Raw genomic sequence first — 72,089 nt, forward strand, 5'->3', positions numbered from 1 at the left:
AGAAAAAAGCCTCAAGGATCAGAATTCAACAAACTGAACAGGAAATATAGAGGCCTATTGAAGAGAATATTTCCTTAAAAATTAGAACTATGAAGGTAGAAGGTAATGATGTTTTGAGAAATTAAAGATAAAACCAAAAAGAAAAAGAATGAAAAATAGCATGCAGTATCACAGTGGAAAATGCTAACCTGGAAGACAGAAAGAAGGGAGATCATTTAACATTATGAGACTATACGAGTTCTACAATGAAAAAGAACATGGATCGTATTGTTCAAGAAAGTGTCAAGTAAATTTCTCCTGCATTCCAGAATATGAAGAGAAAATAGAGGATACAAAAAGCTACAGATCATCTACTGAAAAAGATCCCCAAAGGATGTCACCAGGGATATCATAGCCCACTTCTAGACCTCCAAGATGAAGGAGGAAATAGTGCAAGAAGCAGAAAGAAACACATCTATATATTGGAGCCACATTGAGGATGAAAAAAGAATCCTCTCCTGCTTAATGGAAAGATCAGAGTGGGTATCATAGCCTAATATAAAGAAAAAAAAGCATCTGGCTTACAACTAAAGATCACCTACCCAGAAAATCTGAGTTCAGTCCTTCAGGAAAAAAATTGGATTCCTAATGAAATAAAGTGCCTTCAAATATTTCTCATAAAAGAAGTCCAGAGCTGAATAGGAAATATGAAACCTAAGATTATTTACAACTCTAAGACTCTAGGAAGGAAATTTCATTGTAACTTTATATGCTATTTGACAAATATTGGAAACCAACAATAAAATCTGTGAGGAGTATACAATAGTTTGAGAAATTGAAAAGTTTTCAATGTCTTCCATGTCCCACTTCTTACTAAAATACATACTCAAAAATCATAGCTAAAAAGGCACCACACTTTCCATATTACCTGCCATGGATGAGGCAATACAGATCCTTCATTTCCCAAGGATCTTTTTTCGGATCTTTTCATCAGTATTTCGTGGAGAGCCCAAGCCACAGCATATAAAGCATTGTAGATGTTGAAACTCAAGGCAGATGTGGTCATGTCCACAGGGTAAAGAGGTAAATGTTTCAGGGAGCCATTTGGTAAATATAAATCTTGCTCTGCCATATCTTGTTGATCTGAGCATTTCAAAGGTGATGGCCTATGTGCTTCAATAAAATTGTTCCTCATACTTAAAGGAGAATTAATCTTCCTGATAAAACTCTCAAACCCAGGGACTGAAGTAGTCAAATGTGAAAAGAAGAGAGTGGCATGGAAAGTGAAACCATAATGGTACAAGGCTCTAGTTGTAGTGTCTAAATGAGATGTGGCAATCCACACCTTCTTGGTTGGAAATAAAAATTCTGGTCGGTTTCCCATAATTGTTGAAGAGTCTGTGTCAGTATGAATGACAATGACTTTGACTTCTGAAATTAGGATCCTGGACGTGAAGGCCTCAGAGGTCTCCCTATTTTTTCTCTCACTGGGAGGGATCTTCTCTGTGAAGGACACACAAACTCTGTTCTTTTTCATTTCCTCTCTCATTTCCCTGAGGAATTCCTCACCTCTCATATCATCAAAGACAATCAGACCTATCCAGTTCCATTGGAAATATGCCAATAATCGGATAATTCCTCGGTGAAGAGAAGAGGATTTGGGGGCCATCTGATAGAGGGAAGGAAACTGGACTTTGTCAGCAAGACTGGGATCAAATGGACCGTAAGTAACCTGGATGAGAAAAAAAATTATGGATGAGCAGGTGCCTGCTGCTCCTGAGAGAACTAAAGTAATATATACACTCTAATGGGCATATTTATTGTTAGAAGAATGTTTTAGATTTTATTATAAAGTTTATCAAAAATGGCAATTTCTCTCTAAAAGTCTCTCTCTCTGAGCTCTCAAAAAGACAATGACTTATTGAAGGCATTCAAGCAATGAACCTTCCTTAAGCTTCCAAAAGGAACCAGAATAGATAAATTATTTCTTCATTTGATCTTTGGCCCAGAACAAATTTCTAGAGTAAACCAGCTCTATATTATTGAGGCTGAAGACAAGGTTTTCTTTGGTAAATGAAAGAAAACCACATGATCAGAACTGTGTACTTTTTAAATTTGGGACAAAATAATATTCACCTATAGATGTCATTATGGGTTATAATTGTGGTATTTTCAACAAGAAAATCTAACTGGTTTCCAGTAGACCCTGAATATGTATTTCTGGCTTTATGAAATCAGAAAACGGAGATTCCTAAAGGAGTTTAGTGAGATCTAAATGAGTGGTACAGGAAAGACACCCCAAGTAAAATGTAGCTCAGTAGCTGACATCCTCCCAATCATTAAGGATTTCCTAGAATATGACTTTTCAAGCATAATGACAGCTCATTCTTCTTCATGTATCATTGCTATAAATAGAACAAACAAGAAACAAAAAAATGTTTTTTCAACATTAGAGAAATGCAATTCAAAACGAGTTGGATGTAGCAAAAGACTCCTATCAGATTTACAAATATCCCAAAAACATAAAAGGAAAGCAGAAAACGTGGAAAATTTTTGTAAGAAATGTCTCTGGTAAAATTCAGCAGCAAACTGGGCAAGTGAATGGCAACATGTATTATAGATTGACTTCATTTCTCAAAAATAAAGTTATCTCTAGGCAAATAATCCAAGAATGGAACACATTGCCTCTTCTCTTGACCAGACTAACTGCAGTTATATTATCTGGCAGCAAAGGTCCTAGATGAAGGTTTTCTCATGATCCCTCACTTAGAAAGTTCAATCATGTTTCCACAAGAACATCTAGGGTTAATTCCTTTGCTCTTTAAGCTTATAAATTTTTGTTTTTACTCTTCTCCAAGGATATGGTCAGGATTATTTATAATTTAAATGTTAATGATATGACAAAGATCCCAATTGCTTTTTCTCCAAGGCCTTAAATATTGGATATTAAAGAAATTATAGTTAAATAATGTTAGGTTAAATCAGGAGAGTTTCTAAAATAAGGGATATGGATATAAATGGAGAGAGGCTTCCAGTCCTTCCCTTTTCATATGCATAGTTCCATATTCAAAACTGACCTCCATTCCCTTTAAAGGAAATTTTCATTATTTCTCTTCCATGAAATCATCCCCAATTTTCTTTTTCCTTCAGAATACACAAAACATTCACTCATCTGACTGACCATTGACAGAGTTCACTAAGCAGCCAGCTTAAACTACAGTGCTCAGAGAGGTCTCTTTTCAGTTTTGAAAACATGACGTGCTTTCTGAAATGTCACTCCTTGCACACAATGTTTCTGCTCTCCTTCTGTGCACATTAATAAAGTTAGGATCCTTTCTGAGAACAGTGTCAGGAATGTTCTCAAACTCTTGTCCATTTGTAAATGTAAATATGAAGTTCTTAAAACAGCTCTGTGCATAAGCTTCCCAGTCCTGCCTAAAACAAGCACATTATACATCAGGCTCATGCTCAGTATCCTTTTATAGATAATTCTCATCTCAGTAAATTCTGGAATAATAATCAGCAACTAAGTGATTATGAAAAATGAAGCTGATAGAATGAGGTATAAAACACTGAAAGTTCATTCAACTTAAAGTCAAGAATGGTAGGATTTAATCAGTTCTCTTCCTCCAGTGAATTGTGTAGTATCAAGTAAACACTTTAACTTCTCCAATCAATACTGAACTCATCTGTATAATGGGCAAATAGAGCTAGTTTTGCTTTCAGATCCTTTCTTGGGTTGAAGGATAAATGGCTTCTTGGTTTACAATATGGTTGATGTTCTAGGAGTTGTTCATTTTCCCTGATGATGAGGACAGTGGTTTTGTTCAGTCACTAGAGAGTTAAACTGATCTAAGCAAACCTAGATTAATTAGTATCCCAGCTGATCATTAGCTGCATGCTAACAATCTAATTTTTCTCAATCACAGTAGCCTCCACTATAAATGGCAGTTATAAGAATATCTTCATTATGAGTTTGTTGTGAAGATCAAAAGAAATGCATTTGTAAAACATTTTTTTAATTTTTTAAATATATTCTTAAATGCATTTTATTTTACTGCTGCTGCTCATGCTACTTGCACCACAAGTACTACTGCTGTGACTACTAGGTTCTACAGAAGAACAGAGAATATATTAGGTTCTATCTCATTCACCTGGGGTAAACGGTAGAGGTCAAGCAGGGTCCCCATCTGAACAGACAGAGTTGATGTGGCTCCTCCAATGGCAGCCACAATCTTTCCTGGCTCTCTGCAGTTGTAATTAGGGAGGGGCTGGTGTGTTCCAGACAGCAATCTCAGGTAGTTCTCCAAGGTCCTTTCTTCACTGGAATAGGAGTTGTACACACGGTATCCCAGGGAAATGTTGGGCAGCAGATTGGGATTCCTGTTAATCTCATGCAGGGTGAAGGCAGGCATGATGTATTGCTGATAATTTTTTTCATTATATCTGGTGAATTAATGGTAAATATTACAGAACATTAATACAAACCACACAGAATTCATTTCAGAAGATGGACTTTCCCAATATTTAGACACAAATAAGGGCTTTCAATAGCTGTTTAGCTCGTTCCATTTGAATTCAAAATAACCTCTCTCCGTACGCATTGTTCCAGTATACTTTTTTGGTAATTTCTTAAAAGGTGAGGACTACTGGCTTTATGTCCTAATGAAACTCTGCTTGCTTCAATCATTCACTGTTTCCACAAGAAGACATGGATACTTGTTGATTCTAGGAGCCTTAAAGTATAAAGGAAGGGAGAAATAAGGTACTATGATGTAAGGTGGGAAAAGAATAATTAGATTGTTTAGAGTCACTGATATATATGGAAACTATACAGTGAGATCATATGTCCCTGAAGAAATAATGGAAGATTTCATGGAGATCATCATTGTCTATGAAAATTGATGAAATTTTGATATCTGGGGATTTGGCAAAGAGGCCCTTTTAAAAGGAGGAAATTACACCTCTAAATACTAATAAGTGTGAGAATAGAATGTGCCACAGATCCAGACGAGCAATATTTTATTCGGGTCCTATCTAATATCTCCTATAATAACAGTGACTACCTCTCAGACACTCTGGACTTGATTTAATGGATGGAAAATGTTAGCCTAACATTACACTCATTTATATTCAATTTCCATCAAATTATCATTGATGCTGACAATATGGAGGCCTTGCCTTCTCCATGGAGTGCAGTTCTCAAGGGAATAATCAAATAATTCATAAAACATAAAAGGGCATTTGATTTAGAGCAGGATTGTTATTTAATGTTTCACCAATGGGTGGTGACAATTCCCCTCTAAATCAAACTTCCCACTTTTCCTAGATGCTCAACAACAAATAGAACAAAAATAACCACAATAAAACATTAAACAGATAACTGATAATTCATATCATTAATGGCCTTGTTTCTTAGACAAAAATATACACAATTTTAATGAAATATTTAAAATTTATTAATATTGATTCATAGAAAATTTTTATTTATAAGTACAAAGAAAAGTACATATGAAAAAAGAATCCAGAGGGATTAAATAATGACATAAGACTAGAATAAGTTTCAGAAAAGAGCTCTTATCTGCCAAGGATCCATTCAGGGAAACTCATGGTCTGTCTTCAACAAGCAGAAGACAGAGTAAAAAGCTGATGAGCTTCTCTTCTGATGTGACAGAGGAAAATGATCCATAAATAGATGGAGGAGTCTGAAATTTTTTGCTACAGCGCAGACTTACAAATGGTTATATACAAGTGTTGCATTATTATATACTGAGATCCTGCTATGGAAAGGAGGGATTTCCAAAGAGAGTTGATTGTGATAATGCATAAAATTAAGACCTATACAGCAGCACAAAGGTCAGGATGTTTGTCAATCTCCCAGAAAGTAAATAAACACCCATGTGTCCCAGCTTCATCCAGTTAAGGAAGAGTTAGCTTGAGACATTAAAAAAGCCCCCCTCACACTACCTCAAGAAAACAGAATTCTCCAGACATCCCTGAGAGGAAACAGGCATTTCATAAAGCCATTTGCAAGGCTGAGAACTCCATCCTGCAGAATTCTGTCTTTTTCCAAATAAAGTCAAATTTCCCGAGCCCTCAGTTTCCGGCTCCATCAGTCCTAACTCACTCAGTACCTTTGAGATTCCCTAAGCTAGGACACGCTGACTTTCGTGACAAGATTACTTCCTCCAAAAAGAATAGAAAATAATGATAAATTCACTTACCCACAGGAAGGAGTAAAGATAAGATCCTATTTTCCACTCCTAAATGAGGCAGGAAGAGTAGAATTATCCCTAACTCTAAATTTTCTGAAGAAGGGTCCCATGGCTTCCTAACAAGTGGTGCTCTCTTGTTGTCAGATAGGCAAAGCTGGAGAGGAGACACAGCTTCCCTTCCTGTGAATGGGCAGATTTCTTCTTGCTCAGGATCTGGACACTCAGCAAGACCTCTGTCCTAGGATAGAGAGGCAGCAGGGCCCAAGTACTTCTGCTGCTTCAGGCCATTAACCCTTCAATGTTTGCATGAAGTCAGAATGGCCTGGAATGAAGGGAGACAAAAGATTGAGCCTGGTGGGGACTGAGAAGCCTGGGGATGGCCTGTTTGATGGGGAATAGGAAGAGGAAAGGAGGTGAGAGGGGTTTTCTTTCTTCAACTCTGAAGTTAAGGAGACATAATGAAAGCTGCCAAGAAGATACAAACATGAAGAGACAGGGAGAGGAGAGAGACTCGTACTGAACAATGAGGACTTTTCTTGCATCCTAGCAGTGGAAATGAGCACAGGCAGAGAGAGACACTTACGTGTAAGGCCTACAAGCCTTGTCAGGAGGCCTCTGGAACCGCTCTGCTCCTGTTTCATTGCTAACTTCAGGTGACTGTAGGGGGAGAAACAAGCCGATCTCCACATCTCCACGGATGTAACGCATGGGTTGATCCTCATAGCACTTTTGCCCAGACCCTGGAAGCTGCAGCAGCAGAGACACAGCAAGGGAAGAAACGAGGTGAGAAATGCTTCTCACTATGTGGGGCCACATCTCCCTGGACAGTAACCAAAGTTTTAACTCTGAGGCAATGGAGAGACTGCTCCTGCTCCAGCCAAGTCAGCTGCTGGAGTCAGGGACTGAGGAGGAACTTTTCAGCACCAGATACAGCCTGATTATCTATAGAAGCCCGGGCTCTGATCTCCAGGTCACACTAGAGGAAACAGAGGGACATTAGTCAGGTCCATGTGCAAGACAGGGACAATGATAAAAGATGAGTGACCGTTATATTCTTTCTTTCTGTCTCCCGGTACATTTATTTTTAGATAATTATTGGGTCCATTGCTCTTATTCTATTTTCCTCAGAGAAGTCTCAGTCTCAGAAGAATTCCGGGGACCAGCCTGCCTGGGGCATCTCCAGCTGAGTCCCTGCATGCAGGGAAATCATAAGTGAAAATTATATTTTGACTTCTCTTTCCCTTGTGCCAAGTCAGGCTCCATCCCAGACGTGCCTTTTGTTGGAAAATAGTTTTGTGACCTGACTTCAGCCTGTGATGGAGAAACCTCATGAAATATTCCATTGTAGATCACAAGATTTATTAAATCCTTCAGAGATGACAATTTCCCTAAAAGTTTGTAAAACTGTAGCCTTGATGCTCTTAAGTTCCCTGCACCAGGGTCCATGTGAGCCAGGTCCCAGGCTCAGAGCGCAGTGAAATCCATTTAGAAGAGTCATTACAGAAAGTCTGGTGCTCAGAGTTTTCCTCTGCTAGTGGGTCTCCCTCTTTCTGTAGGATTGTAACATCCGTCTGTTAGAGATGAAAGGAGCCTCAGAGGTTCCTCAGTCCAGGATTTTGAGGACAGATTTCCTCTCTCCAACAACCAGAACAAAGACACCTGCAGGCCCATCTTCCCCACCTGAGATTAATATCACAGGATCTTCAGATTCACCTTTGCACTTTGGGCGGTGGGAGCAAAGACTTCTGAAGTCCCACAGACATTTGGAGGAAATCTTTCATGAAATCTCTGCTTTACAGATGAGGAAATGACTCCCAGGGGATTAGAATGACTTGCCTGCTTTTACACAATATGGAGCAGAACAATCCTGAGATTTTACCCCAAAGCTAATTCCCTCCTACTCCCAACCCCTGCCCTTAGAGAAGGTCACAGGGGGAGTTCCTGCAGTCAGAAAGCCTTTGGAGCAGAGCTTGTGGCTCCATCCTTCAGCCTCCAGTCTGAGGGAGAGGCCCCCGAGTGCATGAGATGGGGACATATTGCTCAGTGATTCCACTTCAGGAAATCAGTTTAGTCCTGGGGGAGGGGATGCTGTTCCTGGCAGTGAAAACCAGTCAGAGCTGAGGATGAAAAATGAGCAGAATCAAATACAAAATACTTTGGTAAATCTGCCTTTGCTATGTGATCCCAGGCCATCTTTCCCACCTGATTACCTATAACAAGATAAAGGAGCATATAGTCAGAAGAGACCTCAGAGACCTGGTGATTCTAGGTTGATCCCTTCCTTCTCTAGATCCAGGAAATGGGCCCAGCAAGGTTCAGTCCTTTTGGTCAGGTCTAATCCTCAGTGACCCCATCTTGAGGGTTTCCTAGAGGGCTTTGCCCCTCCCCCTCCAAGGCCTTTGACTGATGAAGTAACTGAAGGAAATGAGGTGAAGGACTTGCCTTGGGTCACAAAGTGGTTCCAGTAAGTGCCTGAGGCCAGATTAGAACTTGCCTCCTGTCCCCTAACTGTCCCTGTCCAATGTGAGTCCCTTCCAATGGAAGATCCACTCTCGGATCCTCAGGGAACTTGCCCCTCCACATGGGGAGGTCAGGGTCCTCTCTGGGGCTTGTTCTTCCCACTTTGGAATAATCTGAGGGAAAAAATAATGTTAAAACAAAGGTTCCTTATGACTCCTGTGTAGGGTCTCCTCAAAGTGCTCCTAGCAGAGGATATTGGGGGAATGAGGGAGGCTTCAGTCACACACACACACACACACACACACACACACACACACACACACACACACACACACAAGCACCACAACATTTCCTGGGACATTTTGTGAGTAAAGAAGCTGTGGTAGAGACCAGTGGTTTGTAAGGCCTTTGTTTCCAGGTGGATTCATCTGGGATCCTGCTGGGAGCCTTTGGACAAGGAGACTTCAGTCAGCCCTCCCCCTCTGGCAGAGAACTCTGGGAATTCCACAGGACTTTGTTTCTTTTGACTTTGACCCTCCTCAGGAACTGCTTTTGTCTGGGGATATTGGAATGAATTTCTGGTAAAGACAAGGGGGAACTGATGCTCCAGGTTCTGAGGGGACCATTGCAGCCCACCCAGAACACTGAAGAGACGACTGCCATCCTGGCTAGAAAAGGGAACAGGAGACACACAGGGGGACTGGCAGCAGGCCGGATCTTCATTTCCTTCCACAGAGAGAAGGCCCAACAGCAAGGACTCAGAACCAGGCATCTGAGATGCATCTAATATGTTCCCATCATCCTCCTGGAAGGGAAGGACTTTCAGGGCTCTGCCTCCCCAGTGATCACAGCTCCTAAAACAGAAGGAAATGGGGATTCCCGAGGGCTCAGGAGCGCCCATATCTGACCTGTGTCACTGCATCAATGGGAATAATACACAAGAACAGGCCACATTGCCCCTGCTTTGCCAGGGCTCCCTGAGCACCTTTCCCCAGGCCTTGCAGCTGAATCCCCTCTCTGGCCTCTTTGCCGTTAGAGGCCCAGAAGAGGAGCTCACAAACCTCTGCTGTGGCCTTTGGTTCCCACACTGACCCACACAGAGGGAGTCTCAGCACAGGCTCCTTTGAACCCCCATACTTTACCCCCAGGGGGATCCCAGCTGATCTCTGTGATTGCCTGAGATCTCTGACCTCCCTGGGCCTCTTCTGGAGCAGGAGGGGATCAGATTCAGGACCTCTGAGGGCTCCTGGCTCCATGTCCAAGATCTGGTCCAGCCTCAGGCAGAACAGTGGGGGCCTGTGGGGGAGGGGCCCAGGGCTCTCCATGGTCCTGGCCAAGTCTATTGTTCTCTGGGAAGGGAGAGAGAGCCAAGCTAAGGGGGAGCTCTAGGGCTAAGTCAGGAGCTCCAGAGACTCCTGGCCTGAACAAAGGGACAGCTAAGGGGGCAGAACATGGAGCTCAGGCTGCAGCCAGGGAGAACCGAGTCCCACTGCAGCCTCAGGCACCTGCTGGCTGTGGGACCCTGGGAAACCCCTTTGATTGACTCAGTTTGCCCTGATGTAAAATGGGATAATAACAGCACCTACCTCCTGGGGGTGCAGTGAGGATCAAATGAGGTGATTGTGAAGCCCTTTGTATAGGACCTGGCTCATAGGATGTGCTCCATAAACAGTAGTAATTAGTATTATTATTTGTAATGTTCTTGGTTTCAGTTTCCTTGGGGTCTCTGGGAGCTTCCTTTCACTTCAATCACCACAAGTGCAGCCCGGGGTTAAAGTCCAAATCCTTATTTGTCTCTTTCCAAGTCTTGGCTCCTTTTTTTTTTTTTTTTTTTTTTTTTTTGAAGTACAAAGGGGAGAGGGGTGGAAGAAGCATTTGTTAAGCCCCTACTGTGTGCCAGGACCTTGTGTATTCAGGACAGAGAACACACCTGGGGGGCAAAGGAAATCTCCTGGAAGCACGTGGCACCTGAGCTAAGCCTCTGGAGCTCAAAGGAAACAAAATGTGTGTAAGAAAATATGCACACGTGTATTTGTACAAGGACGTACATATAGGTACCTGTATATATACACAGGGGATTTTTCAGTTTTTGTTGTTGTTGGAAATTGTTCCCATCATCCTCCTCACCAAATGGAGAAGAAGCTTCTGGGATGGGGCAGCCAGGAAAGGGAGAACATGGTGGCCCCACAGGACCAGGTGCTCAGGCCAAGGCCCAGGGCATTTTGGGGTGCCCCCACATCCCCCTTACTAGCTGTCCCTGAGAGAGAATCCCATTTCCTTTGCCAACGAGAGGGCCGTCCCTGGCACTGGGCTTCACAGGGAGGGAACTGGCCCGTCCTCTGCACAATGAGGTGGAAAGCCTGAGATCCCCATCCTGTCTGATCTCTGGATAATCTGGGGGACCCTGGGCCTCAGTTTCCCTGGCTATGACATGGTGCACTTGCACTTCCCATCTCTTTGGTCCCTTCTGTCTCTCCATGGAGGCCCTGATCATCCCACCTCTTCCTCCTATCTCCCTCCTCCCTCTTTTTTCTGGGATGCTTTCTCACCAAGAGCACTGGATAATCTTTGGCTCCTGTGTGACCTGGACAAGCACTTGCCCAGCTCTGAGCCTCAGCTCCCTGGGATCCGTCCTGGCTCTCCGCATCTCCCCGTTTTCTGTTCACTTGCCCCTTTGCCTTGTTCCCCTCTCCCCAAACGTGTCTAACTGAATTCCTCAGGATTTTGGCCCCTACAGGCCATGAGAGAAGCCTTCCAGCCTGGATAGGGTAATGACAGAACCTCAGTTTACCCCAAAGGACTCTGGGGAGGGGGGAGGCAGCAGGCCCCATGTGCTCTGTCTCTGGCCTGGCCTGGCTGGTTCGTGTCCTGTGGATGCTCTGCACCCTCCCAGACCAGGGCCACGTTTCTCTTTTAGGGGATGAGCTCATTTGGTGACAGACTGTTGCAGATCCTAACCCTGGAGAAGAGGTCCTGGGCAGATGGGAGGGGTCATAGGGAGGCAATTATTCTGCCCTTTGGGAATGTTTTCCAAGAAAGGCAGTGGGACAGCAGGTGACTTTTTCCTGTGAAGTTTCCCTTGTGTGTGATGCCATTTCCAAGCACAGGCTTGTCAGAAGAGGGCAGGGAGGGGCGCTGTCAGTGTGGCAAAGTCTGCAAGAATGGCTTGGATGTAGATTTGGGTCCAGTGACATGTTTCTGGCTGACTTGGGTGAAATGCCAGAGAAGGGCGTCTGTGGGAAGCTTTTCCTTTTGACAATTTAATGGCTCCTTTTCCTAAGACCCTCACACCTAAAACATCCCGGCACTGGGCCTGGGCTTGCTCCTCTTCCTAATCCTGTGGGGGCAGATTACAGACAGGACAGAGGTCGTGCAGAGCAGAGCTGCCCCCTGCAGCCTTGGCGAGCTCTAGGAGGCTCTGACCATGGAGAGAAAGGTATCTATCTGTCCCACCATGGAGCAGCAGGATCCCTGACCATCCCATGCAGAGCCAGCATCCCTCCCTGGGAGAGATCCCAAGGGCCCCCGCTGTGCCAGGGCAGGACAACCTTTCCTGGGCGTGCTGGGCAGCTCCAGACCTGGGATCCACAGACAATTCCCAGAACAGAAGCTGTGTCTCAGTATCTGTTGTACAATATCCTGATCCTAATGGGCACATAAGATGTCATCCATGTCATGCACAATGCAGGCTCCTTTCCATTTGGTTCTGAAAGGAGTTCTAATTTCTTTTTTTTATTTAGAATTTTTTCCACAGTATATATGCATGAGCAATTTTTTTATAACATTATCCCTTGTATTCATTTTTTCCAAACTATCCCCCCTCCCTCCACTCCCTCTCCCCTAAGACAGGCAATCCCATACATTTTACACGTGTTACAATATAACCTAGATACAATATATGTGTGTAAATACCATTTTCTTGTTGCACATTAAGTATTAGATTCCGAAGGTGTAAGTAACCTGGGTAGATAAACAGTAGTGTTAACAATTTACATTCACTTCCCAGTGTTCCTTCTCTGGCTGTAGTAATTTCTGTCCATCATTGATCAACTGGAAGTGAGTTGGATCTTCTTTATGTTGAAGATATCCACTTCCATAAGAATATATCTTCATACAGCATTGAAGTCTACAGCGATCTTCTGATTCTATTCATTTCACTTAGTATCAGTTGATGTAAGTCTCTCCAAGCCTCTCTGTATTCCTCCTGCTGGTCATTTCTTACAGAGCAATAATATTCCATAACCTTCATATACCATAATTTACCCAACCATTCTCCAATGGATGAACATCCATTCATCTTCCAGTTTCTGGCCACTACGAAAAGAGCTGCCACAAACATTTTGGCACATACAGGTCCCTTTCCGCTCTTTAGTATTTCTTTGGGATATAAGCCCAATAACAGCAATGCTGGGTCAAAGGGTATGCACAATTTGATAATTTTGGGGGCCTAGTTTCAAATTGCACTCCAGAATGTCTGGATTCTTTCACAACTCCACCAACAATGTATCAGTGTTCCAGTTTTCCCACATCCCCTCCAACATTCATCATTATTTGTTCCTGTCATCTTAGCCAATCTGACAGGTGTGTAATGGTATCTTAGAGTTGTCTTAATTTGCATTTCTCTGATCAGTAGTGATTTGGAACATTCTTTCATATGAGTGGAAATAGTTTCAATTTCATCATCTGAGAATTGTCTGTTCATATCCTTTGACCATTTATCAATTGGAGAGTGGTTTGATTTCTTATAAATTAGGGTCAGTTCTCTATATATTTTGGAAATGAGACCTTTGTCAGAACTTTTAACTTTAAAAATATTTTCCCAATTTGTTACTTTCCTTCTAATCTTGTTTGCATTAGTATTGTTTGTATGGAAACTTTTTAGTTTGATGTAATCAAAATCTTCTATTTTGTGATCAATAATGATCTCTAGTTCTCCTCTGGTCATAAATTGCTTCCTCCTCCACAGGTCTGAGAGGTAGACTATTTTCTGTTTCTCTAATCTATTTATTATCTCATTCTTTATCCCTAAATCATGGACCCATTTTGATCTTAATTTGGTATATGGTGTTAAGTGTGGATCCATATCTAATTTCTGCCATACTAATTTCCAGTTTTCCCAACAGTTTTTTCTAAATAATGAATTTTTATCCCTAATGTTGGTATCTTTGTGTTTGTCAAAGATTAGATTGCTATAGATGTACCCTTTTTTGTCCTTTGTATCTAATCTGTTCCACTGATCTACCGGTCTGTTTCTTAGCCAATACCAAATGGTTTTGGTGACTGCTGCTATATAATATAGCTTTAGATCAGGTACACTTAGACCACCTTCCTCTGACTTTTTTTTTTAATTAGTTCCCTTGCAATTCTCGACCTTTTATTTTTCCATATGAATTTTGTTGTCATTTTTTCTAGGTCATTAAAATAGTTTCTTGGGAGTCTGATTGATATAGCCCTAAATAAATAGATTAGTTTGGGGAGTATTATCATCTTTATTATATTTGCTCAGCCTATCCAAGAGAACTGAATGTCTTTCCAATAATTTAAATCTGACTTTATTTTTGTGGCAAGTGTTTTGTAATTTTTCTCATATAATTCCTGACTATTCTTTGGTAGATGGATTCCCAAATACTTTATACTCTCAACATTTGTTTGGAATGGAATTTCTCTTTGTATCTCTTCCTGTTGCATTTTGTTGGTGATATATAAAAATGCTGAGGATTTATGTGGATTTATTTTGTATCCTGCCACTTTACTGAAATTTTGAATTATTTCTAGTAGCTTTTTAGCAGAGTCTTTGGGGTTCTCTAAGTATACCATCATGTCATCTGCAAAGAGTGATAGTTTGATTTCCTCATTTCCTACTCTAATTCCTTGAATCTCTTTCTCGGCTCTTATTGCCGAGGCTAGCGTTTCTAGTACTGTATTGAATAGTAATGGTGATAGTGGGCAACCTTGTTTCACTCCTGATCTTACTGGGAAAGGTTGCAGTTTATTTCTATTGCATATTATGCTTACTGACAGTCTTAAATATATGCTCCTGATTATTCTAAGGAATAGTCCATTTATTCCTATACTCTCAAGAGTTTTTAGTAGGAATGGATGTTGGATTTTGTCAAATGCTTTTTCTGCATCTATTGAGATGATCATATGGTTTTTATTAATTTGATTATTAATATGGCCAACTATACTAATAGTTTTCCTAATATTAAACCAGCCCTGCATTCCTGGTATAAATCCTACTTGATCATAGTGTATTATCCTGGGGATGATTGTCTGAAGTCTTTTTGCTAATATCTTATTTAAGATTTTAGCATCAATATTCATTAAGGAAATTGGTCTATAATTTTCTTTCTCAGTTTTCAATCTTCCTGGTTTAGGTATCAATTCCATGTCTGTGTCATAAAAGGAGTTTGGTAGGACTCCTTCATCCCCTATTTTTTCAAATAGTTTATATAGAATTGGGGCTAATTGTTCTTTAAATGTTTGGTAGAATTCACATGTAAATCCATCTGGTCCTAGGGATTTTTTCCTGGGGAGTTGATTGATAGCTTGTTCTATTTCTTTTTCTGAAATGGGACTATTTAAGCAATTTATCTCCTCCTCTGTTAATCTAGGAAGCCTATATTTTTAGAGGAAGTCATCCATTTCACTTAAGTTATCAAATTTATTGGCATAAAGTTAGGCAAAGTAACTCCTTATTATTTCTCTAATTTCCTCTTCATTGGTGGAAAGATCCCCTTTTCATTTGTAAGACTAACAATTTGATTTTTCTCTTTCTTTTTTCTGATCAGATTTACCAAAGGTTTATCTATTTTATTGGCTTTTTCATAAAACCAACTGTTGGTTTTATTTATTAATTCAATAGTTTTTTTACTTTCAATATTATTGATTTCTCCTTTTAATTTTTGTATTTCAAGTTTAATTTTTGGTTGGCGGAGGAGCTCTAATTTCTGCCACGTTCTGTTGACACATAGTAGGTGTGTTTTTATAGCCTGTGAAAGAACTTACTGTTGAAATCTTCAGTGAAGTTCCTTCACATTGGTGGAGGGTGTTGAAAATGCAAAATACAGATAGTCATCCAATCTTAAAAGAACCGAGCAAAACAGTCCTTGATGTCAACGATCCATCTGTGTCATTCCTAGTGATATCATTGGGTGAGGGTAGTCCTGTCTAAAAGCTGCCCATAGACTCCTTCTATTATTAATATGGAATAAATTGTTTAACTTTCTCCATTTACCAGATTACTTTTTTGTAGTGATTCTGGGTGGATTCCATGGGCTAGTGGATTGCTTTATGTGAGCAGTTTGAAATTGTTGACAATTTTACCAAAGGGCCTCTCTTTTTTCATTAGTTAGAGGCCAAAGATGAACCCATTTGGAGGCTCTCCTTTCCATTTCATCTTAGGCTCCCGTGTTTTCATTTGTATTCTTTCTGTCAGGGACCCCTATGAAAAATTTTATGCACATTCATCACTTTAAACAAAATCTCTCCCCCATAAATGAACAGAGGGTGTCTTAAGAACTTCAGATTTGAACTGATGTTCGTTATTCTCCTTTCTCCCCAATAACCATTTAGCCCGTATACCTTGTAAAGGCTTTTGGGCTCGTATGTTGGCCAAGCTTATGACCAAAAGCACTGTGACATCACTGACTAATCAGCTCCTGTGTCCACCGACCCTTCAAAGAGTTTTCTTTCTATTTCCAACTATAAAAGTGGCCTAGAATCAGCTTAGATTGCATCCAGAACACTTCTTTTTTCTATACTTCCAAAACATTTAAATATTCTTTTCCAACTCTTTTGTATGATATTATCAGTATCTGTGCTATCCTTTCCTGCTTTTTACTTAATGTCCCGGTGAGGAGCAGCAAGCAAGGAATACACATTTCCCCTTCAAAAAATCAGCATCTACTATTTGAGGAATAGCCATAAGCCCTTGCAATGACTGTGAATTCCATCCCAACATGAGCCCTCCTATGCCCAAAGGAAGAAGACCTGAGACTCCAGTGGGGAGAGAACATGTTCCCACATTGCCAGTAATTCAGTGTGACACCAAAGAACATAACGAGGACTTGCTGGGGTGGCATATATTCCATCCCAAATTGTCAATAAATAGGATTTAAGGTACTGATTGCAGACACAGTTTGAGGAGGAATAAGGGCAAGTACAGCTCCCATCATCTGGGGCTGGAAGTTTCCGGTTTCTCATTACCTTGCCTATTATTCTGAGAGGGACATTCAGAAGCCAACTTTCAGCCTTTCCACCATTTTGGACATAAAATCAAAGGTTTACCTGCTGAATTGCAATGTGATGCAACCTTTTGTAGAGTATAATTTGTCTTCATATGACCCCATTGTCCACAATTAAAGCATCTTTGATATTTTGAAAAATTCTGAGATTGTGATTTATCCTGATTTAGAGCAGCAGTCGTTACTGGGGCTTGAAAGAAGTTTTAACATTCTGACACTGTTAGGATCCTTACAAGGTGCTAAATCACTGAAATTGATGGAGACAATAATTTTCTAATTTACCACGGTTCAGTGTGATTGATCTGATCCTACATGGGGATGTTATGGTCTAGAACTTAAAACAAGGTACTCAGGGGAATTGATGAGATAATGATTCTCTAATTTACATGTACTTAATACTTACTATAATTCCACAATATTCACACCTTTAAGAGAGCATATATAGGGAGGAGCTGACTAGCTCATTAAAGGAAAAGGCTGCTCTTGGATTTCAGGGAGATTCACAAGTCAGAAATCCACAAGCCCACTCTCAGGGAGGAGGAGTCAAGATTCATTCCAACTTCCACCTTTTGTGCTGGCTGGAGACATTAGGAGAGAGCTCTTAGAACTAAGGAGAAAGACAGGCCTCTACTAAAGCTAACTGGGCCCCAGGAACAGAGGAAAGACTGTGTAAAGACAATAAAGGATTTGGACTTTACCTCCTGGCTGAATTTGAGGTGATTATTGAAACTGAACTGAAACGAAGACTGCTCCCAGAAACCCCCCAAGAAATCTGCTCCCAGAGAACACTACATTTTAGAGAACATTACATGGCACCTTTGGAGCATTTCTACTAAAGACATTTTGTTTTGCCTCTAGATAATATATTTTTACAATCTTCACTAGCATTTTCAAGGGCAAGTTGTCTCAATAAAATTTGGGCTATCTCCCCATCAGTGATAGAATACAATTTGGACTATTGGAACCATAACTGGAAGCAGCCTGATGTAACACTTTCAGTAACTAGAAGTCTATCGCTTGTTATTCTCTCCTATTGTGTCCTTGATTGCTAGGATCGGGGGGTTCAATAACTGGCAAAGCTAACTGCATTTCTAAAAGGATGTCTTCTCCCTTTTTTTGTCTCTTTTAATTGTATCCAGAAATAGTTTGTTTTATTCAATTCTATAAGAATTTAGTTTCCCTTCAGATCTGTATTGAGGAGAAGCCTCCAAACAGGGATCTGTAGGTTCTGTGAACTGTTATTTCTTGCTAACATTTAAACATGCTATAGCTTGGGCCATGTCTTCTTCCTCCACAGTACCAGCAGACAGATCTACTTTAAGCACTTTAGTACTTAAAAGAACTCCCTCTGGAGGCAGAAGAGAGATTTTTAAAATGTTTCAAATAGAAAATATAGTAAATGGAAAAACTCAAGGCCCTGTTTCCCTAAAATATTCACTCACTGATTTTTCCCTCTGTCTTCCATTTCTCCACATGAATTGTTCCTTCTTGTGAAAACCAAGGACAACATTTTTCTACAGACTCAAAAAATTCCTGTAACTGTCCCGTAGTAATTAGCAATTCTCTTTCCTTTACTCGCTTCTTTAAGACTTTCAGATAACATTCTCAGTCCCTTGCACCTGATTGCTTTTGCCTCATTCTGATCAATATGTGCACTATATTGATATCAATGGTACAAAACTCAAATTTACTTGTAACTCAATCTTGTTTTAGCCTGGAAGTAAACTAATTACACCTCTTAACTTAATCCTGTAGCTCACCAAGTGGTCCCTCTCCTCTGCAAGGCATTCAGGTCCCTGTCAAGTTGAGTGCCCAGTGTGGATTCCCGCTCCCCCAAATATGATGAGTATGGAAACAAAAGCACAGGAGCCAGACAGGTACCATCTAAGCATTCCATTTATTGATCTGAGAGCCAGGGTCTATATTTTCTCTAAGCTCATATTGCAAGAACATTAGAGTCTTCAGGTTACTTAGTGAATGTTTCAAGATTACAGATACACATCCTGGCCTTCCTTGCAGCTTAACATGAACATTAAACAGTGAGCAGTAAGTCTGTCTATTGTACCAATCATAAATTGTAGCACGTGGTGGTAGGAGTCTGCTTAATGTAACAGAGTCAAAAATTGTGTACTTCATGAAGCCCTTGTTCCTCCTATATATTATTCAAGGTGGTTATCCCCAGAAATTCTATTCTAATTATTGTTCTATAACAAACAACTGGCAGGGTGGTTTCAGAGAGGCCTGGAAAGACTGACATGAACTGAAGCTGAATAGAACAGAGCAGAACCAGGAGATCATTGTTCACGGCAACAACAAGGTTATATGATGATCAGTTCTGGTGCACGTGGCTTTGTTCAACAATGAGATGCTTCAAACAACATCCAATAGTTTAGTGCTAAAGAGAGCCATCTAAAACCAGAGCAATGACTGTGGGAACTCGGTGTGCTTCACAATAGAACCTTTTCACTTTTTTATTGTTGTTTGCTTACGTTTTATTTTGCCTATAAGTTTTTTTCTGGTTTCATTTGATTTTTTACACAGCAAGATTATTATATAGATATGTATGAATATATATATATATATAATTTATTCTATATTTCTACCATGTTTAACATATCCTGGACTACTTGGAATCTCAGGGAAGGGGTGAGGAAAGGGGGGAAATTGGAACACAAGATTTTGCAAGGGTCAGTATTGAAGAATTGTCCATACATGCTTTTTTTTAAAACTAGCTTTAATAAAGAAAAAAAATAAAAGAAAGAAAAAGAAAAGCTATTCTATGCTCCCAAAACCATCTTGCAAACAGAGCTCAGAAGGCCAAATGAAGAATGAACTCACTTCAGGTTTCACAGTAAATGCTCCAAATTCCTTTAAAACAATGACAAATACATTTTAGAGTGTTGTTACTAAAAAAAAAAAAAGATGGACTAGAACATTTTTCTAACCTAAGACAACTTCCTATCAGCAAAGGTCTATTGTGAGGTAGGAAGTCAGGAGTGATATAGATCAAGCCAGCAAAGTGCCAGCCTTAGCTTGATGTTGCAAATGAGGAGTAATGACTCTGAATCTGCTGCTGTCTTGGTAAAAATATAAGGTATAATTGGTCAAATGGAAGCTAATGCCTGTATGAGAAATCCAGGTTTATCAATCAAAATATACATAACGAAAAAGTAGCAAACAATGTGATACATCTCATCGGAAAAAGAATGATCCAGCAGAGCCTTCCTAGACATCTTGTGGTAAGATATTATAAAGGAAAAATCTTGTATTCTAGAGGGTAAAAGAGAAGTGGAATGATCACACTGATCACCATCTGAAGAACTCAAGAAGGAAATGTCCAGAAATAGGGTAGTCAAATTCTAGAACTTTTAGGTAAATGGGAAAATATTGCAAATATCTAGAAAGGAAGAATTAAAGTATGTGAAATAACAGTCAGGATACACAAGATTTTGTCACTTTTTCTTTAAAGTATCAGAGTATTTAGAATATGAATTTCTGTACAGGAAAGGAACTAGGAATGTAACCAGGAATCACCTGACCACTAAAACTGTTTATAAACCTTGAGGGAAAAGGTAGAAACTCAGTAAAATAGAGGAATTCCAAGAATTTATGATGAAAAGATCAGAGCTGAACAGAAAATTTCACTTTCAAATAAAGAACTCAGGAGATGCACAAGGAGTTAATTAGGAAATGGAAATAATAAGGCATTTAACCTGATTTATTTGCTTACATTTGTACTTGGGAGGATCCTTGCAGTACAAGAGAAATTTTCCATTATTAGGGAAGTTAGAAGGAGTGTATATAAACAGAGTGCATAGGTGTGAATTGAATATGAATGTGAAAGAATGCTTCATGAAAGAAATTACATTAAGTTAAAAAGTCGGTGGAACATATTGGGAGAAAGGGAAAGGGAGAAGTAGAATGGCATAAATTATCTTCTATTAAAGAGGCAACATAAAGCATTTAGTAGACAGAAGGGAGGCGGGGAGGGAGAGGGAGTGAATATTACATTCATTCGAATTGGCTCTAAGATGAAATAACATGCACACTCAACCTAAATATAGAAATCAATATTGTTTTGCAAGATAGTAAGAGGATAAATGAATATGAGCAGGGACTAGGGTGAGAAAGGAGGGAATATTGTGAAATGGATGAGGAAAAGTAAAAGCCTTTTATGAGGGATAAATTGAAAAAAATAAAATAGAATAAAGGGGGAAAACGCAGTTAGCAATAGTCATTGTGAAAACAATTTTGAAGCAGCTTCCTTTGTTGCAGCCAACTCTTCTCAAATGTATAGATAAAGGAATGAAATATATTAAAACATGAGCCAGTTCTCAACTGATAATGATTAAAATATATGATGTATGTTGAAAAGCCCACAAAATTATGCAAATTCTTCCATCTGAAACTAACACTACATGGCTTGAAACCTAAAATGGATTAAGAAAAAATGGAAAAAGAAATATATGTGCAAAAATATTGATATCACCTCTATTCTTGGTGAAAGAATTGTAAATTGAGGGAATTCTCATATGCAGAATGGCTGAAGAAATTTTGGCATGGAATTGTGATGGAATACTTCGATAATTCTGTAAATATGATGATCAGAAAAATCTGGAAAAATATTTACACACATCGTGATGAGGTTTAGAATTGGGGGTACCTAAATGAAATTAGGGTTTAATTGAGGTCTAGTGACAGGTTCAGGGTACAGGGAGTCAAATGGAGCTCCCCTGCAACCCTTTTGGATTTGATGCAAGGATACAGAGTGAAATGAGGTCTACTGGTGGCTCAAGAGTCCCCTGTAAAGGAATTTACAGACCCGAAAACCTTCATTGATAAAAGAGGTTTATTTTGGGGTTTGGAAGTAAGGTTAAAATTTCATTAGTAAAAGGTGAAGATGGAGTGAAAAGTGCACCTGAAACAGTGTTCTAGTGGGCAGAGAGTCTTTGGTTCTAGGCATGGTGCTGGCATGTTTAGACCCTGTGCAAAGAGAGACCTATAGTACACATCTTTTATGATAGGGAGCTATGGCTGCAAGCTGAAGGGAGCTTGTGGGTGGAGTCCCAGGTTGGTTCCTGGCTGGATTTCAGCCAGGGTTACAATTTGAATTGAATTGAATGGGTTTCTGGACTGAACCATCCCCATCCAGATAACAAAGAAGAAACTGTTTGTGCTGGGAGTGGAGTCCCCCCACTGAGGCAGAATCAAAGGAGGTTTTCTACTTTAAGGTTTTTTTGGAGTTTTGGGGTTTCCTCTTCAATATGAAAACTGAAAGGGAATGTTTACAAAGTCCAGCAATAGAGTGGAGAGGTCACCTGCAAATAACTTTGCTTTTTCAACAACACAATGATCCAAAACTACTCTGAAGGTCTTTAGGATGAAACTGTTGGTGTTACACAGTTTTTTAAAAAAATATTTTAAGGGTTCTTTTTCTTAACCGAGGAATAATGCATGTATATTTCTCAACAAGACATTTATATAAATATTTTGTGTAACAGCATGTTCTCTCAATGGTTCTGAGTTTGAAAAGGTGGGGAGAGAATGTGGAATCAAACCTTAAAAAAAAGTTAAAGATAGTATTTTACATGGAATGGGGGTAAATAAATATATCAAATTTTAGAAAAAAGAAAAATTCTTCCTCTTGGAACTCCTTTGATTCTTGTTCTGTCTTATGGTATTTTCCCATGACATAAGGAGAATCACAAGACATTTGGGAATAAAAATGCAGCCCAGTAACCCGGCACTGGAGACCAAGATGGAGAAGATCTCCACAATCATCACAGCTTTCCCTTTGGAGCTCTGATATGTGGGGAGGAAAGAGATCCAGACACTGCAAAACACCAGCATGCTGAAAGTGATGAACTTGGCTTCATTGAAGGCATCAGGCAGGTTTCTGGCCAGGAAGGCTATGGTGAAACTTCCCAGGGCCAGAAAGCCCATATAGCCCAGGACACAATAAAATGCAAAGGCGGAGCCCTCGTTACATATGAGGATGATGTGGTGGGATTCAGAGCATGTGTCTGCTTCTGGAAAGGGGGTTCAGGTACCCAACCAGATGGCACAGAAAAGCCCTTGAATTCCAGAGCAGATGAGAACAACACAATAGGGCACTCTAGGATGAAGGAATATCCGCATCCTGCTCCCTGGTTGTGTAACCCTGAAAGTCAGAACCACTATGATGGTTTTGGCAAAAATGGAGGAAACAGCCACTGTGAATACAATTGCAAAGACTGTTTGTCGGAAAAAGCAGGAAGCAGTGGTGGTACGGCCCACAAAGAGCAAGGAGCAGAGGAAGCAGAAGGAAAGGGAGGTGAGGAGCAGGTAGCTGAGGTTCCTGTTATTGGCTTGCACTATGGGAGTGTCTTGGAATTTCACAAAGACCCACAGAACCAGGGCCGTGAGCAATGAGAGTGAAAGAGCTACAGCTGTCACTGCCTTCCCCCAAGGGTCATTCACATCCAGGAAGGTCACAATTTTGGGGAGGCAGAGATCTCTCTACTCATTGGGATATTCATCTTCTGGGCACTTCTGACACTGATCAGCAACTTCAGGAGACAAACAAGGGCTTAAAATTTAAATTAAACCATTTCTCTACATTCCCACAGCAGGAAATAATCAGGAGAGCTGCAGCAATTCTTTTGCTTCCATAGGATGCAAAACTCCATTCTCTCTTTAGTGAGAGAATCATATCTATCCATGCTCTTGATCTCTGGTTGGCTTTCTTTCCGATTCCCTTTATTCTTTTATGTAAGTGATGTCACCTTCTTCTTAACCTAATCACTGAGGACAGTAAGCTTAGACAGTGGAGCCTTTTAGTATCAAATATCCAGATTACTTCTGTGTTGTGTTGGGCAACAACTCAAGTTGAAGAGCTGCTTGTATCCATACTTCCTCATTCTTTCCAGCTCCCAGTTTATACCTTTCAACAATTAATATTGTTGAATTTATATGAATTTTTAAACATTTTCTTGGTAGATACAGACAGTGTGTGTATTCTTGTCTCCTCTGTTGGAATAGAATCTCCTTGAATAAAGGATTCACTTTTTATCATTCTGTCCCATTATTTATAACCAAGTTCTTCTCATACTAAATGACTATTGATTGACTGATTGATTAATAACTTATTAAATAGCTGAGAAGTTTCTTACAAAAAAACTTTTTCTTTTGTTTTAGAATTGTTCCTTTTATATGTCCCAAGAGAAATAAAGCCTTTCTAGGATATATTCAATAATGAAAAGGCAACCCTTTAATACCTTCATTTCATCAATTAATTAAAAGAAAAATTGTCTCTGGATCCTCCATTGGATTTTTTCACTAGTATTTGGAATATTGGATTCACCTTATTTTCACCCTATCTTTCAGATCCATGAGACCTGAAATTAGCAGCTAGAATGCTTCAGTGACACACTAAATCCATAATTGCTTTAAGCATTCTCTCTGTTTCATAAAAAAATGTTTTTCTCCTCATTGTTTTTCCCTCTTTTATGTGATCTTCACGAATCTTTTATTGCCCTGTCACATGTGCAGTGAAGACCCAAAGAAACATGCTAGTACTGCCACAAATTACCAAGAACTAGGGTTCCTTGCAGTAACTCACTCCTGTGACTGGAGATTTCTTCTTCTGAGGATTGGGAGCAGCTGAAGCAACAAGGGGGCTTTCCCTCTAAAGACAACTTCTTGAATCCAGCAGGACAGCTGGCAGCACATAAAGCAGAAGGAACCTAAGATAGTGACAGGAGACTGGAATAAACGTTTTTAACTGATATCTCTTTATGTATGTGAAGAAAAAGACAGCTGTTTTTTGCCATTCTGGTTTTGTGAACCACCTCCACAGATACATTATTAAAAATGTAATGAAAGATGACATGTGTTATGTTCTTACTAAGTGCTAATAAGATAATGAGATATTAGGTTCTTACTAAGTCCTAAGTCGGTACTTGACAATTCTCTAGTTCCGGCCTTTCCTGGGGAAGAGCTGCATGCTTAGGAGGAGCAAGTTCATTGGTTGAAGTAATTCTTCCCAGAAGCCCTTGCATTATCCCACGCCCATTCTCTGGGAGGATGAAAGAGGGCAGCTCTGGAGGAAAAGGGAGTCTCTGCTCTAGACCAGACTTGAGGCAGCTCTCTGCAGGAAGGGAAATCACTTCTCTGGACCAGAGTTGATGGCAACTGTCTGGAGACAACGGCTTTCTACAGGAAGAAGAATCTGTCTGAGAGATTTGAGTTGACACAGAAGATGTCCTCCCAGAGAGCGATCGGCAGCTTCTGGAGACAACAACATGTTATAAATTGGCATACACAACGTGGGACAAGGACTTTTGCTTATCCTGACAAGAACTTATTCTGAGCCCTTCAGAGGAGCTAGACTGGACCATTGCAATTTGGCGCCCGAACAGGGACAGACACGATCCTGATTCCAATGGAATAGCATCTGATCCAGATTTCAGTCTCTCTGACCCAGAACCATGAGTAACAAGGAAACTTTGTTAAAGATTAAGTGAGCGTGCTAGTAGATAAATAAGGAACTTAACTTGTTTAGGGCTAAACCAGCAATCTCTTATAGTGAAATGGGGCAAATGCCTTTTGTTCAAGGAAAATGTTTAGAGAGCATCATCAAGGTTATGAAAAGCCAAGGATTGATTATAATTTTGGAGGAGATAACTGAACTTTTTAAAACTGTGAAGGTCATATGTCCTTGTTTTTCTCTGGAAGAAGAATGGGATCCAGATGAATGGGAATTAGTAGGAAAGCAATTAGGTGAACACTACAATTGCCCTTATGACATTTTGCCCTTTGGTTCCAGACTAAACTCAATTTCCAAAGATACACTTCATACCTACAATTTAATCCACATGGCTTTCAAAAATGCTATTCTAAATGAAGAGAAAAGGGAGCAAAATGGGGAAGTGTCAACTAAACTAGGTGAAAAGGATGAATCAGATAACAATGACGTTAAGTACAATTCTGAGCAACAGGAGCATCTCCAATCTCTTCCCTCAATTAACCATTTAGGGGTGGAGCAAAAAGGAGGAGGGGAAGAAGCAGAAACACAAACAGAATTGCCTGTGAAGCAGACTAAGCCTATGACAAGATTAGAAAAAGCATTGGTTAAAGCTAAGAGAGAAGGACAGGATATAAGTGATTTTATACATGCATATCCTGTGATTGAAAATACTGACTCTGTAGGTAAAAAAAGGAGAAGATATGCACCTTTAGATTTGAATAAAATTAAGGATTTGAAAAAAGGTTGTACCCTTTATGGGGCAACATCAGCTTATGTTAAAATGTTACTAAATGGTTTGTCTTATGAAGTCTTAACCCCGAATGATTGGAAATCCATAGCAAGGACATGCCTAGAACCTGGAGAAAATTTGTTATGGCTTGCAGAGTTTCATGAATTATGTAAAATCCAAGTCAGATGCAATTTGGAAATAGGAGTTAACACACAATTCACTTTTGAGCACTTAGCTGGTGAAGGTCAGTATGGACAGAATTCAGAACAGATTAATTATACCATGACAATATATGAGCAAATTGCTAAGGCTGCAATAAAAGCTTGGGGTGTCCTCCCTGGACAGAAAGATCATGGAGAGGCATTCACTAAAATAGAGCAAGGTCCCAATGAATCTTATGCGGATTTTGTGGGACGTTTGCAAACTGCTGTCAAAAGAACTATTGGAGAAAAATGCAGCTACAGAAATAATGACCAGACATCTGGCTAAGGAAAATGCCAATGAGATTTGCAAAAGAATTATATGGGGATTAGACAAAGATGCTCCTTTAGAGGAGATCATAAGACGCTGTGCTACAGTGGGAACAAATGCTTTTTACACCCAGACAATGATGAACGTGGAAAGACAGAGTCCCTCCTGGCAAGGGACTTCTAGAGAAACTCAGCAATGTTTTCAATGTGGAAAATTTGGACATCTAAGAGCTCAGTGTAGATATGGAGATAGAGTGAGAAGAGAGGGTGAGAGAAGACCTAAAACTCCATATCCAAAATGTCACAAGGGTCTCCACTAGGCCTCCGAATGTAGATTGACCCAGGGAAATGAGAGGCGGGGCCCTGCTTCAGCCCTCCAAGTGGGGCATGATGGCAGGCGAGATTACATCCAGAGAATTTTAAGACATGATCAATCAGCCAAAAGGCAATCAGATGGAAGAAAGAGATTGAAATTAGGAAAAATAGAGTTGTGTCCAGTAGAGACTACTGAGATACTCCCTGGAGAAGTGAAATCTTTCCCTGTTCAGGCGCCAAATTGCAATGGTCCAGTCTAGCTCCTCTGAAGGACTCAGAATAAGTCCTTGTCAGGATAAGCAAAAGTCCTTGTTCCACATTGTGGACGCCAATATGTAATGTGCTGTTGTCTCCAGAAGCTGCCGATCGCTCTCTGGGAGGACATCTGCTGTGTCAACTCAAATCTCTCAGACAGATTCTTCTTCCTGTAGAAAGCCGTTGTCTCCAGACAGTTGCCATCAACTCTGGTCCAGAGAAGTGATTTCCCTTCCTGCAGAGAGCTGCCTAAAGTCTGGTCTCCTCCCAGAGAATGGGCATGAGATAATGCAAGGGCTTCTGGGAAGAATTACTTCAACCAATGAACTTGCTCCTCCTAAGCATGCAAGCTCTTCCCCAGGAAAGGCCTGAACTAGAGAATTGTTAAGTACTGACTTAGCACTAAGTAAGAACCTAATATCTCATTATCTCATTAGCACTTAGTAAGAACCTAACAGGCATGGTTCAACTTATTTTTTCCATTTGTCACCTACTCTTCTGCAACACTCAGTGACAAACTTTCTCCTATTGAACTATTCACAAAAATGTATTTCACACCCTGATCATTTCAAGATAGTCCATATATTGGCCAATTACAGAGAAGATGACTTCCCCAGTCTCAGTCATCAATGTGGGAAAGATCTCAACAACATCCTGAATCTTCTTCTTGGGGATGGCCATTGATAGTACTGCAAGTGCTGTTCCCAAAGTGTGAATTTTAATTGCCTAGAACTATTCCTAATATGGTCAAGGGGTAAACAAGGGTAGCCATTAACACCATTATTATGCAATATTGTACTGGAAATGTTTTCTTCAGTAATAAGTGATGAAAGAGAAATTGAAAGAATTGATGAAGGAATGTTGTACACTTTTGGCAGAACAAGTGCCCAATTGGGTATTGGAGTGACAGAACCCAGAAACATTTGGAATGTAATTTTTCAGCTTAAGATATGTTGGGATGGCTTCAGGACAGGCCTTTCTGGACAGCACAGGGTATATCATGGCCTAGCAGAGGTGGGGTGCATCTAGGACAGCCTGGAAAAGTCCATCATTGAGAATTTAGAATGAGGCTTTTAGCCAAAGTAAAGCAACAGTGTCTACTGTGTCCTTATCCAGAAAGCCAGGGCTTCAGCAGTTCTGCTGTGAGACATCGAGGGCAAACATAGAAGAGAACCTGGGAGGCAGCGAACCTCCGTGAGCCAGCCCAGTGGCAAAGCCTGCAGTACCATTGGCCCCACACAGTCAATGAGAGATCCCTGTTCTTCTGCAAAAGAAGCTTAAGACTATCTCTTGTGTGTCCAAGGAACAGAACTCAAATTTTAAAAGTGAGAAAAGCAGAAAAAAAAAAAAAAAAAGCTCTGACCATAAAAAAGTATCAGTCAGGCATAATAGAAGGCTGGAAGAGGATAATAATGGCAAAATGCCTATGAGTAAAATCTTAGGGGGGAATATGAACTCTTGTCAAGCTCAAAAGCCTCTGTTGAAAAAGCTCAAAAAAAGATCTTAAAAAAGAGATGAGAAAAAATGTGTAGGAATAAGAATTATGAAGGAAAATCATGACAATTTGAAAATAAAAACCTAAGCTTGGAAAAGGAAATAGGGAAATGTCTAGAAGAAACAACTCTTTAAAAAACAAATTTGGCAAAAATGGGAAAAATACATATATTAATTATTTCTTTAAAATCTATTTGTCTGGGGGTGGTAACAAGATGGTGGCCAGAACACATGGATCTTCCTAAGCTCTCCTTTACCCTTAATCAATTGCAACAAAATTCAGCCTCAGAATTAGTGCTTGACTATCAGAAGCCAAGGATATTGGGAGTACAACACATTGCCAACTGAAAATATTCTCAAAATTCTCCAGAAAATGTCTCATTTGCTCGTGCATGGGGACAGACTGGGGTTAGGCCAGACACAGACTCAGGCAGGCAGTGAGACCATAGGAAACAGCTCACCCTGAGCAGAGTGGAGGGGGGCGGGGTGTGGTCTCTGCTGGCAGAAAATCTGGGGGGAGCACTTTAACACAGTGCCAACTACTCTTCCCTGGTAGCAAGTCAGTAGATCAGCAAAGAAGCTATAAACACAGGGTTAAATGCTATAACCCCAAAATGCTTGAGTCTTTCAGGACTTGGCCACACCATCCCAACACCCAGAGTGACTCAGAGTGATCCAAGTGCAGCCATAGTCACTGCTCCCATTGCAGATACTGCCTTCCCTCTGGCACTGATTTGAAGACAATGGCTAATCTCAAGGCAGCATGTGGGTGCTGTCCCACTGCTGTTTCACTGCCACTTCCTATTGTCTATAGAGGCAGCTTGGAAATACCACACTGTCCCCCATAAGCAGACCATAGCTTTTGTTTTTTTCTTAAATTGAGCAAAAAGGCAATGCACGCTCCAACTGTTGATAGCTTCAATAGGGAAAGAGAGCAGACTTCAATCCCTGAGGAGGCTAAAATCAGGTTGGCTCTAGATCTAAAGGTGGATCTGATCTGGTCCATACCACATAGGTAAATATAAACTGAGAGCAAAAAACAAAAATGCAAGCAAACATAAGAGAAAAAGTGGAAATATTATATTGTGGTCCATATTAATTTCTCAGTGTTCTTTCTCTGGATGTAGCTGTTGTTGTTCATTGGAAGAGAATTGGATCTTCTCATTGTTGAAAAGATCAATGTCCATCAGAATTCATCATAATATAGTGTTGTTGCTGAAGTGTACAATGATCTCCTGGTTCTGCTCATTTCACTTAGCATCAGTTCTTTTAAGTCACTCCAGGGCTTCTCTGAAATCAGCCTGCTAGTCATTTCTTAAATAATAATAATATTCCATAGCATGATTTTCTTCATTCACTTTTTTATTTCTTTTTGTATTTGTCCAATTGAGTTTTTTAATGAGTTGTTTTTGTTCTGTGGAATTATTTTCCCATTTTTCCAAGTTTTCTATAAAATAATTATTTTCTTTTTCCAATTCACAAATTCTGTTTTCTCTGTAATTGTTTAACTTTTCCAATTCACATATTCTGTTTTCCTGGGAGTTGTTTATCTTTTCCATTTCACAAATTCTGTTTTTCAGGGAGATGATTTCTTTTTCTACTCTATCTTTTAATGAGCTTCATATCCTGAACCTCTTGCAAAGCTTTCCTTTCCTTTCCCCATTTTTTCTAGCTGTCTTCTAGGATTCCTATATGTATACATATATTGTATATGTTAAAATACATATGCTTTAATATATTTAATATGTATTGGTTGACCTGCCATATAGAGGAGAGGGCACGGGAAAGGAGGGGAAAAGTTGGAATAGAAGGTTTTGCAAGGGTCAGTGTTGAAAAATGACCCATGCATACGTGTGGTATATAAAAAGCTATAATTAAGAAAAAAGATTGTAACAAAAATGAAATTCAGTTTGAGAAAATTAAAAAATAAAATAACTCCTTAAACATAAAACTGGACAAATTTTTTAAAAGCCATGGAATAAAAATTCCATGTCCATGTTCATGGCTAATTTGTATAATTGGCCAAATGAAAAAGGAGGTGAAAAACTGACAGAAAAAAGTAGTTTACTAAATGGATGACTCTAGTAGACATAAAATCAATGAAATAAAAGTAAAACAAGTGAAAATTTTGAAGAAAATATAAAATATTTCATTGGAGAAACTAATGATGTAGAAAATAGAACCAGGAGCGGGCAAAATAGTAATTACAAAGTAATAAGTAGTAGATAAATCCAACCACAAAGTGAACAAGAAAGAATTTTAGGAGGTGAACAGAATTTTAGAAAATTAGGTAAGACAGATCTCTGAAGACAATTGAATGGGGATAGAGAGGAATAGACCTTTTTCTCACTGGAGCATAGCACTTCTTAGAGCATTAGATCCTCTGAATCTAACATAGAAAGACAGATGTGCAAAATGCATGCTTTTCACATCATAATGCAATAAAAAGTACTTCTAATAAATGACCATGGAAAAATAGAGCCAAAATTAATTACAAAGTAAATAATTGAATCATAAATAATGAGTAAGTCTAACAACAGCTGATAGAAACAGTCAATAATTTCTTCCAAGGAAATGGCAATAATAAGGTGGCATGCCAGTAATTAAGCATTGCAGCAAAACAGTAAATGGTGAAAATTTATGTTTTATATGTTCATGTGGATAACATAGATAAAGAGGAGATCAATGAACTGGGTATTGAAGTAAAAAGCTAGAGCTACAACAAGTTAAAATTTCCAATTAAATAGTAGAACTGCTGAAAATTAAATTAGAGATGGATAAAATTGAAAGGGAGAAAACTTGAATTAATAATAAAACTGAGATTTGAGTTTTATGAAAAAACACAACAAAATAGATAAAATTTTGGTTAATTTGATTAGAAAAAGGAAAGAAGGAAACCAAGTTACCAGTATCAAACATGAATAGCATGAACTTATCATGAATGAAGTAGAAATTTAGGCAAAAATTAAGAACAATTTTCACAAATTTGTGCTAATAAAGATGACATGAATCTAAATGAAATGACTGAATCCTTAGAAAAATATAGCTTGTCCTGATTAACAGAAAAGGAAATAACATAATTAAACTGGTTCACTTTAGAAAAGGGTAATTGAAAAATCAGTTAACTCAATCCCCTCAAAAAATTTACCTGGTGCAGGGAATTGTCTTCATTATTTAAAGAACAATGAATTCTAATAATATGTAAACTATTTAGTAAAATGATTTAAGAAGGAATCTTACCAAATTTCTTTTCTGACATAGAAATTGTATCGATGTGTAAAACAAAAAAGGCCAAAATAGAAAGACAAAATTATAAACCAATTACCCTAATGAATATTGATGCAAAAAAACTTAAAAGTATGGGAAAACAGATTCTATTAGTTTAACACCAGACATAATCCATTATGCCCAAGTGGAATTTATATCGGAAATGCAAGGCTGGCTCTGTATAAGGAAAACTATCAACATAATCTTCTATATCAAAAACCAAAGTAACATATGTCATACAATTATCTCAATCCATGCAGAGAAATTATTTGGGAAAATACAACATCTATTTTTTATTAAAAACACTAGAGAGCATAGGGATAAATGGAGTTCTTTTAAATATTATAAATAGCTTCTAGCTAAACCTTTCAGCAAATATTATATGTCTATGAGGAAAAGCTCAACACATCTACAATAAGATAGGGTTGCCCATTCTCACCACTATTATTCAGTAATGTAGTAGAGGTGTTAGTTTAAGCAAACAGAATAGAAGAAATTTTTGAATGACTGGTAATTTGTGCAGGAAAAAATCTATCACTCTTTGTAGATAACATGATGTTATAGTTATACAATTCAAGAGTATCAACTATAAAGCTACTAGAAACAATTAATAACATTAACAGTTCCACAGGATGTAAAATAAACACAAGTATATTGTCACTATTTCTATATGTTACCAACAAATCTTAGCACAAAGGTATTAAAAGGAAAAAGACATTTACAATAATGGTAGGCATATATAATATTTGGGAGTTTGTTAAGATCAAGGCAGGAAAGCTAGGAACAGAATTACAAAACACTTTTCCTACAAATAAAGGTAGATCTAGACCATCAGAAATATATCAACTGCTCATTTATAGGCCAAGCTGATCTAATCAAATGTTAATTCTAATTAACCTACTTATTCAGTGCCATTCTAATCCTCCTGCCAAGACATTGCTTTTTAGAATCAGAAAAATAATTTTAAAAATTCATCTGGAAAAACAAAATTCAAGAATTAATGAAATAATGAAAAATGCAAACAAATAAGGTGTAGAACTTATAGAAATAAAACTATTATAACAGTACCCTTCAAAGGTATTTGGTAGTGCAAAAAACATAGTGGATCAGTGGAATAAGGTACAGAATTGTCAACAATTATAGTAATCTAGCGTTTCATAAAATGAAAGACTCCACATTCTGGGAGAAGAATTCACTCATTGACTAAAAGTGCTGGGAAACCTGGAATATAATACAGCAGAAACTAGACACTAACCAACATCTAAAGTATTACCTTAAAATAAGAAAGAAAATAATTCATGGGCATAAATAGTGATAAATAGTGATAGTATAAGCAAATTTTGAGAATAAAGGCTGGTCTATCCCTTGGATGTATGGAGAAGAGAGGATTTTATAACCAAAGAAGAAATGGAGAACATTAAAAATGCAAAACGGATAATTTTGAGTAAATCAAACAGAAAACATTCTGCACAAAAAAAGCTCAGGATAGCCAAGATTTGAACAGAAACAGTAAAATTGGGGAATTTTTTTATTGTACTTTCTCTTTTGCAGGTTTCATTTCTCAAATACATAAATACATATATTTATATATGTATGTACACACACACATATATATATATATATATACACACATATTATGTATGTATACGAGTCAATTTTATAAAACATAAGCCGTTCCTCAATTGAGAAATTGTCAAAAGAATGAACCAACTATTTTCAGATGAAGAAACTGGAGCCATTTCTCATCATATGAAAACATGCTCTAAATCAGGAATTCTCAAACTACTTACCTCAGGCCAGATGAAGCCCACTGAGGACATTTGTGGGGCTGTCCTGGTTATGGCAAATGGGCTGAGGGGTGGAGACAGAGAGTGAGCTTTTGTTTTTACTAGAGTCCAGCCCTCCAACAGTCTGAGGGGACAGGGAACTGGCCCTGTATTTAAAAAGTTTGAGGACCACTGCTTTAAATCAATATTGACTATGAAAATCCAAATAAGGGAAACTTTCTCTGATTGAGTAAGATGATAGGAAAAGATAATAATTAATGTTGGTGGAGATATGGAAACACTTGCACACTAACACATTATTGAGGAGTTCTGGAATGACTCAACCATTCTAAAGAGCAATTATGTTCAAAGGACTAAGAAAATGTGCATATCCTCTTATTCAACAGTGTCTCTACTGAGTGTCTGTGTCAAAGAGATAATAAAAGAGGGCAAAAAAAACATATATGAAAAAGGTTTCCTTTTATACTGACAAGGAACTGGAAATTGAATAGATTCCCATCAGTTGGGGAAGGGCTGAATAAGTTATAGCATAGGAATCTACTAGAATAGTATTGTTCTGTAAGAAAGGATGACCAGGATGATTTCAGAAAAACTTAGAAAAACTTAATGAAACTGAGCCTGAGTGAAATAAACAGAACACTGAGAACATTTTAAAGAGTAGTAAGATTATATGATGATCAGCTCTGATGGACTTGGTTCATTTCAACAATGAGATGATAAAAGATAATTCTAAGAAATTTTGGTCTTACTTGGTTGTGAGTGAATGTATGTGTGAATGTGTGTGTGTGCGTGTGTGTGTGTGTGTGTGTGTGTGTATGCGTGAATTGGGATTAAGTGACTTGCTCAGGGTCAAACATCTAGGCAGTGTTCAGTGTCTCAGACTGGATATAAACTGAGGTCCCCCTGGCTCCAGAGTAGGTGCTGTAGCCACCGTGACTAAAAAAGATGTGGTGTATATAATGGTGAGAGAATAGTGGTGTGCTATTAGACATGGTGACCTGGTTGATTTTAGAAAAAGAGGGAAAGAGTTGCAAGAAATAATAAAAAATAAAATGAGTTCAACTAAGAAAATATTGGGCACAGTAACAGCAATGGTTTTCTAATAATACTTTTGAAGTCTAAGACATTTTGCGTGCTATAACTTCTAAAACAAAGGACAGATGCAAGTATAGACAATGTATCTCCAAAGACAGATAGAACATGGATACTTTTGTTTTGCACACATGCACACATACAGACATACACACACACACACACACACACACACACACACTCACACACACATTATGTGGTGTACTCTCCATTAGTGACAGGTGCAGCTGGGTGGAAAACTGACTAGACTGTAAGCCCTGGTTCTCTTTCACTTGTCATAAGTTCATACATGTGTCCCCTGTTTTCTCTGTATCAACCCTCTTTAACATTTCTTACAGCACTATAATACTTTATTATATTTATGAACCTCTATATGGTATATTATTAAAGACAGAGAAATTTAGTTACATGTATATGTAAAGTTATATGTATTCACACAGATATCTATAAATATATGTAGTTCCTGTTTAGGAGCATAAATTAACAATAATGTCTCTGACCTTTGAACTCCACAGGTTCCACACTATGACATTTGCACAAATTGTAAAATCTTGACCCAGCTGAGCTTCTGGGATAAAATCCCCCACGTACAGAAGATGATCATTATAAAAATCAAAGTATATATAGTTTATAATGGCATACTGGGCCTCTGTACGTCTGTTCTCATCCACAAACACCTGCTCACCAACAATGTTCTTAAACTGGGTGTTCTTCAGGTAGGAGTGCAGCTGAAAAAGAGGACAATGCTCATCAGGGAATCGTACCTGGGGGAAAGGCAATTGTACATGAGAATTTAAGGAGTATTGTGCTCTTATTTTTAGGTGGGGTCAAATCGGGGTTTCTTCTGGGACACAGAAATGGCCCTCTGAAGCCCGCAGGGTTACCTGCAACTCCCAGGTTTGTAGTTTCAATTTCACATTCAAATCCTCATTGTTTCTCACTCCCTCACTGCCAAGGTCTGCTTGCAACATCTCTCTAATGTGTTCCCCTGCTGTTCTCTGCTACCGGAACATGCCCCTGACTTCACATTGGGATTATTGCATCCTCCTCCTGGTTGCCTCTCCCTTAAACCTCTCCTATTCTGTCCTCTATCCTGCCTTGGAAGGGATTGTTCTGAAGTGCAGGCTAGACCCTGGCACTCCCATCCTTAAGAATCTCCAGTGGTTTTCTCCCATCTCCAGGATAAACTTTAAAATCATTTGTGTGACATTCAAAGCATTTGGTGTAAACCAGGATCTCAGTACACTAGCTTCTAAACATACAACACCTGAGGAGACTGCAGAAGTGGCAGCAGCTATTGTACCACAGATGTTAAGAGGGTTGAGGAGCTTGTCAGAAGGGTATCACAGGGGTCTCTTTTAAAGCCCTGGGACAGGACTCGGTTGCTTTGCTAGTACCCAGATGGAGCACACATTCCTGGCTTATAGTTTGAAAGTGAGGAGGAGAACTAGCACACAAGAATATTAAACAACAGCAGAATATGGATCTTCTCACACCTGCAGGGCAGGAAAAAGTGCTTATGGTAACTCACAGAACAGAATAGAGGCCAAGACATTAATAAACAGATTTCTTCTAAAATCAGACAACCTTGGGAGAAGTGAAACTTCCAGCTCCCTAGAAGAATCCCTGAAAATAGCTGTACAAAATTTCTGAAGCTTGGGACATTGATCCCTTTACCCTGGAAACAGGGTACCTGTGTGTAAATACACAGGTAAAGTCAAAGAATAGTCTGGGAAAATTGGCAAACAACTGAAAATGGTCCTGATCATAAAAAATTATTGTGATGAGCAGGAAGATGAAAAATCCATACTAAGAAAAAAATAAAGTCAAAACTCCTATATCCAAAGTCCTCAGTGAAAGTAAGAATTGGTCTAAAGCCACAGAACAGTTCTAAATGAATTTTCAAAATGAAGTCAGAGAGGTAAAGAAAAAAACATGAATAAAATTGAGAGAGATGTAAAGGGAAGCAGAAAAAGACATATAAGAGAAACAAGGCTTAGAAATCAGAATTCAACAAATTGAACAGGAAATATAGAGGCCCATTGAGGAGAATATTTCCTTAAAAATTAGAACTAAGAAGGTAGAAGGTAATGATGTTTCGAGAAATTAAATACAAAACCAAAAGGAAAAAGAATGAAAAACAGTATGCAGTATCACAATGGAAAACACTAACCTGGAAATCAGAAAGAAGGGAGATCATTTAACATTATGAGACTACATAAGTTCTACAATGAAAAAGAACATGAATTCTATCTTTCTAGAAAGTATCAAGTAAATTTCTCCTGCATTCCAGAATATGAAGGGAAAATCGAGTATGAAAGAAGCTACCAATCATCTAATGAAAAAGATCCCCAAGGACGTCACCAGGGATATTATAGCCCAATTCTAGATCTCCAAGGTGAAGGAGAAAATAGTGCAAGGATGCAGAAAGAAACACATCTATACATTACAGCCACATTGAGGATGAAAAAAGAATCCTCACTTCCTTAATTGAAAAAACCAAAGTGCACAGAATAGACTAATTTGGGGGGGGGGAAGGATCTGGTTTACAACTAAAGATCACCTACCCAGAAAACCTGGGTTCAGTCCTTCAGGAAAAAAATTGGGTTTCTAATGAAATAAAGGGCCTTCAAATACAGAGCTGAATAGGAAATATGAAACCTAAGGTTATTTATAACTCTAAGATTCTAGAAAGGACATTTCATTTGAACTTTATATCCTATTTGACAAATATTGGAAATCAACAATAAAATCTTTGAGGAATATACAATCAGAATAGTTTTAGAAACTGAAAAGTCTTCAATGTCTCCCGTGTCCCACTTCTTACTTAAATACCTACTGAAAAAATCATAGCTAAAAAGGCACCACTCTTTCCGTATTACCTGCCATGGATGAGGCAATACAGATCCTTCATTTCCCAAGGATATTTTCTCAGATTTTTTCATCAGTGTTTCATGGAGAGCCCAAGCCACAGCATAAAAAGGATTGTAGATGTTGTAACACAAGGCGGATGTGGTCATGTCCACAGGGTAAAAAGGTAAATGTTTCAGGGAGGCATTTGGTAAGTATAAATCTTGCTCTGGGATATCTGGTTGATCTGAGCATTTCAAAGGAGATGGCCTATATGCTTGGATAAAATATTCCCTCATTTTTAAAGGAGATTGATGCTCCCTGATAAAACTCTCAAAGCCAGGGACTGGACTAGTCAAGTGTGAAAAGTAGAGAGAAGCATGGAAAGTGAAACCATAATGGTACAGGGCTCTGGTTGTAGTGTCTAAATGAGATGTGGCAATCCACACCTTCTTGGTTGGGAATAAAAATCCTGGTGTGTCTCCCATAATTGTTGATGAATCTGTGTCAGTATGAATGACAATGACTTTGACTTCTGAAATTAGGATCCTGGACTTGAAGGCCTCAGAGGTCTCCCTGTTTTTTCTGTCACTGAGAGGGATCTTCTCTGTGAAGGACACACAAACTCTATTTTTTTTCATTTCTTCTCTCATTTCCCTGAGGAATTCCTCACCTCTCATATCATCAAAGACAATCAGACCTATCCAGTTCTATTGAAAATATGCTAATAAGCGGACAATTCCTCGGTGAAGAGAAGAGGACTTGTGGGCCATCTGATAGAGGGAAGGAAACTGGACTTTGTCAGCAAGACTGCGATCAAATGGTCCATAAGTAATCTGGATGAGGAAAAAAATATGGATGAGCAGGTGCATGCTGCTCCTGAGAGAACTAATGTAAAATACACAGTTAAATGGGCATATTTATTGTTAGAAGAAAGTTTTAGATTTTATTGTAAAGTTTATCATAAATGACAATTTCTCTCTGAGCTCTCAAAAAGACAATGACTTATTGAAGGCATTCAAGCAAGGAATCTTCCTTAAGCTTCCCAAGGGAACCAGAATATATAAATTATTTCTTCATTTGATCTTTGGCCCAGAAAAAATTTCTAGAGTAAACCAGCTCTATATTATTGAGGCTGAAGACAAGGTTTTCTTTGGTGAATAAAAGAAAACCACATGATCAGAACTGGGTACTTTTTTGATTTGAGACACAATAATATTCAGCTGTAGATGTCATTACTGGTTTTCATTGTGGTGTTTTTAACAAGAAAATCTAACTGGTTTGCAATAGACCCTGAATAGCTATTTCTGGCTTTGTCAAATCAGAAAACTGAGATTGCTAAAGAGCTTAGTGATTAGTGATACAGGAAAGAGACCCCCAGTACAATGTAGCTCAGTAGCTGACATCCTCCCAATCACTAAGGATTTCCAAGAATATGACTTTTCAAGTATAATGACAGCTTATTCTTCTTCATATATAATCGCTATAAATAGAACAAACAGGAAACAAAAAAATGTTTTTTCAACATTAGAAAAATTCAATTCAAAACAACTTGGATGTAGCAAAAGATACTTATCAGACTTACGAATATCCCAAAAACATAAAAGGAAAGCAGAAAACGTGGAAAATTTTTGTAAGAAGTGTCTCTGGTAAAATTCAGCAGTAAACTGGGAAAGGGAATGGCAATGTGTAGTGTAGATTGACTTCCTTTCTTAAATATAAAGTTATCTCTAGTCATATGAAAAAAATTCTGAATCACTATTTTTAGAGATGTGCAAGTTGAAATAACTCTGAAGTACCACATCCCACTTATTAGATTGATTAACATAACAAAAAAGGGAATCATAGAAAATCCTGTAAGGGATATTGTAAAGTAGGGATATAACACACTGTTGCTGGAATTGTGATCTGATCCAATTATTATGGGAAAAAATTTGAAAAGATGATCAAAAGGCTTTAAAACTGTTCATATCCTTCCATCCAGCAATATCTATGATAAATCTATATACCAATATTATTACAAAAGTGAGAAAGAACCTGAAAGTGAGAAAGGACCAATTTGAACTAAATTTGTTATAGCAGTTGTTTTTGCTATGGCTAAAGATTGGAAGTCAAATGCACGTATTTCAATTGTAAAATGGTTATACTAGTTATAGTTTATGATGACGAGGAAATTGAATAGGTTGATATAAATGAGAAGCAAAACAAAATCTATGGAAAGGTCTAGGTACAAACATGTAAAGTGTAATGAGCATAACTTGGCCAGCATGGTACACTTGAATAGCACTATTGTACCATAAGGAACTGTGAATGATTTAGAAATTCTCATCAATACTATGAAGCAAGAAATTCTGAGAAAACTCATGACAAAATATATGTTTCACCAATAGAGAAAGAATTGGCATTGTATGAATCCTGAATGAAGCATACCATTTTTCATTTTCTTTCTTTCTTTCTTTTGAGTTGTCTTTTACAAAATGTATGAAATGGAAATATTATTCATGATTGTATATGTAGAACTGATATCTGGATGCTTCTCAGTTTAAGTAGGGGGCACCATAAAGGAAGAGAGAGAAAGAGAATGGGGAACTTTAAAAAATTGTTTTTGACATGCTATTACTGGAAGCAATAAAATATGATGTAGTAAGAATGTGTTTGTAAATATTTAAGAAAATAAATAAATATAATTGTAAAATAATTGAAAATTGCTGAAACATGTCCTAAACTTCACATAAGTGATCTAATGCTTCTCTAATGTTCTCATAAACATGTAAGGTATGGAAAAAGAGAGCACCATATATGTCAGGTTCTTACTAAGTGCTAATGAGATAATGAGATATTAGGTTCTTATTAAGTGCTGTCGGTACTTAATAATTCTCTAGTTCTGGCCTTTACTGAGAGTTTTACTTGTGAATTCCTGGGGAAGAGCTTGCATGCTCAGGAGGAGCAAGTTCATTGGTTGAAGTAATTTTTCCCAGAAGCCCTTGCATTATCCCATGCCCATTCTCTGGGAGGATAAAAGAGGGCAGCTCTGGAGGAAAGAGGGAATTTTTCCACTACAGGTAACTCTAGAGAACTTCTAAATTTAGTTCTCTATACATTAATTTTCTAATTTTTGACAGCCACAGCTAACCCTAGAGAACTTCTAAATTTAGTTCTCTATACCATTAATTTTCTAATTTTTGACAAAGATGCACTGGCTCCAGCAGACAGGTTTTATAACCCACTAGAAGGGCAGTGTCCAGTGCACGCAGCTCCACTGTCCTTAGATAATCGCCAGGTGATGTGGAGAGACCCAGAAAGTGGTGAATGTAAGGGACCAGATAGGTTAACTGCCTGGAGGAGATGGTTTGTTTGTATTTCTTCAGATGGAGAAGGAATCAGATGGGTGCCAATGAGCCGTATTCGCCTTGTCCATCGGAGAGAGACAGAAAAAGAGAAAGATCTCAAAACAAAGGAGAAAATCTAAGAAACATCTGACACTGAAAGAGCATGGCTAATAAGAAGACTGTTAAAGAACTTTAAAAACCAGCAGGAATCATTGGATTTCCTAACACAAGATGAGACTGATGGATAATGGACTTATGGACATTTATAAATTCTGCCACAGGTAACCCTAGAGAACTTCTAAATTTAGTTCTCTATACCATTAATTTTCTAATTTTTGACAAAGATGCACTGGCTCTGGCAGACAGGTTTTATAACACACCAGAAGGGCAGTGTCCAGTGCGAGCAGCTCCACTGTTCTTAGATAATCGCCAGGTGATGTGGAAAGACCCAGAAAGTGGTGAATGGAAAGGATACCAGTTCATAGAATGGGGTATAAAATACTGAAAATTCATTCAATTTAAAGTCAATAACGGTAAGATTTAATCAGTTCTCTTCCATCAGTGAATTGTGTAGTATCGAGTAAACACTTTAACTTCTCCAATCATTATTGAACTTATCTGTATAATGGGCAAATATAACTAGTTTTGCTTTCATATCCTTTCTTGGGTTGAAGGCTAAATGGCTTCTTGGCTTACAATATGGTTGATGTTCCAGGAGTTGTTCATTTTCCCTGATGATGACGACAGTGGCTTTGTTCAGTCACTAGAGAGTTAAACTGATATAAGAAAACCCAAATTAATTAGTATCCCAGTTAGTCATTAGCTGCATGATAACAATCTAACTTTTCTCAGTTACAATAACCTCCAGTGTAAATGGGAGTTATAAGAATATCTTCATTATGAGTTTGTTGTGAAGATCAAAAGAAATACATTTGTAAAACATTTTTTAAATTTTTTTAAAGCTATACATAAATGCATTTTAATTTACTGCTGCTGCTCCTGCTACATCTACCACCAAAACAACTGCTGCGACTACTGGGTTGCACAGAAAAACAGAGCACGTATTAGGTTCTATCTCATTCACCTGTAGTAAGTGGTAGAGGTCAAGCAGGGTCCCCATCTGAACAGAGAGAGCTGATGTGGCTCCTCCAATGGCAGCCACAAACCTTTCTCTCTCTCTGCAGTTGTAATTAGGGACGACCTCGTCTGTTCCAGACAGCCACCGCAGGTAGTGCTCCAAGGTCCTTTCTTCACTGGAATAGGAGTTATACAAAAGGTATCCCAGAGAAATTTTGGGCAACAGATTGGGATTCCTGTTAATCTCATGCATGGTGAAGTCAGGCATGAAGAGTTGCTGGTAATTCTTTTGAATATATCTGTTGAATTAATGGTAAATGTTATAGAACATTGATGCAAACTTTGCACAGAATTCATTTCAGAAGACGGACTTTGCCAACATTTAGACATAACTAAGGACTTCAATAGCTGTTTAGCTCCTTCCATTTGAATTCAAAATAACTTCTCTCCATACACATTGTTCCAGTGGTGTTTTTGGTTTTTTTTTTTTTGGTAATTTCTTAAAGGGTGAGGACTACTGGCTTTACATCCCAGTGAAACTCTGCTTGCTTCAATCATTCACTGTTTCCACAAGAAGACATGGATAATTGTTGATTCTAGAAGCCTTAAAGTATAAAGGGAGGGAGAAATAAGGTACTGTGATGCAAGGTGGGAAGAGAATAATTCGATTGGTTAGAGTCACTGATATATATGGAAACTATACAGTGAGACCATATGTCCCTGAAGAAATAAGGGAAGATTTCATGGAGATCATCATTGTCTATGAAAACTGAGGACATTTTGATACCTGGGTATTTGGCAAAGAGATACCTTTAAAAGGAGGAAATGATACATCTAAATTCTAATAAGTGTGAGAATAGAATGTGCCACAGATGCAGAACAGCAATATTTTACTCAGATCCTATCTACTGTCTCCTATAAAATGAGTTCCTGGTTCAGCTTTCCTCTCTCCTTACTTTCTTCTTTTCTCTCAGGATTTGAGAAAAAAGTCAGTTTAACTTAACACTTAGTAAGAACCTAATATCTCATTATCTCATTAGCACTTAATAAGACCCTAACTTCTCCCCCTTTTTTTTTTTTATTTAGAACATAGGGTGGTCATGAACTTGAAACATAAATCCATCAATATTGGAGGCATTACACATAATTACATAGATTACATAAACACATAGTAGCATAGCAACATAGTAACATAGTACATACTAGAAGTAAAAAATAACATGATCAAATAATCATAAATTGATAACTTACAAAAGTCCATTGTCCATTAGTCTCATTTTGTATTAGGAAATCCAATGATTCCTGCTGGTTTTAAAGTTCTTTAACAGTCTTCTTATTAGCCATGCTCTTTCAGTGTCAGATGTTTCTTAGATTTTCTCTTTTGTTTTGAGGTCTTTCTCTTTTTATGTCTCTCACTTAGTGAGAACCTAACAATGGAGCACCACTCTGTGCCAGGACTAGGCTAAGCCATGGGAAAATTCAAGAAGCCAAAATATAGTCCCTATTCTCAAGGAACTCAATTCAATGCTGGAGACTCCCTGCATCAATAGGAATAATATACAAGAACAGGCAGCATAGCCCCCTGCTCTGCTGGGGCTCCCTAAGCATCTTTTCCCAGGCCTTGAGGCTGAATCCCCTATCTATGCATCTTTGCCATTAGAACCCAGGACCAGGAGCTCACAAACCTCTGCTGTGGCCTTTAGTTCATACACTGACCCTCACAGAGAGAGTTCTCAGCACAGGCTCCTTTGATCACCTATGATCTGATCCAGCCTCAGGCAGAACAGGGAAGGCCTGTAGGGGAGGGGCCCAGGGCTCTCCATGGTCCTGCCCAAGTCTATTGTTCTCTGACCCCTGAGCTGGAAAGGGAGAGAGCCAAGGTAAGTAGGAGGGCAAGGGCTAAGTGAGGGATCCCGGAAAACTGGCCTGAACAAAGAAGCAGGTAAGGGGGCAGAACATGGAGCTCAGCCTGGAGCCAGGGAGAATCAAGTCCCACTGTAGCCTTAGGCACCTGCTGGCTGTGACATCCATGGAAACCCCTGAAATTGCCTCTGTTTGCCCTGATGTAAAATAGGGTAATAATAACACCTACCTCCTGGGGGTGCAGTGAGAATCAAATGTCAGAATTGTGAATCCCTTAGCACAGGGCCTGGCTCATAGGATGTGCTTCATAAACTGTGACACCAAAGAACATAACAGGACTTCCCGGGGTCGCACATATTTTATCCCATATTGTCAATAAACAGGATTTAAGGTACTGGTCACAGACACAGTTTGAGGGGGAATAAGGGCAAGTACATCTCCCATCATCTGGGGCTGGAGCTGGACCTGAAGAGAGATTCCGGTTTCTCATTACCTTGCCTATTATTCTGAGAGGGACATTCAGAAGCCAACTTTCCGCCCTTCCACCATTTTGGACATAAAGTCAAAGGTTTATCTGCTGAATTGCAATGTGTTGCAACCTTTTGTGTAGTACAATTTGTCTTCATATGACCCCATTGTCCACAATGAGAGCATCTTTGATATTGTGAAAAATTCTGAGATTGTGATTTATCCTGATTTAGAGCAGCAGTCATTAGTGGGGCTTCAAAGAAGTTCTAACATTCTGACACTATTAGGATTCTTACACAGTGCTAAATCACTGAAATTGATAGAGAATAATTATCTAATTTAGCACAGTTCAGTGTGATTGATCTGATCCTACATGCACATGTAATGGGCTAAAACAAGAACAAGGTACTCAGTGGAATTGTTGAGATAATGAATCTCTAATTTACATGTACTTAGTACTAACTATATATAATTCCTCAAGATTCACAACTTTAAGAGAGCAAATATAGGGAGGAGCTGACAAGCTCATTAGAGGAAAAGCCTGCTCTTGGAATTCAGGGAGATTCACAAGTAAGAAAACCACAAGCCCACTCTCTGGGAGGAGGAGTCAAGATTCATTCCAACTTCCACCTTTTGTGCTGGCTGGAGACATTCTGAGAAAACTCTTGGAACCAAGGAGAAAGATAAGCCTCTACTAAAGCTAACTGGGCCACAGGCACAGAGAAAAGACTTTGAAGATACAATAAAGGATTTGGACTTTAACTCCTGGCTAAATTTGAAGTGATTATTGAAACTGAACTGAAACAAAGGCTGCTCCCAGAAACCCCCCAAGAAATCTACTCCCAAAGAACACTACATTTTAGAGAACATTACATGACACCTTTGGAGCATTTCTACTAAAGACATTTTAGTTTGCCCCTAGATAGTGTATTTTTACAATCTGCACTAGCATTTTCAAGGGCAAGTTGTCTCAATAAAATTTGAGCTATCTCTCCATCAGTGATAGAATACAATTTGGACTATTGGAACCATAACTGGAAGCAGCCTGATGTAACACTTTCAGTAACTACAAGTCAATAGCTTGATATTCTCTCCTATTTTGTCCTGGATGCTAGGATTGGGGGTTTCAATAACTGGCAAAGCGAAATGCATTTCTAAAAGGCTGTCTTCTCCCCTTTTTTGTCTCTTTTAACTGTATCCAGAAATAGTTTGTTTTATTCAATTCTATAAGAATTTAGTTTCCCTTCAGATCTGTATTGAGGAGAAGCCTCCAAACAGGGATCTGTAGGTTCTGTGAATTGTTCTTTCTTGTTAACATTAAAACATTCTATAGCTTGGGACATGTCTTCTTCCTCCACAGTACGAGCAGACAGATCTACTTTAAGCACTCTAGTACTTAAAAGAACTCTGGAGGCAGAAGAGAGATTTTTTAAATATGTCAAAGAAAATATGGTAACTGGAAAAACTCCTGGCCCAGTTTCTCTGAATTATTCACTCATTGATTTACCTTCTGTCTTCCATTTCTCCACATGGATTGTTCCTTCTTGTGAAAACCAAGGAAAGCAGTTTTGTACTGACTCAAAAAATTCCTGTAGTAATTAGCAATTCTCTTTCCTTTACTTGCTTCTTTAAGACTTTCAGATAACATTCTCAGTCCCTGGCACCTGATTGTTTTTGTCCCATTCTGATTAATATGTGCACTGTATTGATAACATTGATAAAAAAAAAAAAAACTCAAATTTACTTGTTACTAGTTCTTGTGTTAGCCTGGAGATAAACTAATTTCACCTCTTAACTTAATCCTGGAGCTCACCAAATGGTCCCTCTCCTCTGCAAGGCATTCAGGTCCCTGTCAAGTTGAGTGCCCAGTGTGGATGCCCGCTCCCCCAAATAGGATGAGTATGGAAACAAAAGTACAGGAGTCAGCCAGGTACCATCTAAGCATTCCATTTATTGATCTGAGAGCCAGGGTCTGTATCTTTTCTAAGCTAATATTGTAAAAACACTAGAGTCTTCAGATTACTTAGTGAATGTTTCAAGATTACAGATATATATCCTGCCCTTCCTTGCAGTTTGACATGAGTGATTAGCAGTAAGTCTGCCTATTGTAACAATCATAAATTGAGCACTTGGTGGTAGCAGTCTACTAATTGTAACATAGTCAAAAATTGTGTACTTCAGGAAGGCCTTGTTCCTATTATATTATTCAAGGCAGTTATCCCCAGAAATTCTATTCTAATTATTGTTCTAAGCTATTAACCAATTCCCTAAGAAAAAATCCCCAGCACTAGATGGATTTACATGTGAATTCTACCAAACATTTAAAGAACAACTAACTCCAATGCTATGTAAACTATTTGAAAAAATAGGGATTGAAAGAGTCCTACCAAATTCCTTTTATGACACAGACATGGTACTGATACCTAAACCAGGTAGATCGAAAACTGAGAAAGCAAACTATAGACCAATCTCCTTAATGAATATTGATGCTAAAATCTTAAATAAGATATTAGCAAAAAGACTTCAGAAAATCATCCCCAGGATAATACACTATGACCAAGTGGGATTTATACCAGGAATGCAGGGCTAGTTTAATATTAGGAAAACTATTAGTATAATTGATCATATTAATAATCAAATTAATAAAAACCATATGATCATCTCAATAGATGCAGAAAAAGCATTTGATAAAATCCAACATCCATTCCTACTAAAAATGCTTGAGAGTATAGGGATAAATGGACTATTCCTTAAAATAATAAGGAGCATATATTTAAAACCATCAGTAAACATCATATGTAATGGCAATAAACTGGAACCTTTCCCTGAAAGATCAGGAGTGAAACAAGGTTGCCCACTATCACCATTACTATTCAATATAGTACTAGAAACGCTAGCCTCGGCAATAAGAGCCGAGAAAGAGATTCAAGGAATTAGAGTAGAAAATGAGGAAATCAAACTATCACTCTTTGCAGATGACATGATGGTATACTTAGAGAACCCCAAAGACTCTGCTAAAAAGCTATTAGAAATAATTCAGAATTTTAGCAAAGTTGCAGGATACAAAATAAATCCACATAAATCCTCACCATTTTTATACATTACCAACACAATCCAACAGCAAAAGATACAAAGAGAAATTCCATTCAAAATAATGGTCGATAGTATAAAATATTTGGGAATTTATCTACCAAGAAAAGTCAGGAATTATATGAGCAAAATTACAAAACACTTGCCACAAAAATAAAGTCAGATTTAAATAATTGGAAAGACATTAAGTGCTCTTGGATAGACCAAGCAAATATAATTAAGATGACAATACTCCCTAAACTAATCTATTTAGTGCTGTACCGATCAGACTCCCCAGAAACTATTTTAATGACCTAGAAAAAATAACAACAGAATTCATAGGGAACAACAAAAGGTCGAGAATTTCAAGGGAAGTAATGAAAAAAAAAATCAAATGAAGGTGGTCTAGCTGTATCTGATCTAGAACTATATAATAAAGCAACAGTCACCAAAACCATTTGGTATTGGCTAGGAAATAGACTAGTTGATCAGTGGAATAGGTTAGGTTCACAGGTCAAGATAGTGAATAAAAATAGCAATCTAGTGTTTGACAAACCCAAAGATCCCAACTTTTGGGATAAGAATTCATTATTTGAAAAAAACTGGGGGGAAAACTGGAAATTAGTATGGCAGAAACTAGGCATGGACCCACATTTAACACCACATACTAAGATAAAATCAAAATAGGTCCAAGATTTAGGCATAAAGAACGAAATCATAAATAAATTGGAAGAACATGGGATGGTTTACCTCTCAGACTTATGGAGGAGGAAGGAGTTTGTGTCCAAGGGAGAACTAGAGACCATTATTGATCACAAAATAGAAAATTTTGATTACACCAAATTAAAAAGTTTCTGCACAAACAAAACTAATGCAAACAAGATTAGAAGGGAAGTAACAAATTGGGAAAACATTTTTACAGTTAAAGGTTCTGATAAAGGCCTCATCTCCAAAATATACAGAGAATTGACTTTAATTTATAAGAAATCAAGCTATTCTCCAATTGATAAATGGTCAAAGGATATGAACAGACAATTTCCAGATGATGAAATTAAAACTATTTCCACTCATATGAAAGAGTGTTCCAAATCACTATTGATCAGAGAAATGCAAATTAAGACAACTCTGAGGTATCATTACACACCTGTCAGATTGGCTGAGATGACAGGAACAAATAATGATGAATGTTGGAGGGGATGTCGAAAACTGGGACACTGATGCATTGTTGGTGGAGTTGTGAAAGAATCCAACCATTCTGGAGAGCAATCTGCAATTATGCCCAAAAAGTTATCAAAATGTGCATACCCTTTGACCCAGCTGTGCTACTACTGGGCTTATATCCCAAGGAAATACTAAAGAAGGGAAAGGGACCTGTATGTGCAAGAATGTTTGTGGCAGCCCTTTTCATAGTGGCTAGAAACTGGAAAATGAACAGATGCCCATCAAATGGAGAATGGTTGGGTAAATTATGGTATATGAATGTTATGGAATATTATTGTTCTGTAAGAAATGACCAACAGGAGGAATACAGAGAGGCTTGGAGAGACTGACATCAACTGATCCTGAGTGAAATGAGCAGAACCAGGAGATCATTATATACTTCAACAATGATACTGTATGAAGATGTATTCTGATGGAAGTGGATATCTTCAACATAGAGAAGAGCTAATCCAATTTCAATTGATCAATGATGGACAGAATCAACTACATCCAGAAAAGGAACACTGGGAAATGAGTGTAAACTGTGAGCATTGTTTTTTTTTGTTTTGGTTTGTTTTTCTTCCCAGATTATTTTTACCTTCAGAATACAACCCTTCCTTTGCAATAACAACAACAAAATTCGGTTCTGTACATATATATTGTACCTAGGATATACTATAAGATGTTTAATATGTATGGGAATGCCTGCCATCTAGGGGAGCGGGTGGAGGGAAGGAGGGGAAAATTTTGGAACAGAAGGGAGTACAAGGGATAATGTTGTAAAAAAAAAATTACCTATGCATATTTACTGTCAAAGAAAATGTTATAATTATAAAAATTAATAAAAAATTATATATTAAAAAGAAAAAAAAAGAAAAATTTCTCATGCACATGTTTTGTATATAAAAAGCTATAATAAAAATGTAAAAAAATAACAAAAAGAAATGCTTAAAAAAAAATAATAATAAATAATTATTGTTCTATAACAAACGTCCAGCAGGGTAATATCTGGGAGGCCTGGAGAGATTGACAAGAACTGATGCAGAGTGAACAGAGCAGAAACAGGAGATCATTGTACACGGCAACAACAAGGTTATATGATGATCAGTTCTGGTGCACGTGGCTCTGTTCAACAATGAGATGCTTCAAACCAGATCCAATAGTTTAGTGCTGAAGAGAGCCATCTAAAAGCAGAGAGGACTGTGGGAACTCAGTGTGCTTCACAACAGAATATTTTCACTTTTTTGTTGTTGTTTGCTTACATTTTATTTTGCCTATAAGTTTTTTCTGGTTTCATTTGATTTTTTACACAGCAAGATTTTTGTATAGATATGTATGAACATATAAAATTTAATCTATATTTCTACCATGTTTAACATATCCTGGACTATTTGGCATCTTGAGGAAAAGGTGAGGAAAGGGGGGAAATTGGAACACAATGTTTTGCAAGGGTCAGTGTTGAAGAACTGTCCATGCATATTTTTAAACAAGCTTTAATAAAGAAAAAAAAGAAAAGAAAGAAAAAGAAACGCTATTCTACGCTCCCAAAACCATCTTGCAAACAGAGCTCAGAAGGCCAAATAAAGAATGAACTCATTTCAGGTTTCACAGCAAATGTTCCAAATACCTTTAAAACAAGGACAGATACATTTTAAGGTGTTATTACTCAGAAAAAAAAAAGATGGACTAGAACATTTTTCTAACCTAAGACAACTTCCCATCTGGAAAGGTCTATTGTGAGGTAGGAGCTCAGGAGTGTTATAAATCAAGCCAGCAAAGTCCCAGCCTTAGCTTGATGTCCCAAACAAGGAGTAATAACTCTGAATCTGCTATTGTCTTGGTAAAAATATAAGGTATAATTGGTCAAATAGAAATTAATGCCTGTATGAGAAATCCAGGTATTGAAATGGACAAAAAGCTGGGCCCCTTACCTGCTGGGTCAAGGGTCCTCAGGCTTATAGGAAAAAGTTGCTTAAACTGCTTTTAGGGAAGTTCTGTGTATAGACTGGGCCCCATCCCCCAGAGCATGAGATACTGGATTTTCTGAGAAGTGTTGAAAGGCCAAAACTTTCCAGGAAGTGTAAGCTTAACAAACATAGGACAACATTTCATAAGGTGTTGAAAGGGTCTGTTGTGTGTGTCTAACAAAGTCACAACATTGCAAAACATGCCAACCCTCTCGTCCAGACACTTCCCCATTGTAAATGAGAAACTGTCAGAGATTCCCAAAATTTGTAATCACAAGGCTGTACCAGGATGTGGTAAATGGGCTTAAAAGTGTACCTCACTAAATGTTCCGGGCTGATCTCTACTAGCCTGTCTAGTGGGGTCAGTCACTGGCCAGCTAATAAATGATGCTTTAAATTTAATAATCTGATCAGAGCTGTCTATCTCGTGTCTGTCCATTTCATTGGAGGTCCCACCGAGATAAGCCTTTGGATCAGTCTGACAGCCAGTCCCAATCCCTGGAGGGTGAAAAAGGTTATGGATCCTAGGCGGTGGCCATCGAGAGATGTTTCTCGGCCCCAGTTTCTAGAAATCTCTTTCTGCCGACCAGGCAATGAGACCCAAATTTTTGAATTCGGTTCAAAATTGGCACAGAGCATCTTGAAATCCAATTCTGGTTAGTAAGATTTTGAGGGGCCCCTGCAGCTTCCTGATCTGGTGAGTACTCCTAAAACAAGTGGCTAAGTTGGACTCAACCTCAAAGCCCTTGTTGACCTCCACAGGACGCTGTGTGATGGTCCGGTCTAATCTGGTTCCCTGGTAATATATGTTCTGTGTTCTGTCTGTGTGTGATTAGTCTGTCTGTTCTGTTGGTTGCAGTCTGTGTCCTGGGTGTTCTGTGTGATTTGTCTGTCTGTCTTTCTGTTGGTTGTGGTTCTTGCCCTGTGTGTCCTGTACGATTGATTGTCTGTTGGTTGAAGAGCCCTGTTAAAGATTTAAGATAAAATTGCCCATTTTTAATCTGTTGCACTAATTTGTAAACAAAAGCAACAGACTTAAAAAAATGTAAAAGGTGAAAATGGAGCTCTGCATGTATCTGTGTGTATATGTTTGTTTGCGTTACATTTTGTTCTGTGTTAAAAATTAGCAAGTTTGTAAGAGATAAGAATTTGGCCTCTGTGTTGCAGGCTTAGAAAAATATCAGGCTGAATTGTTTAAAGTGGAATTCACTCAGAGTAGTAATTCTTTCAAGAGTGGCTCAGGCAAGGAAAGAAGTTTGAAAAAAAAACTATAGAAGAGCAGTGTGCTAACATTTAAAGAAAAGAAGTTTGCAAGGAATATCTAGGCATTCTCTGGGAAGGCAGAAAAATGCACTAAGGGGGCTTGGAAGTTTAGAGAAGCTCCCCTTGGATTTTGGGAGGGAAAAATATTCTAGGTGAAACAAACTTCTCTCCAAGGGCGGGGGTCCTGGAAAAAGCCCCTAGTCTGTTTTGCTGATTTAAAAGCTTTGTTAAGTTTAAAAAACAATGATTAAGAAATATGGGAATTGGTTATTTGAAAATTTGCTTGTGATTTTAAACGTTTTAACCTGTTGTATTAATTTGTAATTAAGTGTAACTTGGCCATTTTAAACTGACAGGAAAGTTTTTCCTTTAAAGCAGTTTTTCAGAGCCTGCTAGAGTAGAGGGTAATAAAACATTATCTGATTGAAACTCGGGGAGAAAAAAAAACACACACAAACATTTGATTAGGAATATTGGGGATGGTTCTGAAATTATGGGAAATATAATTTTGCTACTGCCTTTCTATGCTAGATTTGTTTATTCTGAGTATAAGATCTTGGAATTTGTTTGAATATTGATACCTCTATTACTAAAGAGGAAGGAAAGCAATACAATTTGAGCTCTGCTTGGACAGATAAGAGAAATTCTAATTGTGGTCAAATACTCAGGCAGAAGAAAAAAAAAGAGGAAGTTTGGTTTGATTCAGTGTGTTTGTTAACATTATGGAGTTACCCAGCTATTGTGAATCTTAAAAGTTTTGAAGAGTACTGGAAAGAATGCAGGTGATTTATAAGGGTTGATTTGTAGAAACAATTAAAGGTTTGCATGATTTTAGGAAGAGAAGGGTTTTGGCAGCAAAAAGAAGTGGGGAAGAGAGCAACTCACCCACCTCCCACTGCTTCCTGCTACTTTAGAAAGTAGTTTACTGGTTTTGTTTTGTTTTGTTTTTCCTGTCTGTGATATTGGCTAAGGGAAGAATAATATACTTAAGAAAGAGCAGATCTATTTCTGTGTGCTTAAGAGTATAGTCATTTAAGCCAACCCATCTAATGACAATGGAAAAGTATTCACACCTCAGCAGGTGCCATTGTTAAATCTTTCATGCCTGTCAAAATTAAGGCTGACTGGGAAATTCTTACAAAGTCATTGGTTCAGACTGGTTTTAGAAACCTAGATAAGAAGTCCCATTGTATGTATCTTTCTGAAATAAAAATTTCTGGAAGCTTCAGATAATCAGCTATTTAAAAAATGATTTCCAGGACTAATTTATTACTCCAGCCAAATAATTTTCTGAAATCTTTTTATTCAGTTGGCTTGTTTAGTCATCTGTTAGCTACTTAATTCACCTGGACACTTTTTTTTGCAGCCCATAATTTTAAAAAAGAAAAACAAGCAATTCACAGAAACAGAAGGAATATGGCTTATCTTTAAAAAAAAAAAAAGGCAACAATAAGCCAACAACAGGAAAAGAGAGCATGAAACATCAACTGTGCACCTAAGTGACTTGTCAGTTACTCTATGGTGACAACCAGCATGAAGTAATGGAAAGAACAGTCACTTGGAAGCTAGGAGATCTAGAGTTTAAATGCTAGCTACATGACCTTAGCTAAATTGTTTATACCCCTGAACCTCATTTTCCTCCTCTAAAATGGGAATTGAATCCGAGGATCTATAAGTTTGCTGCTAGCTCTGGACATTCTATGAATTGATGTACTATGTATCCTAATGCTAAGCCTTTACGGCCTAAGGGATAGACTACTGGGTGTGGAGTTAGCATGACTTAAGTTCAACTCTGACACAGTAGCTATGTGATCTTAGTCAAGTAATTTAATCTCTATATGTTAGAGGAAATCTCCAGGATATCTCTACTAAATCATCTTGGTGAAAGGTTTTCCCACATGGGCCACATTCCATATCTTGACACCATACTACTATAGGATTCAGGCATGACACATATATAGATAATCTTAAAACAATATTAAACTAAATTCACCAGCAGATTTGGGAAGGTCATAAATAATGGAGGGCATCCTGTAGGAGGTATCATTTAAATTGGACTTTAACTATAGGATGTTAAGAATTTTGTAGATAAAGTAAAGTGGAGTAGAGAAAGTATTCTGAGGTATGGGGAACATAAAAGCGTAAAGTCAAGAAAGTGTGGGATTTTTATTAGTGATGTTCAGCTGTCAACTCTGACAAAAGTTCCAAGTACAGGACTTCTCCTATACTTGTATAGGCAGAATATGAGATAAGAGTAGAAAGACAGGATGGAAGTAGGTAGAAAAATACCTTAAAAGCCAAGAAAAGGAGTTTGAGCTCCACTGATGATTATTGACCAGAGAAATAATAAAACCACATCTACAAATAAGGAAGAATAATCTGTCAACAATGTGAAAGTTTGTTTAGAGGTAACAGTGAGTGGAAATGGGAAAATCTATCCAGAGTCTCTGAATGGCTGGTGATACAGAGCTGCCTATTACTAGGATAGTGTGATGGTCTTGAAATTCTAAACTCTAGAACATAGAAAGAAATGTTGGCATTGGCAAAAGTTAAACAAAATCAACTGAATGTTGGAGATCTTAGGCAAGTCTCTTGTAACCTGTATTACTCAATTTTCAAATAAGATAATAACATTTACATCCTACTGCCTGGCACATAAAGCCTTGTATAAATGTTGTTGCTATTATTATGATTACTCTTCAGCAAGATAAAATCAGTTTTGACATGTGTCCCTTTCTCCCCTAACCCTACAAAGATGAGGTTGTTACAATATTTTTTAAAAAACACTTTTAAAATATTTTAAAAGCCTTTCTTATATCTATTTTTGCTCCTTTCAATTGCCATTTGCTTTTTAAATCCTCATTCAAGAAATAGCAAAATATTTCTCTATATATTGGGCACTTTAAAAAGCAAATTGATTTGCATGTATAATGTTCACTTGTGAAACATCTACTTCTATATAATTGTTTAAGATGTGAACTTATTGGGATAGATTTCTTAATGTTATCACTATAGGGTTAATGGAATCTGTTATTGGAGTAGAATTTCTTGGGCATACAGTTACTTAGTTAATGCTAATGCATTGGGAAAAAGGGAAAGGAAGAAGAATGGCATAAATTATCTTCTATTAAAAAGACAACATAAAGCATTTAGTAGACAAAAGGGAGGCGAGAAGGGAGAGGGATTGAACATTAAATTCATTCGAATTGGCTTTAAGATGAAATAACATACACACTCAACCTAGATATAGAAGTCGATATTGTTTTGCAAGATAGTAAGAGGATAAAGGAATATGAGCAGGGACTAGGGTGAGAAAAGAGGGAATATTGTGAAATTATGAGGAAAAGCAAAACCTTTCATGAGGGATAAATTGGAAAAAAAACAAAATAGAATAAAGGGGGAAAATGCAGTTAGCAATAATCATTTTGAAAACAATTTTGAAGCATCTTTCTTTGTTGCAGCCAGCTCTTCTCAAATGTATAAAGGAATGAAATATATTAAAATATAAGCTAGTTCTCAACTGATACTGATTAAAATATAGGATATATGTTGAAAAGCCCATAAAATTATGCAAACTTTTCCATCTAAAACTAAAACTACATGGCTTGAAACCAAAAAGGGATTAAGGAAAAAAAAAGAAAAGGAAATATATGTACAAAAATATTGATATCACCTGTATTCTTGGGGAAAGAATTGTAAATTGAGGGAATTCACATCAAATGCAGAATGGCTGAAAAAATTGTGGTATGGAATTGTGATGGAATACTTTGATGATTCTGTAAATATGATGATCAGAAAAAATCTGGAAAGATATTCACACACATAGTGATGAGATTTAGAACTGGGGGTACCTAAATGAAATTAGGATTTAATTGAGGTCTAGTGAGAGGTTTGGGGTACAGGGAATCAAATGGAGCTCCCCTGCAATCCCTTTGGATTTGGGGCAAGAATACGGAGTTAAATGAGGTCTAGTGGTGGCGCAAGAGCCTCCTTTAAAGGAATTTACAGACCCAAAAACCTAGATAGATAAAAGAGGTTGATTTTGGGGTTTGGAAGTAAAGTTAAAGTCTCATTAGTAAAAGGTGAAGATGGAGATAAAAGGGCACCAGAAACAGTGTTCTAGTGGGCAGAGATTCCAGGCACAGAGCTGGCATGTTTAGACCCTCTGCAAAGAAGGAGCTCCAGTCTGCATCTTTTATATTAAGGGCCTTTGGCTACAAGCTGAAGGGACCTTGTGTGTTGAGTCCCAGGTTGGTTCCTAGCTGGGTTTTCAGATGGCTAGATAGAATTTGAATTGAATTCAATGGGTTTCCGGACTGAGCCATCCCCACCTAGATAACACAGAAGAAACTGTTTGTGCTGGGAGTGGAGTCCCCTCACTGAGGGAGAATCAAAGGAGGTTTTCTACTTTTAGTATTTTTTGGAGTTTTGGGGTTTCCTCTTCAATATGAAAACTGAAAGGGAATGTTTACAAAACCCAGCAATAGAGTGGAGAGGTCACCTGCAAAGAACTTTTCAACAACACAATGATCCAAAACTACTCTGAAGGTCTTTCTGATGAAACTGTTGGTGTTACACAGTTTGTAAAAAATTTATTTTTAAGGGTTATTTTTCTTAACCGAGGAATAATGCCTGTATATTTCTCAACAAGACATTTATATAAATATTTTGTGTAACTGCATGGGTGGCCTCTCAATGGTTCTGAGGTTGAAAAAGAAGGGAGAGAATGTGGAAGTCAAACCTTTACAAAAAAAGTAAAAGATAGTGTTTTACATGGAACAGGGGTAAATAAAGATATCAAATTTTAGAAAAAAGAAAAATTCTTGCTCCTGGAACTCCTTTGATTCTTGTTCTGTTTTATGGTATTTTCCCATGATGTCAGGAGAATCACAAGACATTTGGGAATAAAAATGCAGCCCAGTAACCCAGCACTGGAAGCCAAGATGGAGAAGATCTCCACAATCATCACAGCTTTCCCTTTGGAGCTCTGATATGTGGGGAGGAAAGAGATCCAGACACTGCAAAACACCAGCATGCTGAAAGTGATGAACTTGGCTTCATTGAAGGCATCAGGCAAGTTCCTGGCCAGGAAGGCTATGGTGAAGCTTCCCAGGGCCAGAAAGCCCATATAGCCCAGGACACAGTAAAATGCAAAGGCGGAGCCCTCATTACATGTGAGGATGATGTGGTGGGATTCAGAGTGTGTGTCTGCTTCTGGAAAGGGGGGAGAGGTCCCCAACCAGATGGCACAGGAGAGCACTTGAATTCCGGAGCAGATGAGAACAACACAGTAGGGCACTCTAGGATGAAGGAATATCCTCATCCTGCTCCCTGGTCTTGTAACCCTGAAAGCCAGAACCACTATGATGGTTTTGGCCAAAATGGAGGAAACAGCCACTGTGAACACAACTGCAAATACTGTTTGTCGGAAAAGGCAGGAAGCAGTGGTGGGACGGCCCACAAAGAGCAAGGAGCAGAGGAAGCAAGAGGAAAGGGAGGTGAGGAGCAAGTAGCTGAGGTTCCTATTATTGGCTTGGACTATGGGAGTGTCTTGGAATTTCACAAAGACCCACAGAACCAGGGCCGTGAGCAATGAGAGTGAAGCAGCTACAGCTGTCACTGCCTTCCCCCAAGGTTCACTCACATCCAGGAAGGTCACAGTCTTGGGGAGGCATTGATCTCTCTGCTCATTGGGATATTCATCCTCTGGGCACTTCTGACACTGCTCAGCATCTGCAGGAGACAAACAAGGACTTAAAGTTGAGAGTAAAACATTTCTCTACATTCCCACAGCAGGAAATAGTCAGGAGAGCTGCAGCAAGTCCTTCTGCTTCCATAGGACACAAAATCCCATTCTCTCTTTACTGGATGACACAGTCACTGGTAAGTTCCTTGGTATACTTGTCAGATCAAAACTATTCTTTTCCTTGATCCCTGGTTGGCTTTTGTTCAAGTTCTTTTTATTCCTTTTACATAAGTGATGTCACCTTTTCTTCTTAACCTAATCACTAAGGACAATAACCTTAGACAGAAGAGCCCTTCAGTATCAAATATCCAGATTGCTTCTGTGTTATGTTGGGCAACAACTCAAATTGAAGAGCTGCCTGTATTAATACTTCCTCATTCTTTCCAGCTCCCAGTTTACACCTTTCCCCAATTAATATTGTTAAATTTATATGAATTTTTAAACATTTTCTCGGTAGATACAGACAATGTGTGTATTCTTGTCTCCTCTGTTGGAATAGAATCTCCCTGAATGAAGGATTCACCTCCTTTTTATCACTCGGTCCCATTATTGATGACCAAGTTCTTCTCCTACTAAATGACTATTGATTGACTGATTGATTAATGACTTATTAAATAGCTGGCAAGTTTCTTATACAAAACCTTTTTCTTTTGTTTTGGAATTGTTCCTCTTATAAATCCCAAGAGTAATGAAGCCTTTCCAGGATATATTCAACAATGAAAAGGTAATCCTTTAATACATTCATTTCATCAATTAATTAAAAGAAAAAGACCTGAAATTAGCATCTAGAATGCTTCAGTGACACACTAGATCCATACTTGCTTTCAGCATTCTCTCTGTTTCCTAAAAAAATATTTTTCTCCTCATTGTTTATCCCTCTTTTTTGTGATCTTCACAAATCGTTTATTGCCCTGTCACATGCGCAGTGAAGACCCAAAGAGACATGCTAGTTCTGCCATAAATAACAAGAGCTAGGGTTCCTTTCAATAACTCACCCCTATGACTGGAGATTTCTCCTTCTGAGCATGAGGAGCAGCTGAAGCAACAAGGAGGCTTCCCCTCCAAAGGAAACTTCCTGAATCCAGCAGGACAACTGGCACTACATACTGCAGAGGGAACCTAAGATAGTGACAGGAGACTGGAATAACCATTTTTAACTGATATCTATTTATGTTTGTGAAGAAAACGAAGCTAATTTTTGCCATTCTGGTTTTGAGAACCACCTCCAGAGATACATAATTTAAAATGTATATGAAGGATGACATGGTCCAACTTATTCTTTCCATTTGTCACCTCCTCTTCTGCAACACTCAGTGACAAAGCTTCTCCTATTGAACCATTCACAAAAATGTATTTCACACCCTGATCATTTAAAGATAGTTCATATATTGGCCAATTACAAAGAAGATGACTTCCCTAGTCTCAGTCATAGATGTGGAAGAGATCTCAACAAGATCTTGAAGCTTCTTCTTGGGGATGGCCATTGTACTGCAAATACTGTTCCCAAAACAATGTGAATGTTAATGCCTAGAAGTATTCCTAATATGGTCAAGGGTTAAACAAGGGTGCCCATTAACACCATTATTATGCAAAATTGTACTGAAAATGTTTTCTTCAGTAATAAGTGAAGAAAGAGAAATTGAAAGCATTGGTGAAGGAGTGGTGTACACTTTTGGCAGAACAAGTGCCCGATTGGGTTTTGGAGTGACAGAACCCAGAAACATTTGGAATGTAATTTTTCAGCTTGAGATATATTGGAATGCCTTCAGGAAAGGCCTTTGTGGACAGCCCAGGGTGCATCATGGCCTAGCAGAGGTGGGGTACATCTAGGACAGCCTGGAGAAGTCCAGCATTGGGAATTTAGTGTGAGATTCTTAGTCAAACTACAGCAACAGTGTCTCTACATAGAAGAGAACCTGGGAGTCAGTGAACCTCAGCGAGCCAGCCCAGTGGCAAAGCCTGCAGGACCATTGGCCCCACAGAGTCACTGAGAGACGCCTGTTCTTCTGCAAAAGAAGCTTGAGACAAACTCTTGTGTGTCCAAGGAACAGAGCTCAAATTTTAAAAATTAGCAGACAAGCAAAAAAAAGCTCTGACCATAGACAGATATCAGTCAGGGAAGATCATAATAGAGGCCTGGAGGAGGATAACAATGGCAAAATGCCTATGAGTAAAATCTTGGGGTGGGGGAGAGGGGGAATATGAACTCTTGTCAAGCTCAAAAGCCTCTCTTGAAAAAGCTCAAAAAAAGATCTTAAAAAAGAGATGAGAGAAGAAATGTGTAGGAATAAGAATTATGAAGGAAAATTACGACAATTTGAAAATAAAAACCTAAGCTTGGAAATGGAACTTTGGAAATGTCTAGAAGAAACAACTCTTTAAAAAACAAATTTGGCAAAAATGGGAAAAATATAGAAATTAATTTTTTCTTAAAAATCAGTTTGAGTTGGGGTGGTAACAAGATGCTGGAGAGAACACATGCATCTTCCTAAGCTCTCCTTTACCTTCAATCAATTTTAACAAAATTCAGCCTCAGAATTAGTGCTTGACTGTCACAACCCATGAATATTGGGAGTACAACACATTGCCAATTGAAAATATCCTCGAAATTCTCTAGAAAAGGTCTGTTTTGCTTTTGCATGGGGATGGAAAGGGGTTAGGACAGGCAGAGACCTCAGGCAGGCAGTGAGACCACAGGAAACAGCTCAAGCTGAGCAGACTGGAGGAGGGCGGGGTATGGTCTTTGCTGGTGGAAAATCTGGGAGAAGCACTTTAGCACAGTGTGGGCTACCCTGCCCTGGCAGCAAGCCAATAGATCAGCAGAGAAGCTATAAACACAGGAGTAAAGTCTATAACCCCAAAATGCTAGAGTCTCTAGAGCCACACCCACCCAACAAATGGAGTGACTCAGAGTGATCTAAGTGCAGCCAAAGTCACTGCTCCCAGTGCAGATACTGCTTTCCCTCTGCCACTGATTTCAGCACAATGGCTAATCTTAACCCAGCCTGTGGGTGCTGATCCCCACTGCTGCTTCACTGCCACTTCCTATTGTCTGTAGAGGCAACTTGGAAATACCACACTGCCCCCCATAAGCAGACCGTAGCTCTTGTTTTTTTCTCAAAATGAGCAAAAAGGCAATGCACACTCTAATTGTTGATACCTTCTATAGGGAAAGAGAGCAGACTTCAGACCCTGAGGAGGCTAAAATCAGGTTGCCTCTAGATCTAAAGGTGGATCTGTCCCTACCACATAGGTAAATATAATCTGAGAGGAAAAAACAAAAATGCAAGCATACAATAATACAAAGAGTGGAAATGGTATGTTGTGGTCCATATTAATTTCCCAGTGTTCTTCCTCTGGATGTAGCTGCTTCTGTTCATTGGAAGAGATTTCGATCTTCTCATTGAAGAAGAGATCAATATCCATCAGAATTGATCATTGTATAGTATTGTTGTTGAAGTGTACAATCATCTCCTGGTTCTGCTCATAGCACTTAGCATCAGTTCCTGTAAGTCTCTCCAGGCTTTTCTGAAGCTAGTCATTTCTTACAGACCAATAATATTCCATAGCATGATTTTCTTCATTCACTTTTTTATTTCTTTTTGTATTTGTCCAATTGGTTTTTTTTAATGAGTTGTTTTGTTTTATCGAATTGCTTCCCCATTTTGACAAGTTGTTTTAAAAGAATTATTTTCTTTTTCCAATTCACAAATTCTATTTTCTTTGCATTTGCTTACCTTTTCCAATTCATAGATTCTGTTTTCCTCAGAGTTGTTTATCTTTTCCATTTCACAAATTCTGTTTTTCAGGGAGATGTTTTCTTTTTCTACTCTATCTTTTAATGAGCTACATATCCTGAACCTCTTGTAAAGCTTTCCTTTCCTTTCCCCATTTTTCTAGCTCTCTTTTAAGATCCTTATATATATACATATATTGTATATGTTACATACATATGCTTTAATATATTAAATATATATTGGTTGATCTGCTATATAGAAGAGAGGGTAGGGGAAAGAAGTGGAAAAGTTGTAATAGAAGGTTTTGCAAGGGTCAGTGTTGAAAAATTACCCATGCATATGTGTTATATATAAAAAGCTATAATTTTAAAAAAAATTGTAAAAAATGAAAATCAGTTTGAGCAAATTGAAAAAAAAATAACTCCTTAAACATAAAATTGGAGAAAATTGACTTCGGGCCAAGATGGCGGCGTGGAGGCAGACAGCTGCTTGAGCTCCTCATTTTCTCTCAGAACTTACTTTATGACAAGCCTCTGACTTGATGCTTGACCCAGAAAGAAACCCACAAATAATCACCAAGAGAAGACATCCTTGAAAGTCACCAGAAAAGGTCTGTGTTTGCTCAGGGGAGGGTCAATCAGACTGGACTCCCTGAAAAATGTGAGGAAAAAAAGAACTTGGACACCATTATTGAGGAAATTATCAAAAAGAACTGCCCAGACATTCTGGAAACAGAGGGTAAAATAGACGTTGAAAAAATTCATCGATCACCTACTGAAAGGGACCCTAAAATCAAAACGCCAAGAAATATAGTGGCCAAGTTCAAGAACCATCAGACAAAGGAAAAGATATTGGAAGCTGCTAGAATAAAGCAATTCAGATATGGAGGATCCACAATAAGGATAACCCAGGATCTAGTAGCATCCACATTAAAAGGACGAAGGGCCTGGAACATGATATTCCGATAGGCTAAGGAACTTGGTATGCAGCCAAGAATAACTTACCCAGCAAGAATGAGCATCGTTTTCCAGGGAAGAAGATAGGCATTTAATGAAATAAATGAATTCCATTTATTTTTGATGAAAAAACCAGACCTACATAAAAGGTTTGATCTTCAAATACAGAACTCAAGAGATTTCTAAAACCGTAAAAAGAAATCTTGAGAACTATACTTCTGCCAAAAAATATGTAAAGAACATATGTATAATTTGTCTTAGAAACTAGAGGTAGAAAGGAAATTATATCATAAAAAAGTGTAAAGTGGTGGTACTACATCTCATGAAGAGGCAAAGGTAACCTATTATATCTGAGAGAAAGAAAGGAGGGAGATGAACATAGTGTGAATCAATAGAAAAATTTTGGGATAAGAATTCATTATTTGACAAAAACTGCTGGGAAAACTGGAAATTAGTATGGCAGAAACTAGGCATGGACCCACATTTTACACCACATACTAAGATTAGATCAAAATAGGTCCAAGATTTAGGCATAAAGAACGAAATCATAAATAAATTGGAGGAACATGGGATGGTTTACCTCTCGGACTTGTAGAGGAGGAAGGAGTTTGTGTCCAAGGGAGAACTAGAGACCATTATTGATCACAAAATAGAAAATTTGATTACACCAAATTAAAAAGTTTCTGCACAAACAAAACTAATGCAAACAAGATTAGAAGGGAAGTAACAAATTGGGAAAACATTTTTACAGTTAAAGGTTCTGATAAAGGCCTAATCTGCAAAATATACAGAGAATGGACTTTAATTTATAAGAAATCAAGCCATTCTCCAATTGATAAATGGTCAAAGGATATGAACAGACAATTTTCAGATGATGAAATTAAAACTATTTCCACTCACATAAAAGAGTGTTCCAAATCACTATTGACCAAAGAAATGCAAATTAAGACAACTCTGAGATATCATTACACACCTGTCAGATTGGCTAAGATGACAGGAACAAATAACGATGAATGTTGGAGGGGCTGTGGGAGAACTGGGACACTGATACATTGTTGGTGGAGTTGTGAAAGAATCCAACCATTCTGGAGAGCAATCTGGAATTATGCCCAAAAAGTTATCAAAATGTGCATAACCTTTGACCCAGCAGTGCTACTACTGGGCTTATATCCCAAGGAAATACTAAAGAAGGGAAAGGGACCTGTATGTGCCAAAATGTTTGTGACAGCCCTTTTCATAGTGGCTAGAAGCTGGAAGATGAATGGATGTCCATCAATTGGAGAATGGTTGGGTAAATTATGGTATATGAATGTTATGGAATATTGTTGTTATGTAAGAAATGACCAACAGGAGGAATAAAGAGAGGTTTGGAGAGACTTACTTCAACTGATGCTAAGTGAAACGAGCAGAACCAAAAGATCATTATACACTTCAACAATGATACTGTACGAGGATGTATTCTGATGGAAGTGGATATCTTCAACATAGAGAAGAGCTAATCCAATTCCAATTGATCAATGATGGACAGAATCAGCTACATCCTGAAAAGCAACATGAGTGTAAACTGTTATTTTTACCTTCTGAATCCAATTCTTCCTATGCAACAAGAAATTCAGTTCTACACACATATATTGTATCTAGAATATATAGTAATATATTTAACATGTATAAGACTGCCTGCCACCTGGGGGAGGGGATTGGGGGAGAAAGGGAAAAAATCTGAATAGAAGTAAGTGCAAGGGATAATGTTGTAAAAAATTACCCATGCATATGTACTGTCAAAAAAAAAAGTTATATTTATAAAATTAAATAAAAATTAAATAAACAATTATAAAAAAATGGAGAAAATTTTTACAAAGCCATGGAACAAAAAGTCCATGTCGATGTCCATGGCCAAACAAAAGTAGATGAAAGACTGACAGAAAAAAAGTAGTTTACTAAAACTTAGAATCTGACAAATGCAAATGAATGACCCAAGTAGACACATTAAATCAATGAAATAAAAGTAAAAAATAAGTGAAAATTTTGAAGAAAATATAAAATATTTCATTGGAGAAACTAATGATATGGAAAAGAGAACCAGGAAGGACAAAATAGTAATTACAAAATAGTAAGTACTAGATAAATCCAACCAGAAAGTAAACAAGAAAGAAGTTTAGGAAGTGAATAGAATTTTAGAAAATTAGGTAAGATATGTCTCTGAAGACAACTGAATGGGGATGGAGAGGAATAGATCTTTTTCGCAGTGGAGCATAACACTTCTACAAAACTGACCCCTTCTTAGAGCATAAGATCCTCTGAATCAAATATAAAAAGACAGAAATGCCAAATGCATGCTTTTCAGATCATGATGCAATACAAATTCCTTCTAAAAAAATGACTGTAATGTTATTGAATTGTGAAGGTCTGTCTGCTCAATTATAATCCTTCTCTGGAAGGAGATCTGTAAAATCTTTTCCTCTGTGTGCAGGTTTCTTGGGAGCTCTGAATCTCCTCCAACTCTTGTCCTTCCTCAAATCAGACTGGTCTCCTTTCAGCCTGCCTGACATCAAAACTCTATCCGAGAGTCGATTCTCTCAGACCCAATGCTGCCCTTCTTTTATCCTCCCAGAGAATAGGCATGTGAGAATACTTCCACCAATGAACTTGCTCGTCTTAGAATTCCTAAGGTGTAAACTTCCTTTTAAGGCCCGAACCAAAGGTCTGAGCCAGAGAACTGTCAAGTCAACCTGAGTTCTCTCCTGGTAATTGTCCAGACAACCTGAGTTCTCACCTGGTAATCCTAACAAATGACCATGGAAAAATAGACCCAAAAGTAATTAGAAACTATATAATTGAATCATAAATGAGTAAATCTAACAACAGATAATAGAAACTGTCAATGATTTCTTCCAAGAAAATAGCAATAAGGAGATAGCATGCCAGTAATTATGCATTATAGCCAAACAGTAAATGGTGAACATGTATGTCTCTAAATGTTCATGTGGATAACATAGATAAAGAGGAGATCAATGAATGGGGCAATCAAGTAAAAAAGCTTGAGCTAGAACAAATTAAACATTTCCAATTAAATAATAGAACTTCTGAAAATTAAATTAGACATCGATATAATTGAAAGGGAGAAAACTTGAATTAATAATAAAGTGAGATTTGAGTTTTGTGAAAAAAACAGAACAAAATAGATAAAATTTTGGTTTATTTGATTAGAAAAAGGAAAGAAGGAAACCAAGTTATCAGTATCAAACATGAACAGCATGAACTTCTCATGAATGAAGTAGAAATTTAAGCAAAAATTAGGAATACTTTTCCCAAATTTATGGTAATAAAGATGATATGAATCTAACTGAAATGAATGTATCCTTAGAAAAATATAGCTTTTCCCAATTAACAGAAAATGAAATAACATAATAAACCAGGTTCATTTTAGAAAAGGGTAATTAGAAAAGCAGTTAACTCAATCCCCTCCAAAAATTTCCTGGACCAGTGAATTGTCTTCATCATTTAAAGAACAATGAATTCTAATGCTATGTAAACTATTTGGGAAAATGATTTAAGACGGAATTCTACAAAATTTCTTTTTCTGTCATAGAAAGTGTGTTCATGTGTAAACCAAAAAAGGCCAAATTAGAAAGAGAAAATTATAAACCAATTTCCCTAATGAATATTGATGCAAAAAACTTAAAGTATGGGAAAAGAGATTCTAGTAGCTTATCACCAGACATAATACATTATGCTCAAGTGGGATTTATATCTGAAATGCAAGGCTGGCTCTGTATAACGAAAACTATCAACATAACAGTCTATATTGAAAACCAAAGTAACATATGTCATACAATTATCTCAATCCATGCAGAGAAATTATTTGGCAAAATACATCTATTTTTTATTAAAAACACTAGAGAGCATAGGGATAAATGGAGTTCTTTTAAATATTATAAATAGCTTCTAGCTAATAGTTTCAGCAAATATTATAGATAATAAGGATAAGCTCAACACATCTACAATAAGATAGGGTTGCCCATTCTCAACACTATTATTCAGTAATGTACTAGAAAAGTTACTTTAAGCAAATAGAAGGGAAGAAATTTTTGAGTGAATCTGGCAATTTGTAGTGGAAAAAATCTATCACACTTTGTAAATAACATGATGTTATATTTATACAATTTGAGAGAATCAACTATAAAGCTACTAGAAACAATTAACAATATTATCAGTTCCACAGAATGAAAAATAAGCACAAATAAATTATCAGAATTTCTATATGTTACTAACAAATCTTAGCAGCAAGGTATGGAAAGGAAAAAGACATATATAGGAACAGAATTACAAAACACTTTTCCTACAAATAAAGTTAGACCTATACAATCAGAAATATATCAAGTGCTCATTTGTAGGCCAAGCTAATCTAATCTAATGTTAATTCTAACTAACCTACTTATTCAGTGCCATTCTAATCCTGCCAAGACATTGCTTTTTAGAATCAGAAAAATAATTTTAAAAATTCATCTGGAAAAACAAATTTCAAGAATTAATGAAATAATGAAAAATACAAACAAATAAGGCCTAGAACTTGTAGAAATAAAACTATTATAACAGTACCCTTCAAAGATATTTGGTAGTGGCAAAAAACATAGTGGATCAGTGGAATAAGTTAGGTGCAGAATTGTCATCAATTATATTAATCTAGTGTTTCAAAAAAATGAAAAACTCCACGTTCTGGGAGAAGAATTCACTCATTGACTAGAAGTGCTGTGAAACCTGGAAAATATTATAACAAAAATTAGACACTAACCAACATCTAAAATATTATATCAAGATTAGATAGAAAAGATTTATGATTTAGACATAAATGGTGATACTATAAGCAAATTATGGAAATAAAGGCTGGTCTATCTCTTGGATATTTGGAGAAGGGAGGAATTTATTACCAAAGAAGAAATGGAGAACGTTAAAAATGCAAAATAGATAATTTTATGCAAATCAAATGGAAAACATTCTTCACAAAAAAAAACAAAAAAAAAAACCTTAGGATAGCCAAGATTTGAACAGAACCAGTAAGACTGGGGAATTTTTTTTTACTGCACTCTCTCTTTTGATGGTCTCCTTTCTCAAATATATAAATACATAGATTTATATATGTATGTACACATATCTATATACACATGTTATGTACGTATATGAGTCAATTTTACAAAAATATAAGCCATTCCCCAGTTGATAAATGATCAAAAGAATGAACTAACTATTTTCAGATGAAGAAATTGAAGCTATTTCTAATCATATGAAAACATGCTCTAAATCAGGAGTTCTCAAACTCAGGCTCTCGGGCCAGATGAAGCCGCTGAGGACCTTTGTGGGGCCGGCCTGGCTATGGCAAATGGGCTGAGGGGCATTGACAGAGTGTGAACTTTTGTTTTTACTATAGTCCGGCCCTCCAACAGTGTGAGGGACAGTGAACTAGCCCCCTATTTTAAAAGTTTGAGGACAACTGCAGTCTAAATCAATATTGAGTATGAAAATCCAAATAAAGGAAACTTTCTCTGATTGAGTAAGTTGGCAGAAAAAGATAATAATTAATGTTGGTGGAGATATGGAAAAAACTTGGATGCTAATGCATTATTGGTGGAGTTCTAGAGAGCAATTATGTTCAAAGGACTAAGAACATGTTCATATCCTCTTATCCAGCAGTGTCTCTACTGAGTGTCTGTCTCAACGAGATCATAAAAGAGGGCAAAGAGCACATATATGAAAAAGGTTTCTTTTTATACTGACAAGGAACTGGAAATTGAATGGATTCCCATCAGTTGGGGAAGGGCTCAATAAGTTATAGCACAGGAATCTACTGGAATAGTATTGTTCTGTAAGAAAGGATGACCAGGATGATTTCAGAAAAACTAAATTAAACTGAGTGAAATGAACAGAACCCTGAGAACATTTTACAGAGTACTAAGAATATATGATGATCAGCTCTGATGGACTTGGTTCATTTCAACAATGAGATGATAAAAGATAATTCTAAGAAACTTTGTTCTTACTTGGTTATGAGTTAATATATGTGTGAGTGTGTGAGTGCGTGCGTGTGTGTGTGTGTGTGTGTTTCTGTGTGTGTATGCGTGAATTGGGATTAAGTGACTTGTTCAGGGTCTGTAGCGAGCTGTCGTCTCTAGAAGCTGCCGGATCACTCTCTGGGAAGAGATCTGCTGTGTCTTCTACTCAAATCTCTCCGCCAGATTCTTCTTCCTGTAACAAACCGTTGTCTCCAGGCAGTTGCTGTTAACTCTTGTCCAGAGAAGTGACTTCCCTTCCTGCAGAGAGCCCCGTCAGGGCTGATGTAATGCAGAGTCTTTTTCTTGAATCCTGGCTCTGAATCTCCTCTAGCTCTTATCCTTCTCCAGGCCGATCTGCTCTCTGGGCCCAATGCTGTCTCTTTTATCCTCCCAGAGAATGGGCATGGGATAATGCAAGGGCTTCTGGGAGGAACCACCCCAGCCAATGAGCTTGCCCCCTCTATCAAGTCAACCTGAGTTCTCACCTTGTAACTGTCCAACCTGAATTCTCACCTTGTCACTATCCAGACAACCTCAGTTCTCACCTAGTAATCCTAACATCTCCCCCTTTCTTTTGATTTAGAACATAGGACAGTCATGATCTTGAAACATAAATCCATCAATATGGGAAGTATTACACATAATTACATAAATTACATAAGCACATAGTAACATAATACATGCTAGAAGTATATGACAAATAACATAATCAAATAATCATAAATTGAAAATTTATAAATGTCCATAAGTCCATTGTCCATTAGTCTCATCTTGTGTGAGGAAGTCCAATGATTCCTGCTGGTTTTTAAAGTTCTTTAACAGTCTTCTTATTATCCATGCTCTTTCAGTGTCAGATGTTTCTTAGATCTTCTCCTTTATTTTGAGGTCTTTCTCTTTTTCTGTCTCTCTCTGATGGACAAGGCGAATATGACTCATTGGCACCCATCATAAATTGAAAATTTATAAATGTTAGGATTACTAGGTGAGAACTGAGGTTGTCTGGATAGTGACAAGGTGAGAATTCAGGTTGGACAGTTACAAGGTGAGAACTCAGGTTGACTTGATAGAGGGGGCAAGCTCATTGGCTGGGGTGGTTCTCCCAGAATCCCTTGCATTATCCCATGCCCATTCTCTGGGAGGAGCAGGAGAAGGAATCAGATGGGCGCCACTTGTACGAGTTGTCGTCTCTAGAAGCTGCCGGATCACTCTCTGGGAAGAGATCTGCTGTGTCTTCTACTCAAATCTCTCCGACAGATTCTTCTTCCTGTAACGAACCGTTGTCTCCAGGCAGTTGCTGTTAACTCTTGTCCTTAGAAGTGACTTCCCTTCCTGCAGAGAGCCCTGTCAAGCCTGATGCAATGCAGAGAGTCTTCTTCTTGAATCTCCTCCAGCTCTTATCCTTCTCCAGGCAGACTCACTTTCCAGGCCCACTGTTTTCTCTTTTATTCTCCCAGAGAATGGGCGTGGGATAATGCAAGGGCTTCTGGGAAGAACCACCTCAGCCAATGAGCCTGCTCCTTCCATCAAGTCAACCTGAGTTCTCACCTTGTAATTGTCCAACCTGAATTCTCACCTTGTCACTATCCAGACAACCTCAGTTCTCACCTAGTAATCCCAACAAGGGTCAAACATCTTGGCAGTGTTCAGTGTCTCAGATTGGATGTAAATTCAGGTTCCCCTGGCTTGAGGGTCGGTGCTGTATCCACTATAACTAAACAAGATGTGGTGTATATAATGATGATAGAATTGTGGTGTGCTATTAGACATGGTGACCTGGATGATTTTAGAAAAAGAGGGAAAGAGATGCATGAAATAATAAAAAATAAAAAGAGTTGAACTAAGAAAATATTGTGCAATGGTTTTCTAATAAGACTTTTGAAGTCTAAGGCATTTTGTGTGCTGTAACTTCTAAACAGGACAGATGCAAGTATAGACAATTTATCTCCAAAGACAGATAGAACATGGATACTTTTGTTTTGCACACACACACACACACACACACACACACACACACACACACAAACACACACACACACACACACACACACACACAGTTAGATAGATACACAGATACATCTTTTAGGGAAAAAATAAGCAATATGTAATGGAAAGTCATGGTTATATATTGAATCCTCTATGTTGTGCTGCGTATAAGTTAAAGGTTTTTTTTTTCATTTTTTCCTGTTTTGCCCTGTCTTGGAAATGGCAAAAAAAATGGGAATATGAAATGGTATCTAAAAATTGAAGATTTGTTGAACTACATGCTATATTTATAGATATCTGTATGAATACATACATATAACTTTACATATATATATATCCAACTAAATTTCTCTGTGTGTTTAACAATATACCTATGTAGATGTGCATAAATATAATAAAGTATTATAGTGCTATAAGAAATGTTAAAGAGGATTGCTACAGAGAAAACAGGGGACACATGCATGAACTTATGACAAGTGAAAGAGAACCAGGGCTTACTCTCTAGTCATTTTTCCACCCAGCTGCACCTGTCAATAATGGAGAGTACATCACATAAGTCAAGGTTTCTGCCTGTTTAGGAGCATAAATTAACAATAATGTCTCTGACCTTTGAACTCCACAGGTCCCACACTATGACATTTGCACAAATTGTAAAATCTTGGCTGGGCTGAGCTTCTGGGATAAAGTCCCCCACGTACAGAAGATGATCATTAAAATAATTGAAGTATACATAGTTCATAATGGCATACTGGGCCTCTGTACGTCTGTTCTCATCCACAAACACCTGTTCACCAACACTGTTCTTAAACTGGGTGTTCTTCAGATAGGAGTGCATCTGAAAAAGAGGAGAAATGCTCATCAGTGAGAGGCACCTAGGGGAAAGTCAATTGTACATGAGAATTTATGGAGTCTTGTGCTCTGATTTTCAGGTGGGGTCAAATCTGAGTTTCTTCTGGGACACAGAAAGGACCCTCTGAAACCCTGCAGGTTGCCTGCATCTCCCAGGTTTGTAGTTTCATTTTCACACTCAAGTCCTCATTGTTTTTCACCCCCTTTATATAATTTATTTCCAAGGTCTGCTTGCAGCATCTCTCTAATATGTTCCCCTCCTGCTCTCTGCTACTCAAACATCCTCATGACTGCAGACCCAGATTATTGCAATAGCCTCCTGGTGGGTGCCTCTGCCTTAAATCTCCCCTATTCTGCCCTGCATCCTGCCTTGGAAAGGATTGTTCTGAAGTGCAGGATAGACTGCGGCACTCCCATCCTTGATAATCTCCAGTAGTTTTCTCCCATCTCCAGGATAAACTATAAACCATATGTGTGACTTTCAAAGCACTCAGTGTAAACCAGGAGCTCAATACAGCAGCAACTGAAGACACAGAACCTGAAGAAACTGCAGAAGGGGCAGCCATTACAGTAATTCTTGTACCACAGATGTTAAGAGGGTTGAAGAGCTTGTCAGGAGGATATTACAAGAGTCTCTTTTAAAGCCCTGGGACAGGACTCGGTTGCTTTGTCAGTACTCAGATAGAGCACACCTGCCTGGCTCACAGTTTGAGGGTGAGGAAGAGAACTAGGACACCAGAACATTTAGCATCAGCTGAATATGGATCTTCTCACACCTGCAGGGCAGGAAAAAGTGCTTGTGATAACTCATAGTACAGAAAATAGCCCAAGGCATTAATAAACACATTTCTTCTGAGATCAGACAACCT

At 38.1% G+C, this 72,089-nt stretch overlaps 1 pseudogene; it reads right to left on the reverse strand.

The window, feature by feature from the left end:
* Window positions 1-7,089: 7,089 nt before the first annotated feature.
* Window positions 7,090-35,787, reverse strand: LOC141541019 (vomeronasal type-2 receptor 26-like; annotated as a pseudogene).
* Window positions 35,788-72,089: the final 36,302 nt, after the last annotated feature.

This window comes from Sminthopsis crassicaudata, chromosome 1, assembly GCF_048593235.1.
Source record: "Sminthopsis crassicaudata isolate SCR6 chromosome 1, ASM4859323v1, whole genome shotgun sequence".
NCBI lineage: Eukaryota > Metazoa > Chordata > Mammalia > Dasyuromorphia > Dasyuridae > Sminthopsis > Sminthopsis crassicaudata.